General features: G+C 37.1%; 1 protein-coding gene and 1 pseudogene across 1 annotated transcript; one reads left to right on the plus strand and one right to left on the minus strand.

Moving 5' to 3' along the window:
- Positions 1 to 48,712: 48,712 nt before the first annotated feature.
- LOC132272553 (wall-associated receptor kinase 5-like) lies at positions 48,713 to 51,209 on the plus strand. Its single transcript, XM_059773680.1, has 3 exons — positions 48,713 to 49,011; positions 49,767 to 50,035; positions 50,662 to 51,209. Exons 1-3 carry the CDS (start codon positions 48,713 to 48,715, stop codon positions 51,207 to 51,209), a joined length of 1,116 nt encoding a protein of 371 aa, XP_059629663.1.
- A 692-nt stretch (positions 51,210 to 51,901) lies between these two features.
- LOC132273783 (uncharacterized) lies at positions 51,902 to 53,920 on the minus strand (annotated as a pseudogene).
- Positions 53,921 to 72,089: the final 18,169 nt, after the last annotated feature.

The raw sequence follows: 72,089 nt of genomic DNA on the forward strand, positions 1-72,089 counted from the left end.
TCAAAGTATATTATTAGTTGAGATTGCAAAGCATCTTAATAATTGTGTTTAATTGCACATTTTCAATCCAGGATCGGCATCTTAATGAATTTCTTGAACTATATTCCACCGTGAGGTACATGGATGTCCCGGAGGAAGTTCTTAAATTACTTCTCTTCCCTTTCAGGCTTAAAAATAAAGCAAAGCATTGGTTCAATACTTTAGGAGTAAATTCAATAACATCTTGGGCACAAATGCAAAATGAGTTTTTAAAAAAATTTTACCCCGTAAGTTTGACAAATTAAGGTTCAATTTAATAATGATTAGAGAGAGCTCATGGCTCTTCTCAAAAGGAGACTCCCATTGTAGCTTGCCAATCAAAGTAAGATGGGTTTGTGCGCACTTGATAATACTATTTAGATGTCATGCAAAACGAGGTAAATTTTTTTTTAAGATAGGACATTTCATGTAGCATTAGACAATGATCACTTAAAATTTAAATAGGTTTTTAATTTACACTTGACATTTTTCTGGGGGATTTTCACTTTGTAACAATTCTTATTCACTTCCAGATTCGTGTTCCTTTTTACGGAGTGCCTAATCTTCTACTGTAGTGGTGGTGCTTTAATTTGTCAAACACAATATTAATTATGTTTTTCAAGACTTCAAATTTTACTTTTCAAAACATTTTTTCTCTTCTTCAACACATTAAATCTGCCTAAAACAGGTGGACTAATGTGTTAAAAACATATTTAATTGTGTTGAAAAAACCTACACATCAGATGATCCAAGGTCGAGGATGAAAACAGAGCATCGAATGACCTCTTGTTGTGTGGCAAAACAATGTTATTTAGCCCTAGTAGTGTTTATAACAAATCAGTTGAATACCCAAGTGTGGCATACTATGGCACTATACCTTGCTCCTTGAAGAAAAAACCGGATTGTATAAAAATCACCACAGTATAAATAATGGGAATTTCCAAATGAATATAATGCAGCTACATGCATTTAATTACCCCCATTTAGAGAACATCACTATGAAATTAAATCACAAATTATTCAAATGCTTCTCAACTATCATGGACTTCCAATAAAATGTCCCACGCAACACCCAGACACACCCGGCATGCCCCACGGTGTTCGGCACGTAAAACGAAAAAAGTCAAAAATGCCCTTGCAAAAACAAAAAATCCTAAAAAATGAAAAATGGCGAAAAACAAAAACATTACAGTCTTGCCCTCTGTATTTATACTTATTGTAATGAGGATTCTTTGGGGCCGTTACATAAATAGTCTTAACTTTCCCATGATTTTTTGTAATTTATTGATGGGTGTTACTTCCAGTTGTATTTGGTTTTTAATAATGAGGAGAAAAGGCTTGTACAGCCAAAAAAAATTAAATAAAGAAGAAAAGTAAAAGAATGACTGTACAGGCACTGGTGGTTTCACTATATAATCGAAATGTGGCGGGAAGGGATAGAAGGGATAGAATGCTCACGTACATGGCGTACTCAACCCCTAACCTGTGTAAAGTTCAAATTATTTAATTCAAATGCACCTGTCCGTTGAATAGTTCGTCATACCCTTCCCATTGGGGCAAAGTGGGGGTGAAAACACCAGTCGGACTAAATTGCCGCCCCTACTCCCAGTAACCCAACTAAACTGGATTTTTAAAGAAACACTCTTTGACTCATAAATAGGCTTGTACACTCACTCAAAGACTGCTGATTTGTCTTCCAAGTGCTGCATCAAACAAAGAGGGACGACATTCCATGACTTCCTTTTCCTCCTCCCCACTCTTGTACATCCAAGAAGCAAATCACTGGCTTGAAAAATTCAATGAACTTTGAACAATGTCAATAATAAATACCAAGCAGCATTAACCACCCTATATCAAATGGTTTGAGTAACAGACTCAGCCTTCATTCATAAACAACACCAATTGTAATTGGTCAAGTGTCAACAGTCAAGTAGTCATTGTTTTGAACCTTCACCCTCTCTGTGCTTTCTGCTAATTTACCCAAGCTGGAATTTTCACTTAAAATTTTCATATCTGTTTGTTGGACTCCCTAATTTACGGTACCAAGACTCCACAAAATGAAATGGGATTGTTTGCTTTTTTTTTTAAAAAAAAAAAAAAAAAACTGAGCAAAAGCTTGTTAATTGACTAAAAATTTTAGGAAGTCCATACGGACCATGCAATATCATGAATTATGTATGCATGCAACAAAGTTTTAACAACCAAAAGGCAAAAACAAAAGAATATATATTTTTAAAATGATTAACTTGCATAAACCTAATACATTCCAAAAAGAATAATATATTATATTCAAGGACGATAGCTCATGAATTTAAATACAACAACAAGGTAGAACTTTAATTAAATCATGCTAATTTAAATCCCAAGGTTCTAAAACAACTTCAAATAGTCTCAAATTAATACATGCAAGTAAGAAATAAATAAAAAAAGGCTGAAAAGACCTGGTGCGTCAGTGATGACCACAAGATGACCCGATAATGGATCCGAAATGCGGAAGCGAAAGGTGAAACAACGGTCTCTAGAGATACAATGCGTCTCTAAGACACCAATGTGACCCTCAATGAGGTCACGGAACTCAAAGGAAACAAATGCAGAAGTCAAGTAAATTCTGCAATGACATGACAAGTAGACCCTAGGATGACATCATATCAATTCCTAAGCAAGAATGTCTGTAAGTTCAACAGTTAAGATCAAATGGAGTAAGTAGGAAAATATAGAGCATGTACTTATGGCAAATGTTAACCTAGGACTCAAGAAGCATGCATATCATGTAATAAAGACTAAAAAGAAACCCCCCCCTAAAATCATATTTTCTAATCAACCATGGGAAGAACGGAATTTATTTCCCAAAAGAAATTCCCAAAATACCCTTAGGTCAGAATATGCAACAAAAGTGTAAAATGAGTCCGTAGGAGGCTCATTTCACCAAAGAAGAAGCTTTGCCCGGAAACGACCATGCACGCAAACGTAACTTACCTAGTAAGATGTGAGTTTCTAGACCCGGTTGCCGCCGAACTTGTTCGGGGCATAACTTTCTGCTCGGGACTCAGTTTTTGACGCCGTTTCTTCCGTTGTTCATATTTTCTTATTGAGAATCCTTTTTGTTCACGGAGTTGTGACCATGTTTTCTTCTTATCATTTGAAGGTGGTTGTCTTTTCATTCTCTGAATTCTCCTACCCCACCACCACCACCACAATTAATTATCTTTCAACACCCAACTCATATCTCCTAAATATATGTATCTATAAATTCTCAGAAACTCGTGCAGGACAAATCAATGAAGGACATGACTGTTTCAAATACATTCACTATGTTAGAGTCTTTAGATGTTGAGAATGATCAAGTTATGGTTGCTGTAAAGCTTATACATGATACTATGCAAATAGAAACTCCTCAAGTTGTGGTTGTGGAAGAGCTTATTCATGATATAGGAAAACCTATTATGGAATTGGCTGTGGAAGACCAGAAACAGAAAGGTGTTTTACAAATGGTTGAAATGCATGAAGTGAATACTGTAATGACCCGGTCATTTTCCATATATGCCTTGTACTATCTCCTGTACTACTGAGAGAGTATTATTAATTTTTGGGTTGTATTATGTCATCAAATTCTTTATTGTGTTATTGAAAAATAGAATAAAATAAAAGGATTATTACATATAAATGGGGTTAAGGCACCATATTTACCTAGAGGCTGAGTCAAAGTTCTATAGTTTTCCTAAAATGAGTTTGATTGAATTGCTGAGGTGGCACATGGAGTTTTATTGTTTAAAAATTGTGTTACCTAAAATGCCCTTCCCCCTTTTTTCTGTGTTGCCTAAAATACCCTTAAGGTGATCGAGCGCCCTTTTTAGCTTTACCTTTCGCATATCTCTGCCCTAGTTTCAAGCCCCAAATAAATCACTCTTCTTCTCCCTCCGAATTTTTCATCTATCCTCACCGATTCTTCTCTTTCCCCACAACTCTCTAAACCTAACCTCCACTCCCAATTCCTTCATCCATCCCTCATGGTTTGTTCTCATCTTCCACGGTGTCGCGGCTGTGATTTCTTGCGCCATGGTTATGGGTTGCTTTTCTTTGCCGAGTTTGGGTCGTCGAGTTTGTGAATCGCCCTGCTCTCCAGCGATTCTAGCTGGTTCTTCTCCGGCGATTGCTGTTGGGTTGCGGGTTCCTTCCGGCGAGCTTTTGAATCGCCGGTATCTCCAGCGATTCCGGCTGGGTTCCTTCCGGCAAGTTTCTGAATCGCCGTTCTTTATGACGATTTGGGTTCTTTGCGTCGCTGTTCTCCAACGATTTTACTGCGTCGTTTTTCTTCAGCGAGCTTGTGAGTCGCGGCTGGGTTCTTCTCTGATCACAGCAGGGTCTTTCCGGCGAGCTTGTGGGTCGCCATTCTCCGGCGATTTTTGACTGTTTTCTTCTAGCGAGCTTGTCGGCTGGCTGTTCTTTGCTTCATTGTCTCGCCGGCGATTTCGGCTGGCTCTTCTCCGACGGGTTGTGGGTAAGTGCTGATTTTGATAATAAACAAATAATAATAATAATAATAATAAATAAATAAATAAAATTTAAAAAAAAAATAAATAATAATTGAAGCAATTAAAAAAAAAAAATTTGGTTAAGTACTGATTTTGCAGCAAATAAAAAATAAAATTTGAAGCATTTAAATATTTTTTGGGTAAGTGTTGAGTGTATGGTGGTTGTTGGCAGTGGTCTGAATGGTTGAATTGTTGATTGGGTACTCTTTTGCATGTGAATTGCGTAGTTGATTGGGTTTCCTTTGCAATATACATTGATGATAAAAAAAAAAAAAAAAAAGTTGAATTGATAAAAAAAAAAAAAAAAAAACATGAAAAAATTTCACAGTGGCCAAATTGGGTGTTGGCACATAGTGAAATTTCTGAAAGGATTTGTAGGTAGAGATGAGCGAATGTCTCCAAACCTTAATTAACTAACAAATCCATTTGCCCTAATTTCAATCTCAATTTTTGATTTTCAATTGTATCCAAACATCTTATTTTTTGATATTTCCATTAAAATGGTATCTCTCTTTGATTTTGGATCATGTGTGTGATAATGAAATTATGTGTTGATTTGTAAGGTTGCTTTCAGATTTGGACAAAAATAAAATGAAATGCTCTATAGTTTGCTGATGTAATGAGCTTAAAAATTTAAAATTATATGTTTTGAATATATATCTATATCAGTCCATGGCAATTGCTGCTTAATGGTAAATAAGTCGTGAAACTACTTTGATCATATGGAGCTTATTAGTTGCATCATGATTACTACTCACACTGCGTGGACTCATCACCTGAGAAGTCTTTACTCGTGCTTGCTGGTACATTTGCTTTCGTTTGTTATGTTATTTATAATTTTCCTAAAAGCAACTTAGTGATAGAATGGAATTAACATGGTGAAAAACTGAAAAAAAAATATTAAATAATATTAATTCTTGTTGTCTTCTTTGTTTTTTGTGTGTCATCACACTCTAAAGCCTGCATATCTGTAGCAGAATATGTGTTGTGACTTTGCTTTCCTTTGTTACTATCTCAATCCATGTTAAGTTTTATCTTGTCCTTCTCTTTGCATTGTCTTCAATGTGGACCATGTCATTTTTGTCGCGTATGTAGTTATTGTTTTTTTTCTAGTTGCATATATAGTTATTGGTAGCCAACTTAATCATTTTTTTTATTTTATTTTATCTTATTCCCAATGTGTGTTGCTTCATCTGTCTCAACTCTCATGAATGCATTGCCAGAAAAGAAAAACCATCTGAAAATTGTATTTATTCCTAATTTTATTCTTTCTTGTGTTAGCATGCATTTTCTCAATATTTGCATTTCCCCACACTCCATCTATGAACATGTTTGTTAATCACCCCTCATTCCATCCTATAAATTATGTATGGCTTATATAATAATTTTTTTAGTTTTAAAGATATACGTCAACTGCACATAAAAAAACACTCCCCTACTTAATATAACTTGTTTTAAATTCTGTGAGGAATGTCATCTTCAATTTGCCCTTTTGTATGAACAATAAAGCCTAGGTAATGAAATTATTCGCATTTTAGTATCTAATAATTTTCAAATTTTGCTTTATCTTCATTTGTATTCCTAGTTTAAGTAAATTTACATTACAAATATTTAGTTCTATTTTCTAGAATTTATTTCAATACCTATAATTAGATTGTCCCTACATTAGTTCTATTAATCAAAATAATAGCACCAGTACATGGTATGTACTAAGTAATTTCAGCTTAATGTATATTTTCAGTTCATACATAACTAAGACAAAAGATAACATCTCCATGCTGATCCATGATGTAAAGTTATAGTAATTAGAAAGTCACTTGTTTTCCCCCCAAATTTTCTCATTATAGTCACAGTTCCATTATATGTGTCTTTTATATGTTACTATGTACTATTTATTACTTCTCCCCTTTTCTAAGATACATCATGTTACATTTCTTAAGACTCTATCACAGACTTCCAAGAAATTTTTAAAAATCATAAAAAAATCTTTCTTATTCTAGCTAAAGCTTTCTATTAGTCTTTCCACTTGCTAAACCATTTCCATTGTTGACCTTCTTAGCATAAAGCCATATCTGATTAGCACATCACTCACTCCCTAATCACTTACAATATTTTTGACAATTACCTACACCACCAGAATATCACTTCTCCATTTCTGGTTGAAACCCCATCACCATGGCCACCATCCACCATCCTAATTGTATGCTAGCAACTCACCACTCTGACATCTATAGATAACCATCAGTTCATCACAATCAACCTTACTGAAACCTAATTGCATAACTGTCATTGTCTATCCCAAATTCACACCATGACAATCAAATTCACTTCCATAACCCCCCCACCTCCATTACCACCTCTCTCTAATTTTTTTTTTCCCCCTTTCTCCAAAATTTCCATTTTCGTTTTCTAAGTTCTCTAAAACTGTTACTCTCTTCCTATTGAGATGTTCTCTACACTCTTTTATTCTCTCTCTAAATTATCAGCAATTATGTCAAAGTACGTCTATCCTCGTATTCTCTCTTTAAAAGTCAGTACCTTCCACTGAAGTTTATTGTGATACTTCGTTCTCTTTAAAATATTTGTTTCTCTAAAATTCTAGCAACTCCCTCTAAATCTTTTGGCAACTTTTTCTCATTTTAACATTTTATTACGATCTCGGTAAAATTACAAAAATTCTCTTGATTCTTCCTAAATTTTTCAGGATAGCTCTTACTTTTTTCAGGATCAACTTGCAAACCATCGGCTGATTTGATAAAGCCAAGAAACACAACTTTGTCGCACAGAAAGAGCACTTTTTCAAGTTTACTTACAGCTTCTCCTTACGGAGAACCTCCATGACTTGGTGCAAATGGACTAAATGTTCTTTACTTATATGATTATATATTAATATGTCATCAAAATTTAACCACAAATGAGCCCAAGAAAGGTTTGAGTACCTCGGTCATAACTCGCATAAATGTGGTAGGAGCATTAGATAGTCCGAATACCCAGATTTTCTTCGAACAGGGGGCTGTTGTCCCATTTTACATTCTAGCACCACTTTGGTTATTTGGTATCATATTTTCAATGTCATGTATTTTTGTGATCCAAAATCAGTAAATTATTGGTCCCATTGACTCTTTTAAATGGAGTAGCATATTCTACTAGATCATTTAAATGGATGATTTTTTATCACTTATTGTTATAGGGCAAGCTTAGTAAGAATATGTTTTTGTAGTGGACATGCTTGATAGCTTAGTGAGAGCAAGAGATTTGGTGTCATTAAAATTTTAAAAGGATAGATTGGATAGGCCTTTTAATGTTGAAAATTCCTGAAAATTGAAATGAACAATTTTTGTTGCTAGCATTTGTTTTCTAAACTAATATGTGTATAATGTTTTAACCCTAGACTTAGGTATTTCTAACATTCTTTACCACCCATGGATAATATGGTCTCATTCATACTTGAGCTATATTCCTAGTCTTACCCTTAATGTTTCTTACAAACCTCATTTCAGCTATGGTGAAACTGTGAACAAGTTTATTATTTGCTTGGTAAAAAATGTTTCATTTTATATTTTGCTGGTTTTATTGTTGGCTTACAAATATTTCTTAATTATCATATACTACGTCTAAATAGTTGGTATGGTAGATTTTTTATTTCGCACCATTTTAATCGGCAAGGCTGTTTAGGACTTTTGAATAACTATTTTAATAATGCAATTGTTAACGTTTGTCCATGTTTTCAGTTTGGTACCTTCACCTTTTCCGTTTCGCCTACTTCTTTAAGGTTGCTTAATTTTTTCATTAATGTAATACAATTAAATGTAGTAATAACCTTTTTTTTTTTTGACAGTATGATTGGAGGATCGATTCTTGCCATCAAGACTTTGTATGGATGAGTGGGGGCTAATATTGCAATCAAGCCTTCGTATGGACGAGTGGGGGCTAAAAAATGTTCAAACTTAATAATTGTGTTCTTATTTTGCAAAAAGATGATTGTTTCCTTTAAATTTAGTGATTTAGTTTTTTATTTCTTGTTGACTTTATTAGATTGGATGGATGATAACTTTTTTTACATTCGCGGTGACTTAAAGTATTTTGTAAACATGGTACTTGACTTGATGATTTCGATTTGATGAAAGGTAATGGATTTTGGTTATTCTGTTTAATAAATACATGTTAGGCTCTTCTATTTAATAAGAAGGTTTATAATTTTTTCAACAGCAGTGCTAGGAAATTGATGATTTTCTTGACAAATGGATTTAGTTCCTATTTTGGAACATTGATGAATGGTCAATTGGAGTAGAAAATTGATAAGTCCCTTTTGCCAAGGTACCACGTTTTTTAACTGAAGGTGCCACTTTTTGGCCTCCAAGTACCATGTAATAGTCGAAGAAAATTCAGTGATGCCCTAGTATAATAAGCCATACAATACTAATTCATGAAAACCCAATGCAGAATTTTCCCTTGGAACAGAGAAAGATTAGGCAGCTGCAGAGGCCCTAGTGTAATACATTTTCAATTGCAAAAGCAAGTGTTTAAAAAACATGGTACCCGGACGCCTTTCCAAATGGACTTATTTTTGCAATTGAAAATGGTATTAAACCCCACACCGCTAATTAGGTTGCACATTAGATCAATAAATAGCTCCATTAGGGCCATGAATAACACAAAATAAATACTTGCTTAAAAAAGTGGTACCTTTAGTTAAAAAATGTGGTACCTTTGGAAAAAAAAGTGGTACCTTCACAAAAGGTACTTATTTTTTAAATTGAAAATGGTATTACACCTCACATCGATAATTAAGGAGCACATTAGATCAATAAACAGCTCCATTAGGGTCATGAATAACACAAAATATTCTCCAAGCTAACTAAGCGAGTGTTTAAAGAACATTGTACCTGGATGCCAAAAAAAGGCACTTATTTTTGCAATTGAAAATGGTATTACACCCTACATCGCTAATTAAGGAGCACATTAGATCAATAAACAGCTTCATTAGGGCCATGAATAACACAAAATATTCTCCAAGCTAGCTAAGTGAGTGTTTAGAAAACATGGTACCTGGACACCAAAAAGTGGTACCTTTAGTTAAAAAATGTGGTACATTTGGAAAAAAAGTGGTACCTTCGCAAAAAGGTACTTATTTTTGCAATTGAAAATGGTATTACACCCTACATTGCTAATTAAGGAGCACATTAGATCAATAAACAGCTCTATTAGGGCTATGAATAACATACAATATTTTCCAAGTTAGCTAAGCGAGTGTTTAGAAAACATGGTACCTGGACGCCAAAAAGTGGTACCTTTAGTTAAAAAATGTGGTACCTTTGGAAAAAAAAGTGGTACCTTTGTAAAAGGCACTTATTTTTGCAATTGAAAATGGTATTACATCCCACATCGCTAATTAAGGAGCACATTAGATTAATAAAAAGCTCCATAAGGGCCATGAATAACACAATATTTTCCAAGTTAGTTAAGCGAGTGTTTAGAAAACATGGTACCTGGATGCCAAAAAGTGGTACCTTTAGTTAAAAAATGTGGTACCTTTGGAAAAAACAGTAGTACCTTCGCAAAAGGCACTTATTTTTGAAATTGAAAATGGTATTACACCCCACATCGCTAATTAAGGAGCACATCACATATCTCTCTATATCACAATTCTATCTTTTAACATGTGTGTCATCACATGTCTTCTAATATAGAGCCCACCTACCACAATTCTATCTTTTTCCCATGTGATGATTTGATAAAAGGGTTTTACACATCTCTGTTTGGCATATTTCATAATAGTGGCATTAATGTTTTTATGCACCTTTAACTATGTGATGAATTGACATATTTTCACACATCTCTCTATAAATCCAAATTATATGTCAATTCTATCTTTAACATGTATCATTATATTAACATGTATCATCATATATATTCTAATACCATTCACTAATCTTCTTTCCATGTATCATCATTATAGTTTCTCCTATAAATTATTTCTATCATTTGGATAATTTTTAAATTATTTCAATCATGGCTCTTTTAAATTGTGTATGAATGGTATCTGCATATCAATACAAAAAAAATTCATTCTATAATTAAAAAAATCAACATTTGTCAATGTTACAAAACAATTCACCATTCATCAATGTTCCAAAACAGGAACTATATCCATTTGTCAAAAATATCATCAATTTCCTAGCACTGCTGTTGAAGAATTTATAAATCTTTTAGAACTTGAGCCTTAGTGTCTGCACTTGTCACAAAACCACCTCATTATCCATGGTACAAAATCCAAGTAGCTGTATCACACAAGTCTCAAATTCAGTATGCTAATCACAAAAAGGAAAGAGCAAGATTGTCAAGCACAACACAACCATTTATATTTCCATGAGGCAATTCTCATGTTCTCAACTTCATACAGCGTACATTTGTAGAAACACAATCAGTTATTTTATTGAAGGAAAAATAAATACACACTTTAACACATTGAAAAATAAATACACACCAAATCCCGAAGGAGGAGGAGATGATTACATGCCTGGCGTCATTCAATCCACGCATCTCTTAACGAGTACTTTCGCTCTATAGACTTTCGCTCCATACATCAACAACTGAGACAATCAATCAAAACCTTCACATACGATGATCCCATACTCCCATACTTTCAACATTTTAAAACAAGAAATAAAAATGCAAATTAGTGATTTTTGACTAAAAATTATATGTGACCCTAGTTGAAGGACTAAAAATTCCTAAAAGATTGTAAAAGTCAGCATCATTCCTTCAATAATATACAAGTGATGGGCCCTAACTTTCCAGTTTTTGAGGTAAAGAGTTAAATGGCCCAAAATTATTCCCCCCCTCTCTATTTTTAGTACATAGGCCTTGGGCGTCCCTTCCAGTCAAGAATTTGGGCCTCATAGTCACTAGCCAATATGTTTTTCTCTCATGCCTGCCTTTGTTTATAGCTTAATATTCCTATCAACAAAACTTTATGTGGTAGACAAAATTAATTTGAATTACTGAGAATATGTGATTTTTAATTTTGGATTAGTGATTATTTTTAGATTATAATGGAATCGGTGATATTTCAGAAAAAGTCTAACGAAAATGCCCAAATTACGTACACAAATAAATATAAATGACCAAAATATACACATTGCCTCACTCATCGCTTTGTGCCTATAGCATCAATTTCATCTATAAAAATAATGCAAGGAGATTTCTCCTTCGCAAGCTGAAAAGCATCACGAACAAGTTTTGCTCCATCTCCAATGAACATGTATGAGCAGTACAAGTATGATTTACTACTTCAATTGTAAAAAATAAATCCTAATAAACACTTAAATAAATCAACCAAGAGATATTCTTTGTTATGGATGTCAAAAAAGTATAGGAAATTTATTTTTATAATTCTGAATAATGTTCTTGTCAATTTTACCAACTAAAAAAGTGAGTTCCATATAACTACTCAAGTCATTTACACAAATGCCATCTCCTGAGTTTAAGACCAGATACACTTTAGCAAAAAAAATTTGTTTACTAGTCCAAACGTCTCTTAAGATCCAAATCAAAAGAGTAAATTTCCATTATACAAGCAACAAACAGAAACAAGAAACAATATATCCAGTTCTTGATATACCAAAAAAGATAAAAAGGGAAAGATCAAGTACAGGAATACTTGATGCAAATTCATCAAAAGCAATCAAAATCCTAAACTAAAAAAAACATATCTTTCGAAAACTGAATTGACAGGCTTTTCAGGAAAGGAAAACAAAAGTCTTTGGAATCTCCAAAGTTAAATATGATAGGGATTATTACATATAAATGGGGTTAGGGCACCATATTTACTAAGAGACTGAGTCAAAGTCCCATAGTTTGCCTAAAATAAGTTTGACCCAAAAGCTGAGGTGGCACATGGATTTCAGCAAACTCAACAAGAAGATTATGTTCCAACCACATAACTTACAACTTCAAAGACAACAAGAGGTGGACAAAAAAAAAAAAGGATGCCAAAAACTTCAAAGACAACATAAAGATCAAAAACTTTAATTTGTCCACTAATGGAAAAATAATATGTGTGTGTGTGTGTGTGTGTGTGTGTGTCAACAAGAGGTGGACAAAAAAAAGGATGCCAAAAACTTCAAAGACAACATAAAGATCAAAAATTTTAATTTGTCCACTAATGGAAAAATAATGTGTGTGTGTGTGTGGATCAAAAATTTTAATTTGTCCACTAATGGAAAAATAATGTGTGCGCGCGCGTGCGTGCGGGTGTGTGTGCGCGTGCGTGCATGCGTGTGTGTGGGTGCGTGTGAAGATATGACTTACCAGTATGAAGTGATGAAAGCACTCTAAAATTATAGAAGGTCCGTAGGATGCTATAATTGTAAAATTTGAAGATAAAGCAAAATTTGAAAATTATTAGATACTAAAATGAGAATAATTTCATTACTTAGGCTTTATTGTTCATACAGAAGGGCAAATTGAAGATGACATTCCTCACAGAATTTAAAACAAGTTACATTAAGTAGGGGAGTGTTTTTTTTATGTGCAGTTGATGTATATCTTTAAAACTAAAAAAATTATTATATAAGCCATACATAATTTATAGGATGAAATGAGGGGTGATTAACAAACATGTTCATAGATGGAGTGTGGGGAAATGCAAATATTGAGAAAATGCATGCTAACACAAGAAAGAATAATATTAGGAATAAATACAATTTTCAGATGGTTTTTCTTTTCTGGCAATGCATTCATGAGAGTTGAGACAAATGAAGCAACACACATTGGGAATAAGATAAAATGAAATAAAAAAAATGATTAAGTTGGCTACCAATAACTACATATGCAACTAGAAAAAAAACAATAACTACATACGCGACAAAAATGACATGGTCCACATTGAAGACAATTTAAAGGGAAGGATAAGATAAAACTTAACATGGATTGAGATAGTAGCAAAGGAAAGCAAAGTCACAACACATATTCTGCTACAGATATGCAGGCTTTAGAGTGTGATGACACACAGAAAACAAAGAAGACAACAAGAACTAATATTATTTAATATTATTTTTTTCAGTTTTTCACCATGTTAATTCCATTCTATCACTAAGTTGCTTTTAGGAAAATTATAAATAACATAACAAACGAAAGCAAATGTACCAGCAAGCATAAGTAAAGACTTCTCAGGTGATGAGTCCACGCAGTGTGAGTAGTAATCATGATGCAACTAATAAGCTCCATATGATCAAAGTAGTTTCCATTAAGCAGTAATTGCCATGGACTGATATAGATATATATTCAAAGCATATAATTTTAAATTTTTAAGCTCATTACATTAGCAAACTATAGAGCATTTCATTTTATTTTTGTCCAAATCTGAAAGCAACCTTACAAATCAACACATAATTTCATTATCACACACATGATCCAAAATCAAAGAGAGATACCATTTTAATGGAAATATCAAAAAATAAGATATTTGGATACAATTGAAAATCAAAAATTGAAATTGAAATTAGGGCAAATGGATTTGTTAATTAATTAAGGTTTGGAGACATTCGCTCATCTCTACCTACAAATCCTTTCAGAAATTTCACTATGTGCCAACACCCAATTTGGCCACTGTGAAATTTTTTCATGTTTTTTTTATTTATTTATTTATTTATCAATTCAACTTTTTTTTTATTTTATTTATCATCAATGTATATTGCAAAGGGAACCCAATCAACTACGCAATTCACATGCAAAAGAGTACCCAATCAACAATTCAACCATTCAGACCACTGCTAACAACCACCATACACTCAACACTTACCCGAAAAAAATTTAATTGCTTCAAATTTTTTTTTTTTTTTGCTGCAAAATCAGTACTTAACCAAAATTTTTTTTGTTTTAATTGCTTCAATTATTATTTATTTATTTTTTAAAATTTTATTTATTTATTTATTATTATTATTATTTGTTTATTATCAAAATCAGCACTTACCCACAACTCGTCGGAGAAGAGCCAGCCGAAATCACAGGCGAGACAATGAAGCAAAGAACAGCCAGCTGACAAGCTTGCTGGAAGAAAACGGTCAAAAATCGCCGGAGAATGGCGACCCATAAGCTCGCCGGAAAGACCCTGCCGCGATCAGAGAAGAACCCAGCCGTGACTCACAAGCTCGCCGAAGAAAAACGACGCAGCGAAATCATTAGAGAACAACGACGCAAAGAACCCAAATCATCATAAAAAACGGCGATTCAGAAACTTGCCGGAAGGAACCCAGCCGGAATTGCTGGAGAAACTGGCGATTCAAAAGCTCGCCGGAAGGAACCCGCAACCCAACAGCAATCGCCGAAGAAGAACCAGCCGGAATCGTTAGAGAGCAGGGCGATTCACAAACTCGGCGACCCAAACTCGGCAAAGAAAAGCAACCCAAAACCATGGCGCAAGAAATCACAGCTGCGACACCGTGGAAGATGAGAACAAACCATGAGGGATAGACGAAGCAATTGGGAGTGGAGGTTGGGTTTAGAGAGTTGTGGGGAAAGAGAAGAATCGGTGGGGACAGATGAAAAATTCGGAAGGAGAAGGAGAGTGATTTATTTGGGGTTTGAAACTAGGGCAGAGATATGCTAAAGGTAAAGCTAAAAAGGGCGCTCGATCACCTTAACGGTATTTTAGGCAACATAGAAAAAAGGGGGAAGGGCATTTTAGGTAACACAATTTTTAAACAGTAAAACTCCATGTGCCACCTCAGCAATTCAGTCAAACTCATTTTAGGGAAACTATGGAACTTTGACTCAGCCTCTAGGTAAATATGGTGCCTTAACCCCATTTATATGTAATAATCCCTAAAATAAAATAAAATAAAAATATTTTTGAATTTTTTTTTTTTTTTTGAAAATTAACAAGTCAAATAAATTCAAACAAAGGTCAAAATAGAGAATTGAAGAACAGAGATCGATTTGAACAAAATATTCGATCGATCAGACATAGAGCAAAAATATGCAGGTTTTTGGTTCAAAAATTTGGTTAAGTGTTGGAACTCAAGATCGATCCAACTTCAACCTCGCTACTCTAGTTTTTGGTATATGCATTCCAGGAGTGTCCAATTCCCTTGAATCCTTAGAAACATGGAGGAATAAGGACTCGTAGCATAAAAAAAATGAATATATGCATCCATGCCCCTTAAGAATTATGATCTTAAAAATATCCTTCGAATCTTCTAGATAATTATAACTCCGTTTGAGCTTGTACGGTCGATGTTTACTTAGCATGCACTGGGCCTTCCCCTTTATTTTCTCTACTAATGCACATTTTTAGACGTTGGTCCGACGACACACCACTTATCGGATTGGTTTTGATTAGTATGGGTGTTGCGGAGTAGCGTATGCGAGGTTCCGGTGTTGATAGTGTATGACGGTCTGTTAGTGGTGAGGTCCCCTAGATTTGTGTTCGTAGTTCCGTACGGGTATCTGGTTAGTTCACCTCCTTGTGGCCCGACAGCAACAAGGGCATTATGAGTTTCGGTGGAAAAGTCCTGTCTTTTTTCTTTTTATTTATTTATTTAATTTTTTTTGGGTAATTAAGTGATTAAGGTTACTGCTGTATCAGATGGAATCGAAATATAGAGAAAATATATATATACAAGTATATACACATGCTTCGAAGATCAAAAAGGCAAGAAATCATCAAGGAAACTTAGATCTATACATGGAAAGCACTAAAACATGTGATTGAAGCTATTCGAAATAATTTGATGATACCATTTTGGGTGTCTAACTTTTTCCAAAGCGGTACTATCAAAATCCCCAAGATGAGAGAGAGATCAAAGCTTGAAGCTTTGAAAAAGGAGGAGGAGGAAAAAAAAAAAATGAGGCAAAAAGTTTAACTTATCCCTGACATTCCCTAATCAAGATATCTCTTAAAAACATTATTAGCCTAATTACGCTTTTGAGACAACTAGCTAAAGGCAGAATATAAGAAAATTGGGTTTCAGCGAAGACTCCACCAGTAGCCTGCAAAATTAATCCATCAATATTCATCCAACTGCAAAAGGAGAAAGAGGAAGAAAAAGAAGAATCTCATATGTTGTTTCTTGTTACTGACTACAATTGCAAGTGTTTCTTTCTTTTTTGCAGACCATGGCTCGAGTCAAGACCACTGCTTGGCAGACACATGAGCGCAGGGTATGGCAGTGGGTAGAGGAGCCTGAGGAGCCAGCTCCCGCTCAATCTGAGCGCTCCTCCTCTTCTGCATCTGCATCCTCATCTTCTTCATCTCATGTGAAATTGTATCATGTTATTTTGGAATGTGGCACTATAGAGGCTTGGAAATCACCAGAGTCGAAGAAGATAAGGTGAAAACGGACGACGGCTACCATGGGAGGGAGAGCAGGCTCCCAAAACCATTGGAGCTGGCTCCTATTGAGGCGGAGCCGACTCTAGGTGCAATGGAGCCGGCTCGATGACCACGGGAATGAGCCTGCAAGCATCTTTCCAAGTAAAAATCATCTTCAAAAACATAAAATGCATCGAAGTAGATCTTCCGAGCAATACCCAAAAAAAAATAACCTGAACAATAACCGCTGCCTTTGTTTGCCTTTTAAATCTAAACTCATTACGAGTTGCCATTGCTCGAATTCCTGTCTGCAAGATTAGGACTAATAATTTTTTTTTTTTTTTTTTTTTTTTTTCCGTTGATCTATCTTTTTCTGAGTACAGTTTCTTATTACTTAGTGTCTTGTCAAGTGCTCTGGAATGATTTTCGAGACTCTTTTCTTTGGATTGACAACTTCCTTTGAGGATCACGTCATTTCCACATTTTTATTTTTTCAACACTATTCACTTTTCCTCCTTTTCCCTATTTTGTCTTTTCCCTATTTGTCAATTTGTTGGCATAGCCTTACTTTTTGTGTTTAAAGTTGGTTTTTGACTTCACATATCTTCATTCTCAGTGGTTTCCACGAAATACATTCCTCACTGTTCCCTTGAATCAATTTTGGATGAGCGGGCCGAGGGCTGCACCTACCGAGCCTAGTCTTTCCTGAAACTGATTTGAGTTTCTTGAATACTTTATTCCCTTTTTTTTTTTTTTTTTTTTGTTTTGTTTTTTCACACTTTGTAATTGACATTATGTATATCATTTTAGAATTGAAACTCTAAGGCATGGATTGTGTGGTTTCAACCTACTTGTGTATGGAAGGTGTTTTCATGCATTATATAAGTTATGTATAAGTTGTGAACTTATTTGGTTTAATGTTCATTAGTCCAGACTTGATTAGTAGAACATGCTTTTTCAAATAATCCCAAATTGAGATAGTCTAATTCCACAACCCTCACACATGTGGATACTTACATGTGTGAAGTTTGTGAAGCCTCTTATGTAAGTATTGTAAAATATATTATTATTATTATTATTTATTTAAATATATAAAAAATGAAGATGAGTTTCAAATTACCACGGGCTGTTAGTTTAAGTGGCAAATCCTCCCACTCCTGAAAAAAGGGTTCAAGTCCTGGTTGTGAGATGAGTGAGAGTATGTGTTATGACTTATGAGTACAATTACATTTATTTATCTTTTGTTATGTCTTCTAGGTGTTCCTATGAAGTTGGAAAATTTCTCAGACCGTCAAAGTGGAGGAGACACGGAGAACCCAGCTGATTATTCTCAAGTGTGTGTACAAATGAGCCGCTGCTCTCAATTTTTTGGAGGAAACCACTCCCTTTCTGGTATGTAAAAGAGTCCCTGTTTTCCAGTTCCTTGAAATGGGGCATGCTAGTGGCGAAGAACCAAGTGCTTCAAGTGGTTTCTTCTGGCCAAAATAAGGCTTTCTTGTGGGTGCTTTCCCATTACTTCCAGGCCCAATGGGAGAGGTTGAAGATACTATCCTAGAGCTTAACTGATATAACATAAAAATAACCAGTTAACTAATTTATGACAGCAAGAGACAATAACAGAGTAATAATTAAGCAAGTACTTCGCAAAGCAAGAATATATATATGCTCTTGCATTATGGGTGAGCCACGAAATAGATTGCTATTAGAGTTTCTATTATTGCAATTATTTTTATTTTTATTTTTACTTTAATTACTAGTTAATTGCAGTTTAATTACTTGATTTACGCTTATATTTTATTTATTTTTCCTTTCCTTTTTTATTTTTATTTTTATTTGTACTGTTTTTCCTTAAAAAAGTCTTGTTTAAATATACTTATTTTAAAAGTAAATTTATGCATTCTAAATAAAATTTTCATGAATGAGAACATGTTGCATTGTGCCTTAAAATGAGAATGCATGATTATGAAACCTTGATTGGTGGTTAGTTATTCCAGAGGTGATGTATCTTCAAGATTTGATTATGCCCTTTTTCAATCAATGCAGGTATGCTAAACCCTGCACAGAACGGCGTGTATGCTTCTTCTCTAAATAAAACCATTTGGTGGTGCCTGTTGCAGAAAGCTATGCTTTCAGGAGCACAAGGCATAACTACGAAAATCTATTCAGATGTTTTCCCAATTATCATAAAAATACCCACTTTTCCGACTTTTACTATGTCTTGTTACTTTGTATAACATGCTTCCATGTTGCTTGAATTGCATGAATGATGTGTTTCATGGTAGAAATGATCTTAGGTAACTTAGGATGCTCCCCGAGTCACACATTGATGTAGACGTTAGGTGGCATGAGCTCTTTAACATGTTTCACCATAAGGTAATAACTTGTAAAACGCTAGGTCGAAGCATGCTCACTTCCTACGAGTAGCTTTATGTTACTCACCCACATAGTGGAGACATTTTTCAAGTATGAAGACTTGGTTCGTGGTGCTCATTGCTCCTTGGATGGCTTATAGTTTTTAAGTTTTCATTTTATGCAAGTGTTAGCATAAAATGCTTCTTTGTAACCTTATGTATCAAAATATGTATTATTTGATTCCATATATGTAGTGTATACATGAGTACACTCTTTACAATGTACTTAACATGTATATGATGAGGCCGGAGGCCAATGACATGTATCTTGTTTTCTATGCACTTTAGTTTTCGAGGTTTGTTATGGAAATGTTGAAAAATGCTAAGATATCTCTTCATTGCTTTTGCATCGGGTGTGGGAATTCCATTTTTATTCTTTCATAGGGTCTTTATGATTTTCTTGTTGCATTTGTGCGGTGCTTAGAGCACGACTTCAGAATGGGTTCGTATTTCATGGCACGGTGGCTGTGTTGTGTGTGAGTTTCATGCATCGGTATGTGGGTTCTTGTGACTGTAGAGGTCAGGCGTGCGAGTGAGGGTTTTGTGGGAAAGGTATGACCTTAGTGGGTTAGTGCTTGTGACTTGGGTCATGGTTTGGTGCGGAAGTTCTTTTCGAACAGGTCGTGGTAGGTGTGACAGAGGTTGTTTGAATCACGAGTGTAGTCTTTGGGTTGTAGATGTGTATTGTGGGTATTCTGGTACAGTCCAAGGAAGTGTGTTTCGTTATACATATAATAAAATGCTACTCGAGTATTTATAATTCAATATTCATACAAGGTTTTTTCTTCGACTGATTCAGGCAATTCAGATTATCACTGACGAAAACCTAAGGCAGATTTTTACAGGTAAATCTTGTACAAGTTATCACATCTAACAATTTATTTTATTTTATTTTATTTTATTAGGGTTTCATCGATTAAGCATATTTGAGTCTTTTATTAGATATTCGATTCCTACCCGTCTTGGTAATTGGATTCAATAAATCCGTTTATACTTTGATTTTGATAGATTTGAATTTGCATGTTTGTTGTTCAAAAAATGAGTTTATTGATGTTTTTCTATATTTTAATGTACTTAATGGACATAAACAGTCAATTTGATCGGCGAGGAAAAACCAAGAAAAGAAATGAAAGATCAAGGGAACTTTGGATCCTAAGGCTGTCTCGTTAGTGGGTTTCACATAAATACTTTCATTCACAACGATTTTCATCATAATGCAAATAAAAGACTGGATAAATTACACAAACCTCTCCCGAGGTTTGAAAAAATTACATGCACCTTGGAGTATTTTTCACAGTCAACCTCACTTGTGATTTTGTTGGAATTTTCTAGATTTCGCATAAAGTTGGTTCTCACGGTTGTGTTCATTTGGGCCTTGAACACTTTTGTTATTCATGAGTTCTTTTAGAGAACTTAGCGTTTAAAATTCTTATAGAATCGGCTCATTTCACACTCATATAGGTGACTTCTTATTAAGTGTGACATCACAAATCCCGTAATTCGGTTCATCATCTGAAATGATCTGAAACCCCGACCCGATATTGAGTCCAAATGCGGAAACTAAGGTTAAAATGGTAGAAATGAATATCTAGGGTTAAAATGGTATTGGTTGAAGAAACCTTTTGTAACCCCCCACAGAGGAAGAAGCGTACACATGCATGCATCATTACAAACACGTCTTCATTTTCCCCCTTACTAAAATGGACTTCTAACTCACAAGATATACCTCAACGAATCACTGAAAATTAAGCTGAATATCATGAACAAGCTCCACTTTCATTATCCTAGTAAGTACAAGAGGTTAATTATATAATCTTTATTTACATTAGAAAAATAAAAAAAAGTTTTTCAAGCTGTATTTGATTAGACTGAAAATTTTGTAAGCAAAACATAGACAAACTCTGTTTAATGGTTTTGGATAGCCAAAAAAAGTCAGCCATTAGAAGTACTTTTATCTGCATACAGAAATTATATAATATTAATACGACAATTATATTAAAACAATATAGAATGTTATTGGCCAAGTCAAAAGATAAGAAAGATCCAGAAGAAGAGAAGAAAATAATGGGAAGAAGAATGATCTATACATCCGTGTTTTTGAACAACCTAGGAATCAGGTCAAGGTATCCAGTCGGACACGGACAAGCGTCGAAATGGCCTGACACGTCAGACACGCCAAAAAACCTTTTGCTCTGCCCATTTGGAATTTTGGAGTTTAAATTCATTCTGGTTGATGTTGACTGCATTTATGAATAAGTGTCTACATCCATCTCTCTCTTTCTCTCTCTCTCTCTCACACACACACACACACACACACACCCCTCTTTCGTTTGCTATGTTCTCCTAAAAAGCAAATATGTGCCCTAACAAACAAATATGCCATCTTTCTTTACGAGTTATAGATCTTCACCACCTATTAGTACTTTTCCCAATAATCCAAAAGTATTGAATTTTATTAATGCAATTTTAAATTTTAGGACTAATATTAAAGCTCTGTTTGAACTGTTGGACTTTTTAATTGAATTTTCTTTTATGTTATGGTCAAATGTTGATGTTAGCCTTAGTTTGAATTATTGAACTTGTGAGATTTAAGCTCTAGATTTTGATTTTCTTTCGTTATATCTCTCTCTTTATAAAAAATTGTTCTAATAAATTAAGATCGATCAATCATGGGATCGTAAGTTAATTATTAGTAGGCATTGTTTTTTTACTAAGTGGGAGTGTTTGGGTTCTAAGCAGCAAAATTATCAATTAATGTTCAGTGATGCTGTTTGTAATGTCTGTGACCTTGTATGCGCTGTCAGATGATATCCTTTATAGGTGCATGGAATATGTCGGTGCGTGGAATATATCAATAGATTTGAAGTGAAAGGATTTGGGTTTGAATGATAGATTGACCATTGAAGTTATACTGAGAGTTAAAATTGATGTTATGATGAAGGTGTGAAACATGTGTTCTGTTAAGATCATTGTGCTCATTCTTTTTTATTTCTCGCAATGTGCTATGAAAACATTTTTATGTGCAGATAATCAGTAATGGGAAGCTAAAGAGCGCTGAACATCGTGTAGTTACAAACTCAAGTGAAGCTAGGACAAGCATTGCCACTTTCATCAATCCTACTTCCAACTGCATTGTAGAACCTGCGAAAAGTTTGGTTAACGCAATGAATCCCCCACTCTACGAGGCCTTTATGTACAAGAAATTTGTCAATTCTTCCAAAGCCTTTGGTGATGATACTGATGTCCGTAATATTCGTTCTGATAATGGACGAGAATATGTTTCGAATGAGTTCCGGTCTGAACTTAATAAAAAGGGGATTTTACATCAACTCACTTGCCCCTATACTCCTGAGCAAAATGGCGTGGCTGAACGCAAAAACCGTCATCTTATGTCTGTGGTCTGATGTCTTCTGAGTGGTATGCATGTGCCTAAATTCTATTGGCACATGGCTGTTCTTACAGCTACTTTTTAAAACTTAGAGAATTTTAAGGCTTGAAGCTATGGTTCTTGAACCGGTAGAAGAACCTGGTACTGATTCCCAAAGGATAGTTTCAAATGGGAATGTTTAAAACCATAATATTAAAAGGTAACTTAAAACATGATACGTATAAAATCTATGTATATATTTTATATTTAAAAACTTTAAGAATCAGGGTGAAATTACTCTTATACCCCGATTAGTTTAATAATAAAATAAAATAAAAATTAGGAGTTTGAATTTACATTTTTGTCGAAATAATTATTAATTCCCCCAAATCTTCTTTCTCTTCTTCCCTTTTTAAGTTCTCTCTCTAACATTCCCCTGCATTTGACAAGTGAAGCTTATGGAGCGACAATGGTGGATCTGGCGAAGGTTGTTCCTACTAACTACGTCATGCAAGATGGTGGCGTGATCCACGGGATAGAACTGCTATTGATTCCCTGATCGGTGCAGGAAGATTCAACCAGAATTTGGTTAACTTTTAGGAAAAGTTTTGGAGGATTACTGTTGGATATGGCTTGTTGTGGAGTTTTCTCTTCCTAGTTATGGCTAGGCGTAGTTTTGAGGAATCGTAGTTCCAGTGGTTGTTTATGGATCGATAGAAATTGAAGAATTTTGATTTAGCTTGGTGTTGCCAAGCAGGGTTTTGAGAGATTCATCGTAGATGTGATCATAAAACCCTCAAGGGCAAGCTCCAAACATGGCTCTATCTTCTTCTTTCTCTTCTTCTTCTTTGAAGCTCTAGAGAGAGAGAGAGAGAGGATCTAGAGATGGGTTCTTGAGATGAGCCTCCACTTCCCCCTTTTCTTCTAACCCTAATCTCTAACTTTTCTAGAGAGATAAAGTAAAATTACAATGTAGAAATAAAATGATAAAAAGCTTCTTTACAAAATGGGTCACTTCCTTTTATATAGAAGGTTATTTTCTTAGTCACTAATAAAACTTAAGGGTAACGAATATTTTATAAAGTTGTGAACTTATTTAATTATTTTGGAGTCTTGGGACATTGTTACTCTGATATGGCTAAAGTTCGGCTTTAGTGCGGGAGGTATGAGTTCTCCCCAATTGAGATAGTGCGCACTAGGGTGGTCTTCCCAGCGGGTTAATGCCCGGAATAACCAATTTGTTCTTAGTTTAGTCCGAGATGTGATGTCCAAGTCTTCCACTATTTGTTTTCGCATTCAATTCCAAGTTATCAATCATGTTTATATTGTGACTGTGGTTTTGGCTATTAGCGATTTGATTTTGTTAAGTACATCCATACTAAATTGCTATATTTAGTTGATTTAGCATTTAGATTTCAAGTTGATAACTTTGAGAATCTATATCTAGTTGCTTTGTATCATATATAAAATTATGTATCATGGCTAGTAGTGTCCTATATGTTTTCATGTTGGATTATGTGTTGTGGAATCTGAAACTTGTGGATTAATGTGTTAAACATGAGTATTTTGTGCTGGCATGGTCAAGTTCAAGTGGTATCTATGCCCATTTGGCCAAAACTTTTTTAAGACAATTTTGACATCAAATTTCTAGTGACCATTATGTCTAAAAAAAAAAAAAATGGTGGGTATGTTATAGATCATCACCCTTTAAAAAAAAAAATTGTTTTATAATTTTCGCAACTAAGCAGATTTTTAAATTGAAAAATTAAAAACTATTTTTTATTCTAATTCTCTAAAAAACTATTCTTAAAAATTGTTTTGAAAGTTGCAAACCAAGCACGGCCACAGTAACTCTCGTATTAAAATCTCTTGTGAACATACCTGTTGGACTGTGTTTCAATGCCCATACAAACAGAGTTTGTTGTTTTCTACTGATGTAATGGAAGAGTAGCAAATAGAACACAAAATAAGAAATTCAAAAAAATTTAAAATAGATCTCAATTTGGAATCGTGAAGCACCTTAAGTATGCAAAGAACACGAAGCCTAAGGTAGAGAGTAAGGATAAAACTTGCCTCACACCGACGTTCGTTTATATTTTTCGGCGAAACTCTCCTCTGTTTGCTCTCTGTTTTCCTGCCGTCTCTAAAACGGCTTTCAGACTTACGATGTCGTAAGAATTATTCAAATAAAAGCCGTAAGACATGAAATATTACAACAAGAAAGTTTATGTGTTCCAAACAAGGTGTTAGGGTGAAGGACAAAAGGGAAATCTATACAAGAAAGGCCAGGGCTGAAACTCGAACTTGTTATGGTACATTGATGCAAATTAGATACGATCGGAAGAAGGGAAAGTATGTCGTATATAATTTTGTAGAATCTCACAATCATCCTTACTAGACTACCCCTCAAAACCCTAATCCGATGCACATATGTGTGCAAGCCATGGCACTCTCTCCTCACAAACCCTAGTTTCATCACCCAACACCTCAATCAATCTCGATTCAACAACAAGGAACTTCTACTAGTTCGAATCTACAGTGATTCTGAGGTACATTGCTGCGATATCCATTATGATCATCATCTGGTCCTCTTTTCTTTTTCCAAGGTCTCTCTCCTTTGAGAACTGAGCTAGAAGCATAGCTCTTCTCCCACCAGGCAGCAGTCTTTGCTTCCTCACGCTCTCTTTTCACTTTCTCATTTGCCTGCTGAATAACATTTACAGCTTTTGCAGCATTTTTGAAATTCAACAAAGAATTGCATTTAAATTCAAGTAAATGAAAATTCGGAAACCTTTCCTCCACCTTTAATCCTATAAATCTACAAGTGTTACATTATCTTAGTAGTGTTATTCTAAGTTCCTAGTGTTGTGTACCAACATAAATCTAGCAGATTTCCAATCAAATCGAGCTCCTTTAGATTTGCAAAAAAGCATTAGTATTATACTGTGCTTTAATTCTTTTGCCTTATAATAAAGAAAACGAATAGTGTAAGAGCAGAAAGTTAGAAACATTATTTAATGTAAGAATTATTTGAATTACTATTGGAAAACAAAAGTCAAACCGGTATTTGAAAGAGGAAAAAGAAACCAACTTACTTGGCACAATGGTACTGATTTGACATTGGGATCCTAGAGTGCTAACACCTAAATAAGAAAGTGATGCACCTGTCAACTCTTCGAAGCGACTCAGTTTATCTTGAATTTTATCTTTACCAAGAAGTTGAACTAATACTTGTTTGTTTGTTGCAGAGAGAACATACATTTCATCTGTAACATTACATAAAAGATATAAATAAGTTCTCCGATGTGTTGATACAGTGGGTGGCCTTTCGGGAATCCATCAGAAACTGTTTGGAATCAGAAAATTGGGAAACAAGTCACATGGGTGTGGCAAAGGAGATAGTAGGGAACTTCGTCGATGTTGAGGAAGACGATAATAATGCCGGTGAGCTTGAGCACGCATTTGACTGGTCGTTGCTGATGACAATGGCGACTTGTGAAGAAAATTAGGGTTCAAAACGGCGTTTTAATTTGGAATTTTTATTTATTTATTCTCTTAATAGTAATAAGGGTAACTCAGTCATTTTGAAATTATATTTTGGGTCAGGTGATGATTAGGCGCCGAAACAGTGTCACCTGGTGTTTTTTTGTAGAAAAGGAAATAGTAATGAGGAGACAAAAAGATCTTATCATATTTGAAAGGATAGTTATGGTATTAAAAAAAAAAAAAAAACTTATTTATTTATAAAGTTGGGGTTAAACGTTTCATTTCTTTTATGCTTCGTTTATCGTGTTCAGTCACACACTTTATGCCCAACTTTTTCTCTCTGTAATTGATAAATGTGGTGTTTACTGCTATTTTATTATTAATTGTTTACCAACTCCAAACCTTAATGGCATCTTATCATCTAAAGCTCTCTTTCATCACAACCTGATTACTCACTAACCCCATCAAAATCACAACTTGACTTCAAACCTGAACTAAAAAAAATGGCTAAAACGGGATTCCAATCGGTTGGAATCGAAGGCCTCGTCAAGGCGAATGATAAAGCCTAAGGCACTAGGGTATTTATCACGAGGGAAGGACTTCAAAAGAGGAGAAGAAGCATGGCAGCCCTTTGGGCCGCTAGGGCCGGCCATTGGAGAGAGACAAAAGCTTTTAAAAAATTTGTCTATCACCTCCTATTTATAGAATTTCAAAAAGTGTCCCGAACGGGCCTCGCTGGGTCCGAAAAAGTGAAATTTGAGCAGACGAGCTCAAATGGAAAAACTCCATGAAAGAAAAGAACCAAAATTAGAAAAGGTGAACAACAGAAGAAACGACGTTGAAAACTGAGTCCTAAGCAGAGAGATATGTCCCGAACAAGCTCCCATTTCCTATAATTTTAGGGTTTCTGACCCCGGTTGCCGTCGAACTTGTTCGGGGTATATCTTTCTGCTCAAAACTCAATTTTTAACGCCGTTTCTTCTGTTGCTCATTTTATCTCATTTTGGTTCTTTTTTGTTAGTAGCATTTTACCGTTTTAGCGCGTCTGCGCAAATTCCACTTTTCTGGACCCGGCGGGACTTGTAAATTTTGTAATTTGCAATTGCAGAGAGAGAAAGAGGGCAAGAAATGGAAACTGATTGGGAAGGAACAGCGGGTGATGGAAACTGAAAGATATGGGTTTTGATTTTTTGAACAATCTAAAATGATATGCGGGTTTTCAACTTCTGATTCTTGTAGACAGATAGATAAACTGAAATATATTCAACAAGTTAAACTATTTTAAAATGATTTGGTTTTAAAATTTTAAAGTCCATTGAGGACGATGACAAAGAAAAAGCTTGAAAGAAGGAGGACAATTTATTATACGATACAAAATTAGAGATAGGGTGATTGGTGCAAGACTATTTACCTTTCTGAACAGCAATAGGTTGATCAATATCAAAGTCCGGAGAGATGGAAGAATCTCCAGGCAGAGAATTTGCCAAACCACGCCCTTGGTGACTATTTCAAACCATACAAATCCTTTTTTAAACGACAAACATTGCGACAATACTCCCCTGAGCAACAAACCCAGGTGGTTGCTCCATATAGACCACTTCGGTTAAGTCACCATGTAGAAAAGCATTTTTAACATCTAACTAAATAGAGGCCAATTAAGATTAGCATCAAGAGAAATCAAAACACGAACAAATGAAATCTTAAATAACCAATAAAAAATAATTCCATTAAAACCATAATAATAAAAGAAAATAAAACACCATTTAAATAAACCAATCCACAAGTAATTTAAACAACACAAGACAAACAAGCATGTAATCGATTAACAATCAAATAATCAATTAAGTCCAACACACAAGCAACTAGACAATTTAAATAATTAAAAATTCAATTAAAACAATAAATTAAATAACCCTTAAAGGCTCGGATTTTCCTATTTTAGCCCAAAAATGCAATATATGAAACTAAATTGCAAAACCTAAAACAAAAAGGTGTTTGGCCCTTGGCCACACCTCATATATGATAAATGAATTCCTTATGGTCAGTGAGTGTAGCTACCCCACAAATTTTTTCTTTTTTTTAATCCAAATGGGAGTTTCAATTCACTAACTGAAAATAAGTGCAATTGTCTTGTGACACACATACACAGTGAGAGTGACAGAGAGAGAGAGAGAGAGAGAGAGTTTAACTTATAATTTAATCCTACCATCACCCTGTTTCTTCCTCTTGTTCCTATTTGATCTCCATCTTCACTCTCATGATTATAATTTATGCTCTTCAAACATAAAATGTCATGGGAGCTCGGGTTACAGCCTCGACAAGTAGCTGTTTGGTTCCAAAATAGGAGGGCTAGGTGGAAGACCAAGCAACTTGAGCGTTTATATGACACCCTCAAACAGGAATTTGAGCGTTTACCTCTCTCCTATGCTTAAGGCCACAAACCTGGTTTCTAATGGAGATTTCTGCTAGAGTACGTTCATCTCTTATGATACAATTTGATGAATTGTTGTGCAATCCAAAGCGGTACTATCAAAATAATTTGGTTAAGTGTCTGGCGTCTCACGCGGTCTGGCGTCTCACATCGTATGATAGAAAAAGTAACATACGTTTATAAGGAGATGTCTCTTATTTATATGCATTCTAAACACAATGAGTACGATAAAACGGACAATATCTTCACAAGTCTGAAATGTTAAATCTTGATTTCTCGTTTAAACCAATGTTGATTGATAATGTGGAGTATGATAAATACTGTATATTTTGCGGAGCACAATATCATAACGATCTTTGAGGGGTATTCTTTGATAATTTTTACACTTGTTATGTTATCTTTAAAAGTTTTAAAAGAATGAGAAAATTATGGCATAACCTTTCCATTGAGTAAAATCATATGACTTTGTTTGGTTAGGTGGAAACAGCTAGAAAAGAAAGGAAAGAGAAAATTTTTAAATTTTTTTAGAGTTTGAATAGATAGAAAGAGAAAACTAATGAAAAAATTTGTTTTCATATTTGTCTATTTTCTTTCAAAACTTTTCATGTACAAAATACAACGAAATAATTTTTTCGCGTGAAATGTTTGTCTTTTTATTTGACATTTTTATTTTACCCATTAACTTAATCGTGAAAAACAATTTCTTTTTTTATTTTTGTACTGGATTTCTAAGAAGCAAGACAAGTTTTCTACAAAACAACTTTTTCTTTGTTTTGTTTTTTTTTTTTTTGTTTTTTTTTTTTCACCTTTCTTTATTTTTTCACAAGTTCATATATAATTGACAACAACAAAATACAATCAAACCTCTCTAAAAAAAAATTAGGTTTGCCATCAATACATCTCGGTGATTTTTTTTTTTTTTTTTTTTAAGTTTCATTCCTCATACACTAATAATTAGTTCTACTCCTGCTTCAAAAAATATTATCAAGTCTTATTTTAAATATAAATATAATAATTATATTATTAAATTTAATAATATATTATTTTGCTATTTCTTTGCTAAAAATAGACTTCGACAAATACAAATTCATTTATTTATTAGTATTTAAAATTATAAGGGTAAATTTGGTATCTTTAATCGATTTCTTTTCACTTTCATGCTGTCCAAAATAACAAATTAATATTTTTCTAAAATTTTCTTGAATAAATTTTCATTCTAGCTGAATGCATGCTAGAAAATAATTTTTTTTTTTCCATTTCTTTTATTTTCTTGCTTATTTCCATTTAACCAAATGGAGCCAAACAGAGCCATATATATATAGCGTATAACTGAAATTTTATTATAAATAAGTCAAATTTTACAATAAGGAAACTAAATAATAATCATATTCTAAATAAGTCAGATTTTATAATAAGGAAACTAAATAACATCACGAAACTACCTAGATAAGTATAAGAAATTCAAACTAAGAAATCATAAGAATATGAGATTGTTGTTGGTTTCCTTGATGGAGTCGCCACAACCAACAAAGCTTAAGAGTTGTGTGTGTTTAGGAGGTGGCCAAGTTTTACATTTATAAAAAGCCACTACTACCTTTCTCTATATAAAATATAGATAGGGCGAGTAGGTATTGTCCCAAGGGATTTGATGGTGTATCGAATTGTGAACTATGGTAATTAGGGTTAGTAGGTTGAGTGATCACACAATTGGTTGGTTGGTTGATTAAGCTAAATTGAATTCCACTAAATAAAATAATATGAGGTAAACAAGAGAGAGAGAGGTCTTGGGGTGTAGAGATCACCACCAAGCAATACTTTTCTATACTACTAACAAGTGATCAATTGAGGGTAATGGATGTGTTGCAATATGATAAGGGTGTGCGTGTGCATTAGGTTGATTCAATTGGCAAGGATGACAAATCAAACAAGTATTGTCTAAACATCATGTGAAGAGCACAATATATCTAAATAATAGAGCATATATTGTCAAGACAACATGGGGATAGCACAATAGATCAAAACAAGTCATTAATCATTCATTAAGCTCATAATCCACATACAACACAATATTAGAGGAATATGCCATTTGGACTCACAAGCATGGAACATCAAACATCAAGAGTAGATTGTCCTCCCATCTAACATTATACTACCACTACACTAAATCTACACTACTAGCATGAAAATAAAGCTATCTAGACTAGGGGAGAGGCACAAACCATCAAGAATAGGCATAAACCATCAAATGAACCAAAATAGCATTCATTAAGCATATCATCTTGATAATCTCTAGATCTATAGCATCAATACACATAGACATGCATCAAAAACACTAAATCTAGAGATAAGCACATGAATATCCTACTTTAGCATACATAGACTTTTGGGTAGCATAGAATAGTCAATTGGAAGCATTAAATCATACAAACCATGAAATAATTAAGATTTATATATACATGAATATCAAGATGTATCATACAACACTAATCCCTCAATAATACACAAGATTAGAGTATAGAAAGCATGCTTGGGGCTAACTCTAGCCCCAAGAAGATGTCTAGCCACTCATGGTAGTGATGATCCAACCCTCAAGGGCTAACTCCATGGCTGCTCCTTGTAGATGAAGATCTCCTCCAATGGTTGCTCTAGCTTCCTCCCTTCTTCCTCTCCAAGAATAGCCTCCAAGATGATTTTTAATGTGTGACAAGAGACTCTAGACTCCTCTCCAAAAAGTGTATCATATTCCTTATATAGGTAGGTCAAATACACCCTATGATGAGCTGTGGTCGTGCAAGGCATATTCTCCAATGATTGGGTGAAGGACGGAATAAATGAGCTGGACTTTAACTTTTTCTCGCTGGAGGAAGTTCGATCGATCGAACCTTAACTTGGATCGATCGAAGATGGGTTCGATCGATCGAACTACATCTTGGATCGATCGAAGTGGTCTGACTCCTCCGGATAAGGACAAGGCTGAGATATTTCGAAGATATTTATGGGGAAAAGGACAAAAGTGGTAGCTGTGGATAAGATCAATCATTTGAATAGGACAAAATAGGGTTCGATCGATCGAAGGTGATGTTGGATCGATCGAACTTTGAATTTCAGCAAAGGCCAAGGTTGGATCTATTGAGAAGTACTGTGATTGATCATAGATGTTCGATCGATCGAACTCTAAGTTGGATCGATCGAACTTTTCAGCTGCACAACTTTGATTCCTTTTTGCTCCCTCCTTTGGTTTATCTCAGGATTGCTTCAATTAAGCTCTTATTTGGCTGAGTTAGCTCAATTTTGGGATTAGTGCCTAAAAATATAAATAACACGTAATAAGTCTAAAGCGGCAAAGTAAGATAGATAAAGGTACTAGAATGCTTAAGCTTAACGGGTTTAAATGCGCACTTTTCAGTGCTCATCACACCCCTAAACTTAAATATTGCTAGTCCCTAGCAATGAACTAAGAAGTAAAGGAATGAAATGAACAACTAAACAAGTATAAACTGGAAAGCAACTAAAATGATAACACCATTTTCGCAGGGAACACGATTGCATTTAGCATATGCAACAAGCCTTTTAAACCCCTAGGTTACCCCTAGTGGACGAGTAAAGTCTCGTGAGGGTTTCCAGAAATGGTACCCACAAACATTAAGGTCATTCTTTCAAAAGAGGCACCAATATTGCAAACAAGCATTGGGAGAAAACTACCTCAAGTATGCAATTTTTCAACCGTTTCTAAGCAATCTCCCAAAATCTCAACATCAAACAAGCAAGCATGGTCCTCCACACATCAAGAAAATGATCATGAAAATCGAAACAAGTCTAGAATCCATGTGAGAGGTCCGGCATCAAGTGTGTTGCTATCTTAGCTAACTAGAGAAGTAATCACATCCTTACCCTCAAACTAGCACACAAATCTAGTACCGATCATCAAGATAAGAGAGTGGACCTTTTATTAAAGCTTTATTGTTCTAGGTGCGCTTATTCTTTTCACTCTATTTTTTTTTTCTTTTTATTTTTTTATTTTTTTATTTTTTATTGAGGATCAAAGATGGAAGTATTGTGCAATGTGTTGATCTCTTAAGCTTTCTAGAAGATTCATGTAGCGAGCTTTAGGTCAATGACTCCCAAACCAGATAGCTTTAGGGCATTAGGTGTTAAGACACCCCAACGGACTTACAAACTCAAATCAACCAGGCTATAAATCAAGACAACAACCATCTAATCATTTCCTACTTCTCACCTTTTTGGAGAAGTCTTCACTTTTATTGCTTTTGCAACTTCTTTTTTTTTTTTTTTTTTTTTTTTTTTTTTTTTTTTTTTTTTCAATTCAATTATTAACCTAGAGTTTGGGCCCTCCACCTTTTGGTGTGAGAAGTTCACTGCTTAATGAGGCAAGAATCCCGGCTAGTCAATGAAAAGGGGTTGTTATCCACCTTTATCAAGAATGAAAGCTTTCAATGCACTACTAGCCCAATTGGGATATAACCAATTCAATAATCAACAAAGCATGTAACCCACAATTGAATGCTAGCGTGCGCCGGTGCTAGTGTAGAATCCTAGAATGAATCTCAAAACAATCACAAAATCAGGATGATATGGACCACAAATGCAAGCAAGATATCAATCTTTTGAAAAATTTACTCCTAAATGGCATCCTCAAGGCATACAAGGAGTATTGGACTCTCAAGTCAAGTAATTCTTAAATTTTAAGCAATATAGTCCTCAAAAGATCAAAATCATAGCTAGAAATGGACCAAGTATAGAAATATCCCTCAAATACACAAGACATGCTCAAAATTTGAATTTTAAAGTAACACTGAAACATACACCAATACCCCCAAACTTAAACTGCACATTGTCCTCAATATGTGAACAGAACAAAGGAAAGAGTATACCAGTGCTTTAGACATGAATGATCAGGATAGAAGTATCCAAAGTGGGTGGCATGGCCCCCCCAAACTTGGGATAAACTGTGGTCCTGAAAAGTTTGCACTCGGATAAACTCATTAGATAACAAGATAGGATAATCAGTGCACAGTGGACATGCAAGTGTAAAATGGGATAAATAGAGAATAGAGAGAGAGGTGTAAGAGTGGTCCTGAAAAATTGGGCAGCACTCTCTTACTGAAGTCATTGTGGTGTACCTGATGGAGTCAAACATACAAATATGAGATACTAAGAGACATCCATAATCAAAAAGCAATATATAGAGAACATAAAGTACAGGTACATCAATAAAATAATAAAGCCGACAGACCGGCCGCAAAGTATAATACAGTAACAGTGACAGTATAATACAGATCCAGAATAAAAGAAATAAAAGCATAGAACAATTGGAAGTGGAGTCTCAGGAGGCCTGATCGTGAAGATCTGCAGTGGCTGGAGGTGCAGGTGCGTGTGCAGGTGCAGGGAGTCGGCTGGAGAGATCGGCAAAGCAAGCCATGAAATCCGCCCTGAAAGAGGTGAACTCAGCTCGGTGGGCAGTGATGTCGGCTCGCATGGCTGCTACGTCCTCCTCCTGTGTCTGCAAGCGTGCTCCGAATCCGGGAGTGGGAACTGGAGACTCAGGCAGAGATGCCTCTGAAGAAGACTCCCGAACTCGCTCCTGAGCAGCGGATCGATCACTGGTATCATCGGCATCAGCATCATCTGCAGCATCGGCATACTCCTCCGCAGGTCGCTCCAGGTCAATGTCCATGCGATCGGTAGCCGGACTGACTGGTGTGTCGTCCGCTGCGATATCTGCTGCTGCTGGAGGTGCCGGTTGTGCCTGGGCTGCCTCCTCCTCCTCTAGTTCAGCTGCTACTTCTACAGCTGGCTCCTGAAGACTTCGAATAAGAACATTGTAGCTCTTATTCCAGTCGCTCCTCCTATAGAAGTTGGACCGTGCAAGGGGCTCCTCATCTGGGGGCACTCTGTAGCGCTGGTCAAGAAGGATCTGCGTGATGAGGTGTCCGAAGGGCAGGACCTTGGACCGCTTAGGGTCCTTCCTGGAAATGAAAGAATCATACAGCAACCTCATCACGCTCCAGATGAGGACTGGGATAGATACCTAGCAGCCCGTGTAAAAAGCGTAAAGAGCTGTCAAGTAGTCACGACGCCTCTGGATCTTGTGGCCCGCCATGTAAATGTTCTGAAATAGAACTGTGTCGATGAACCAGAGGTCGTTAGGCAAGAAGGTCCTGGTGGCGAATGTCTGACCACCGGCATGATGGCCTGTCAAGGAGACAGCCATGTCAGAAAATGAAGGCCTATGCAGCCTCGGGTATGTCTCTGCAAGCTCAGGTGGACACCGGTGTAGGCACCGGCAAGCACGGGCCAGAGTGTCAACTGTGATGACAATCTCGTGGCCGTCCAGTGTAGTGATCATCTCTGCGGTAGATCGTGGCGAGGGCCGGAGATGCTGAAAGAATAGCCGTACCAGTCGCGGGTATACAAGGCCGGTGACTGGGGCAAAGATGGCTGAGAGGCCCCGCTGCATGATATCCTGATAGCCAGACTGGGTCAGGATAGACTCGGAGAAGTACGCAGTATCGAAGTATGATTCCTGAGCCACGGTCATGGCTGCATATCTCGGCAGCAACTGGTCACGGCGCTGAGCTGGTAGAGGTGGCTGCGGTGATGGCATGGCGGCTGCATCTGCCTGATGGCGCACAGGAGAAGGTGATGGTGTGAAGGCTGGAGGAGCCTGGGATGTAGATGGCATGTGGTCAGCTCCCTCCTCAGCCTCGTGAGATGGGGACTGAGGGGGAGTAGCCTGTGCGGGCTCCTTTTGAGCATGAGATGGCTCTGCAACCATCTCTATCCTGGGCCGTATATGTTTGCGGGGTCGCTGTGGCCCCGAAGATCTCCTGGCTGTACTCTTGTACCGCGGAGGCATGATCTGTAAAAAGACAAGAAAATTTCAATATAAGTCAGTGCCAGATATATAAGAATTTAAGTGCATAATAGAAACATGTATGCCAAATAAGATAGACAAAATACGGATGACATGAATCTATGATGATGATGATATGTGAATCATGCTAAGCAATGTAGGTATGAAATGCATCCAATGTGGAATATCACAGGCATTGTGCATATAAAGATAGCATGAAGACGACACAAGATGAATGGAGTGTGTATGTATGATATGTGAAAGTTCGATCGATCGAACTTTAAGTTCGATCGATCACAGAAATTTTCGATCGATCGAAGTGAAAAATGTTCAAAAGTTGGATCGATCGAAGTGAATTGGATCAATCCAACACTTGGATCGATCGAAGCATGAAAGTGCACAAGATTGGATCGATCGAAGGTAGTGAAATGAAGTTCACTACTTCGATTGATCGAAGAACAAGTTCGATCGATCGAACTGTGCGAATGCCGAATCTGAAAAGTCACAGATCTGTGAGATCTAGAGCACGGGGCCCACACAAACGTGTTTGTGGGCCCATCTACACACCAAACATCCCATCCTCAACACCCAAACACTCCCCAAATGCCAAATCAAATCAAAAATCCCCAATTTTGGTTTGGCCGAATGCATGTGTGAATATGTATATCATAATCATGAAATTGATGCTTCAAAATGGATGATTAATACACATACAACATAAATCAATATAGAAAATCATGAATCATGCATCGATTAAACTTTTAAATCAAGAAATGGCTCGCGGTTTACCTCAAAACCGAGAGGGATGAGATGAGAGAGATGGTGCGAAGCCGTGGTGAAAATAAGGCTCTACCTTGCCAGAATTGGCTCGCCGGAGATGGGGAAGATGATTGGAATGGAGGTTGGCCGGATTGAGATGAGATTGAGAGAAGAGGGAGACTAGGGTTTGGTTTCCTTTTGAAGTTGGATCGATCCAAAGTGATCGATCCAACTCGGTTATATTTTTAAAAACACGATATGCAGAGTTCGATCGATCGAAGATGAAGTTCGATCGATTGAACTTAGGTCTCCACTCTTAATGGCATTTTTTGAATTTTTTTTTTTTTTTTGAATGAATTTTGAAAAATCAAAGGAAATTAAATTAATGAGATGCAAATTTCGATCGATCGAAGAAAGATTGCGATCGATCGAAGAGGATAAAGAATGTACAAGTTTAAGGATTCAAGAGTTGATACGTGCTGGAACCTTGGATCGATCGAACTTGGAATTCGATCGATCGAACATGAAAAATTTTGAAAAGTCCCGAGAGCATGCATTTTGGAATTTGGATGCAGGTCCAAAATTTTTCTAAGTGTTGGGACTCATGATCGATCGAACCACATGTTGGATCGATCGAAAGGTAGTTCGATCGATCGAAATGGTTTATGATCGATCGAACTTTTGAAAATTTGGAGATCCCGAGAGCATGCATTTTGGAATTTGGATGCAGGTCCAAAATTTTTCTAAGTGTTGGGTGCAAAATGAGATCTGGATCTATCGAGTCCATAGTTGGATCGATCGAACAAAAGTTCGATCGATCAAAGCAAAACTTGGATCGATCGAAATTATGCCTAAATGCTCAAAATGACTTGAATGCTCATGCAATCCCTTACTCAGTTCCTTCCAATGTATATGAACCACAAAAACGGTATCTAGACTTCGCAAGAATCAAAATGCAAGATAGAAATGAGGGAGGAATAGGGTTTTGACATCCTACGAATTTGGGTGCTAGTCTTTAACGTCTCTAGCAAGACCTTGGGCTCTTTCAGCCGGGATCAAAGATCTTGCCATGCATCCCCTCCTTTTTGGGATGAGAGATGTTTCGAGTTACTCCCAACAAATGGTTCTTAGAAGAACTTGTTGGGGTAAACTCAAAAGACGTCTTGAGTTCCTTGTCAAAACTTTCCTTGGGCTTCCACGCCCTTTCACAACAAGAGCTCGAAATCACTTTTCTTGCATGCAATGCTGAAGATGAAGATGAAGGCTTTGAAACATTGTTCATGCACAAAAGCTCATTCCTTTCACAAGCAAGATCATGATATTCCTCTACCACATTAACCTCTTCTTCATATTTGTCAAATGGATTGGGTGTGGGGTTAAAGATGTTCAACTTCACTCTCATGTGCCCAAAAGAAATCTTCATTATCCCCGTCCTACAATTTATGTTGGCATTTGAGGTTGCCAATAAAGGACGGCCAAGGATAACCAGAATTTGGTTCTTTGGATTGGGCACCGGTTCCGTGTCAATGACGACAAAGTTAACCGGGAAGAAGAACTTATCAATCTTAATCAACACATCCTTAATTATCCCCCTAGGCTTCTTAATGGATCGGTCAGCAAGTTGTAAAACCATCGACGTCGGTTTCAATTCACTTAGGCCCAATTTGACATAAACCGAATAGGGAAGAAGGTTAACACTAGCCCCTAAGTCAAGAAGTGCCCAGTTGATGACATGTTCACCAATGACACAAGATGTTGTAGGTGCACCGGGGTCCTTAAACTTTGGCAAAGTGTTGTGTTGTAGAATGCAACTCACTTATTCGGTTAAGACCACTTTTTTTGATGTTTGGCTCTTGTTCTTCCGCTTTTGGGTACATAAGTCCTTCAAGAATTTGGCATAAGCCGGAATTTGCTTAATTGTATCCAAAAGTGGAAGATTGACTGTGACTTGCCTAAACATATCCATTATCTCATTGTTCTTGGTCTTTTGCCTTTCTTTTGAAATGGACCCTTTCAAGGCGTCTGAAAATGGAGCTTTTTCAAAAACTCTTTCAACATTTTCTTTCAAAGAATTTTCAGCATTGGACTTGTTCGATTCATTGGATTTCAAATCACTTTTCAAAGAAGAATCATGAATAACATTTTTCAAAGAACTTTTCTCAAACACATTTTTCAACACTGTTTTCAATGAATCTCTTTGGAAATCATCTTTCAACTCACAATTTGAGGGCTTCTCATTCTCAAGATCATGCACATGCAATGAAGGAGGAATAGTGTGTGGAACGGGACGGGTGACAACTTGAGGTTGTACCGGTTCACTCTCTTCATTAGGCATTCTAACTTGATTGTCTACTACCCTACCACTTCTCAAGGTTTTTACCGCATTGACATGCTCAACATTATGCCCTTCCAATGAGGATTTGGTTTTTACAACACATTGTTGTTTGATTGGGGCATTCACGTGCATCTTTCCCTTCTCTCTAGCATTAAGTGTTTCAGCTATTTGCCCTACTTGGGTTTCTAGCTTGGCAATTGATTGAGAATGAGAATGCAAAAATTGAGTATTTGCTTCTAGGGTGCCCAAAGCATTTAAAACCTTTTCCTCAAAAGCGGAACCTCTAGAATTTCCTTGAGAATATGATTGGTTAGGAAAATGAGAATTAGCAAATTGATTTCCTTGTGAGTTATATGGTCTTGAACCTTGGGATCCTTGGTTTTGAAGTGGAGGTGGAATGTATTTCCCTTGAAAACCGCCTTGGGAAGAGTTCGAGCTCTCCCCTTGGTTTTTCCAAGAAAAATTAGGATGATTCCTCCAACCGGGATTGTAATGGTTACCATAAGGATTGTTCCCTTGGTTCACAAATGTTGCATTAACTTGCTCAATGGGTTCATTTTGAATTTGTCCATGAGGACAATTAGAAGTAGAATGAAGAACACTAGAACAAGTCATACATGATTCATTTTGAGCTCTAGGAGAATGATTAGGAAAGGAAGACACTTGATTAGCCAAGTTTTGATTGATCAATTGATCAAACTTTTGAGATAAAGACTTCATCTCGGCGGTTATATCATTTGAGTGGTCAACTTGATGTAAGCCAACACTCTTCCTACCTTGAGAATTTCTACCATTCCTAGATGACAATGTTCTATGCAAAGAGTTTTCACTCATGCTCTCATAAAGACGCCACACGTTTTCCTCTTGCCGGTCTATATAAGAACCTCCCATTGAAGCATCAACCATGCCTTTATAATTATCCGATAAGCTTTCAAAGAAGAATTGGACCAATTGCCATTTAGGCATGTCATGGTGAGGACACTTCCTAAGCAATTCATTGAAGCGTTCCCATGCCTCGTGGAAAGTTTCTCCCTCCCCATGTGTGAATTCCCTAATGGCGGTTCTCATAGCATTGGTCTTCAAAACCGGATAGTACTTTTTCAAAAATTCTTGTTGTATTTCTGCCCAAGAAGTTATAGAAAAAGGCCTAAGGTTGTTGAACCAATACTTCGCCTTATCTTTAAGGGTGAATGGAAAAAGTTTCAGCCTTAAAGCTTCTTCCGGCATGTTCGTGTATCGAACGGTTGAACAAACTTCAAGAAACTCATCCAAATGCTTGTAAGGTTCTTCACTAGGAAGTCCATGAAAGTTAGGTAGCATTTGGATAGTTTGTGCTTTAATCTCATAATGGTGTGCTCTAAATGGTGGCAATTGAATGCATGTGGGTGCATTATACTCATTAGGCACATAGTGATCTCTCAATGCGAGTGGTGGATTAACAACTTGAGGTGCAACATGGACACCTTGGTTATATTGAGCTTGATTAATGATGGGGGGTTGTGGTGCATACATTGGCCTTGGAATTCCCATTGGAATTTGGCCTTGTTGTTGAGGAGGTTGATGAATGTATGGCCTAGGCATGCCTAATGGAACTTGCATATTATCATTTTGCACATTAGGGTGAAGGATGCCTTGTTGGTCTATGTGACCAAGGTCTTCAACATGATCATCATTGAGAGCATCCATTGGTAGATTGGTTCTATGTGAACTTCCTCTTCCCCTTGGATTCCTAATAGTGGATTCTAAATGCAAATCAAGAGGGACAAGAGTAGGTCTCAATGAACGACGACCATGCATGCACAATGCAACACGAATAAGCAACTTTCTCAACAATGCAATTAAACTTCACAACCACAATTTTCAAATGCAATGTATGTCAAATAAATGCCTCCACGTGGGCCCCCGATTTAACTAAGGAGATTGAGTAAGAAGGTCTCACAATAGTCCTTTAGCACTTCAACTCCAAATTTAAAAGCTTAGCTTAGCAAAATTTTTTTTTTTAGCAACTCTTCATTTTAAGCATTTTTCCTTTGCTTTGCTTTGCTCCTTAGCTTGGAATTACTTTGCTAGCTCCTTGCTCAATGCACCTTGTTAATGAAGAACAAACTTAATAAGTAATCAAAAACAGAAAATAAAAAGAAAGTAAAGACACGATCAAAAGAGTACTAATCCTAATTGAATTTCACAATTCGACGTTGCCAATTTAAAATCCCCGGCAACGGCGCCAAAAACTTGTTGTTGGTTTCCTTGATGGAGTCGCCACAACCAACAAAGCTTGAGAGTTGTGTGTGTTTAGGAGGTGGCCAAGTTTTACATTTATAAAAAGCCACTACTACCTTTCTCTATATAAAATATAGATAGGGCGAGTAGGGATCGTCCCAAGGGATTTGATGGTGTATCGAATTGTGAACTATGGTAATTAGGGTTAGTAGGTCGAGTGATCACACAATTGGTTGGTTGGTTGATTAAGCTAAATTGAATTCAACTAAATAAAATAATATGAGGTAAACAAGAGAGAGAGAGGTCTTGGGGTGTAGAGATCACCACCAAGCAATACTTTTCTATACTACTAACAAGTGATCAATTGAGGGTAATGGATGTGTTGCAATATGATAAGGGTGTGTGTGTGCATTAGGTTGATTCAATTGGCAAGGATGACAAATCAAGCAAGTATTGTCTAAACATCATGTGAAGAGTACAATATATCTAAATAATAGAGCATATATTGTCTAGACAACATGGGGATAGCACAATAGATCAAAATAAGTCATTAATCCTTCATTAAGCTCACAATCCACATACAACACAATATTAGAGGAATATGCCATTTGGACTCACAAGCATGGAACATCAAACATCAAGAGTAGATTGTCCTCCCATCTAACATTATACTACCACTACACTAAATCTACACTACTAGCATGAAAATAAAGCTATCTAGACTAGGGGAGAGGCACAAATCATCAAGAATAGGCATAAACCATCAAATGAACCAAAATAGCATTCATTAAGCATATCATCTTGATAATCTCTAGATCTATAGCATCAATACACATAGACATGCATCGAAAACACTAAATCTAGAGATAAGCACATGAATATCCTACTTTAGCATACATAGACATATGGGTAGCATAGAATAGTCAATTGGAAGCATTAAACCATACAAACCATGAAATAATCAAGATTTATATATACATGAATATCAAGATGTATCATACAACACTAATCCCTCAATAATACACAAGATTAGAGTATAGAAAGCAAGCTTGGGGCTAACTCTAGCCCCAAGAAGATGTCTAGCCACTCATGGTAGTGATGATCCAACCCTCAAGGGCTAACTCCATGGATGCTCCTTGTAGATGAAGATCTCCTCCAATGGTTGCTCTAGCTTCTTCCTTTCTTCCTCTCCAAGAATAGCCTCCAAGATGATTTTTAATGTGTGACAAGAGACTCTAGACTCCTCTCCAAAAAGTGTATCATATTCCTTATATAGGTAGGTCAAATACACCCTATGATGAGCTGTGGTCATGCAAGGCATATTCTCCAGTGATTAGGTGAAGGACGGAATAAATGAGCTGGACTTTAACTTTTTCTCGCTGGAGGAAGTTCGATCGATCGAACCTTAACTTGGATCGATCGAAGATGGGTTCGATCGATCGAACTACATCTTGGATCGATCGAAGTGGTCTGACTCCTCCGGATAAGGACAAGGCTGAGATATTTCAAAGATATTTATGGGGAAAAGGACAAAAGTGGTTGGTAGGCGTACAACTGTGGATAAGATCAATCATTTGAATAGGACAAAATAGGGTTCGATCGATCGAAGGTGATGTTGGATCGATCGAACTTGGAATTTCAGCAAAGGCCAAGGTTGGATCTATCGAGAAGTACTGTGATCGATCATAGATGTTCAATCGATCGAACTCTAAGTTGGATCGATCGAACTTTTCAGCTGCACAACTTTGATTCCTTTTTGCTCCCTCCTTTGGTTTATCTCAGGATTGCTTCAATTAAGCTCTTATTTGGCTGAGTTAGCTCAATTTTGGGATTAGTGCCTGAAAATATAAATAACACGTAATAAGTCTAAAGCGGCAAAGTAAGATAGATAAAGGTACTAGAATGCTTAAGCTTAACGGGTTTAAATGCGCACTTTTCAGTGCTCATCAGAGATTATCCTATTCTAAATAAATCAAATTTTACAATAAGGAAACTAAATAACAAGTAGGAAACTATCTAGATAAGTATAAGAAATTCAAATTAAGAAATCCTAAGAATCAGAGATTATTAATTTTCACTATCAATCTTAGTGCGAGAGTATTTATTTCGAGCTCTCTGTATCTGGTATTGTTTTTGATTATCATATTGAAATTCCTGTAACTCATGTAGTCCGAATTTTAACTGAACAAAGCAAAAATTTGTGCGTGTTTATTGTGTATTTGATATTCTTTATGTGTTTTCTGTTTAGTGTTTATTGTGTATTTGATATTCTTTATGTGTTTTCTGTTTAATTTTGCAGAGACGTCAATAGAGAACTCAACTCAAGATGCCAACAAGCTCGACGAGAACTAGACAGGATCCTAACGGAATCCTGAAATGACAAGGGAGAGTAATTAATTGCATCACACGAAACCGCCCACATCCCAACTGTTAAATTAATTAATCTTGAATAAATGTGTTGTGGTTATGTTTGGCTTCATGAAATTGAAGTCTTAAAATTGAAATTAATAGAATTGGAAAAAAAATTAGTTTAATTTTTTAAATTACTTTTCTCAAATTTTACCAATTTTAATTTCAAAACTCTAATTTTATAAAACCAAACGTAAATTTAGTATAATAAAAGGTGGATACATTATATAAATGAAACTATTTATAACAAGATTGTAGGCAAGACAAGCAGTGAATAATGACTTTTTTGTTTTATGAAAAAAGTCTGAGATACATTTCTTAAAATATATAAATAAATACTTGCCACTAATAATGACTTTGAAATTGGATGGTTGTGATTTGGCTTGAAATTTGAATGCTGAGACGTTTTTGTAGGTCTCTCCCATACCCAAAACAACCATTAATTTGCAGTCCTATGCAATCTTCACGTGCTTGCCCGGAAACACTTTGCTGGCTTGATAGACATTGCCTTTTCATACAAAAGGTCATTTTAGTAAAATAGACATTGATATCAAAGTCACGGGTGTCATCCACACCAATTATGTTTTGTAACGTGTACAGGGAATTAGGGATGACAATTTGTCTGTCAAACTGGGTATTCGTTCTGCTATATTTATAATAATTTCAAAGTATGTTTAATTTAATTTGGTGGAATGATTTTTATTAGTAAAAACTCGAGCGAGAACGGACCAAGGTCGCTCCGTTCCACCCAATTCAGTTCTATTTATATTTCTTATTTATTAATTTATCTTTATATATATATATATATATATATATATATATATATATATATATATAAATTTAAGTTAAAAGTATTGGAAAATATATGTTTCAAATGACATTTAAGATATAATTAACCTTATACTAATATGCCATGGAATAATTAATAATATGCTAAAAATAATTAATTAAATATTTAACTCAATATTTAATTAAATATACAAATTAAAGCAATAGAATAATAATAATAAATAAAAAACCTGAATTGAGGTTAGTGTTGAATACTATATCCTTAAGACAATTTACGCCCCACATGATGTTGACGGACTCTGTGGTGCTTGTTTCCCAGGATACAACGGTTTACATCTACCAATAGCAGTATTACAAACTCGTGGATACGACGAACTTCCTCTGTGTAATACTCTCTCTGACAAAAAAATATATTTCTCCTACATAAAGAATGAATTAGGTTCGATCTGAACCATTTGGCTTGGACTAATTGCAATATGGTTCATTGCTATAAATGTTTGGTCTAATTGTTCGAACCATTTGACTATATGGCTTGAACCCACACCCACTTGGGTTGGGTTCATGTTGAGAGAGGGAGAGAGAATGGAAAAATGAACGAATTGCAAATGACAGCCTAAGGGGTATTTATAGAAATAGAAGTACCTTTTCGGATTGGGTGTGTCTCTTCATTATTGGACACAACCATTTATATGTGTCTCTTCATCACTGGACACAACCATTTATATGTGTCTCTTTATCACTGGACACAATCATTTAAATGTGTCTATTTATCACCAGATACGCCCACTACAATATAAATTAAACACTTTCTTCACCAAAGCGGTTCCACAAATATTCAATTAAATCTTTCCTCGACTGCGTATTTGTCTCTTTATTGCGAATTTGGATTTGGCGAGAGTAGATATGTGCCGCTAAGACTGATCGATTTTGAATTAAAGTGGGAATCGAGATTGTCTCTTCTGGTGGTAGAGTCCATCTTCCAACATTGGCATAACGCTCATCTTCAATGATCATGTTGTGAAGGATGATGCACGTTTTCATTATAAGGTACAAGTTCTCTTTATCCCAAAACCACACTGATACTTGCGTTATTACCCACTTGATCTGCAAGACCCCAAAAGCTCATTCCATATCTTTCTTACAGGTCTTGTCTCTGAGCAAAAAGTTTTTCTTTTGTTGTAGTTGGGTGCGGGATGGTCTGCATTAAAATTGTCCACTTTAGGTATATACCATCAGATAGGTAATACCTAGGGGTGACAATTCGTGTTTGTGGGTCGTGTTCGTGTCCTGTCGATGTAAGGGTATTATACTAAATAGATAAAATCAAACCCAATCCATTTAATAATCGTGTCAAGAATCCTCAAGACTAACCCAACCTGTTTATTAAACGGGTAAACGTGTTAACCCGTTTAATGACCTGTTTATCAAAACGAGATATTTAATATTTAATCAAATACTAAATAATAGTAAAAATTATTATAATTAACCTAAATATTCAAAATAAAAAGAAAAATCATAAGGCATAGACAAGGTTTATGTTAAAATGACTTAACATCCATAGTAATTGGGTTTAAACAGGTAACATATTACATAGGTCATATTCACGATTATAACATGTTGAGTTAAATGGGTCATAAACGGGTTACACGGGTTGAACTCCTTAACCCTAACCTGACACGTTTAAGTAAATGGGTTAATCGTGTCGACCCTTTTATGACCCAAACCTGTTTATGCCAAATCCAAACACTTTTAACTCGTAGTCGTAATTTGTCACCCTTAGTAATACCCCATTCTATAGTAATTGCCATTCACAATGAAATTAACTGGAGGAATTTGGCAAGTAACGATACTGTCGAATATCGGAGAATGATCCAGCACATTAATATCATTGTGTGAGACCGGCATTCCAAAAAATGCATGCAAGATCCACAAATCTTTTGAGGCAACCGCCTCCAATATGAGTGTAAGCGTATGAGAGCGTCCTTTGTGCGTGCTATGCCATGACACCGGACAATTCTTCCACTCTCAGTGCATACAGTTGATAGAATCAAGCATACCCGAGAATCTTCTCTCCTCCCCTTCTTGAAATAGTCGTGCTATGTTGGCTTCGTTGGGTGGGCACATATACTCTTCCCCATACACACCAATAATAGCCTTACAAAATGTCATCAGAGTTACTTATCAAAAAAAAAAAATTGTCATCAGAGTTTCAATGGCAGTGCTCTCACCAATTTTAATATACTCATCACAATGACCGGCTATACAACCATATGCGAGTATACGTATTGCAGATGTCATCTTTTGTATAGAAGACAACCCCAAATGACCTATTGCACCCCTTTTTTGGATGAAGTAGTCGTCATAAGCTTTAACATCATTCAGGATATGAAAAAATAGTTCTCGTCGCATCCTGAATCGTCTGTGAAAGTACTTTGGTGGATATGTGCAATTCTTGCCAAAGTAGTCTTTCATTAGTCGATGGTAGCTTCCCTCTCGATCATAATGAATGTATCGCCTCTTACGCGGTTTAAAGACTTGCTTTACTATCTTTAGGTTCACTGAATTCAAAATCGAACAAAAGGCGTCTTGATTATGTTGAATTAACGCGTCAATAGGGTTATCTGATAAAGAGGATGATGAATTAGAGTCTTACAAAGAAAAAAATTGTGATGAGGAAGCCATTGGAATTTTGAGATTGAAGAAGATGTGAATTGATATTTTGCTAGAATGATAAAGATGAATATAATGATGATGAGATGAACAAATAATTATTTATATAAGATGAAAAATATAGTCGTTATAAATATATCCATTAGAAATATAGCACTTAAGAAAAAGTTAAAAAATAAAATTTATTAAAAATTTAAAAAAATATTAAGATATTAATATTTTTAGAGAACGAAAATGCACCATTGGATTACATACAATAGTTAAAATTTGGAGGCTCTAAAACGCTGACGTGACTATAGGAAATACTGACGTGGCTATTGAAAAATGCTGATGTGGCAAATTCGAAGAGCCTAATTCCCTAATTCTAGATAGCCCATTGGAGATGCTCTAAAACTATCAAATTGGTATTTTGATTTTTGATCACTATTCACGAAATGTTTCGGCTCTGTAGAAAACAAAATATTTTTACCAAACACTCCATTGTTTACTGTTACAGTACTTAAAAAAAAAAACATACACCAAAATCAAAATTGATTCTCAATTTGGTTGTGGAACTCAAGGTTAAACAGTCAAAAGCAGACTTGCTCGTTTGCGGTCCTACCCACAATGGAATTGCAGAGGAACATAACAAAATCTGGACATGTGGAAAAAGTAACATATAGCCTCATCTCCCCCAACCCAAAATCAAAATGTCTTATAGTTTCAATCATCCAATCCTGAAGTAGCAAAGTTGTGCCTGAGAAAAATTTGAGTCTTGAATTAAAAGTGTACAGGTTGATTTCTTACTGGACAAATTTGTACCAGTTATAAAGAAAATATACCAATTGATTTTACCTTGTACATAAATGAATTTACAACTGCCCAAGTTCAAAATTTTTCATACCCTTTTTTGGTTCTGAACACACCATCTACACTCAAGGTAGGTTCAAATCTAACAATAGAAAATTAGCCACTAAAACCGAAGCAAATTTTGTGGTTCCTAGTGATGTTTTGGAAACTATTCACATAAAAAAGTTGAGATCTGCTTCTGTGTTAAGAGCATTGCAATTGTTACAATGTTTTCGTACATGAAATAAAACACAATAATCGATAATTTTGAACAGAACCATACATTTTTAATGACAAGACAAACAAAATGAGGTAGTTTATTCCTAAATGGAAGAAATTCTATAATCGGCAAAATGATTCTATGTAATATAATATATATACACAAATAAACCATAAAGGTTTCATTGTTTCTGCAATCATCCTAGACATGTAACAGAGAAGCTATGGACTTGCATGCAATGCTTCTGAGGCTTACGGTGAGAGGGGTGATACTAGCAGTGATAATAGCTAGAGTTGCTATCACTCAAGGCATGCCTGGCTACAAAGATAGATATGGGAATCTTAAAATTCCATATTTGTTCGGGACGAGCCAAGTGTCACGGGTCTAGAGATTTGGCGCAGCGGCACGGCCCGGGCGGCACCAAGACGTTGCTTCAGCTTGCGCAAGCGCCCTGTTCAGCCACCACGACCTGCCCTCCTAAGGATACATGCTGACTGGTTTTGACCTGCCTTGGTCTCGTCAGGGGAACGGCTCCAGCTCCTGACCAGTTTGTGCAGGGATGGCCAACTCCCTTCTTCATAGTCAAGTCCACGACTAGCGACAAGCACCTTGAACTGAACCGAATCGATCTGCCTGAACTCTGAAGAGGTACCATCTTATGGTCTTGCACGCCCCTTCCCTGGAACCTTTCTCAGTCAATGAATGTTCTTAGCCAACCAGCATGCGTATCTTCTATGCTCATGACGTCATTAGGAATCAGAACGTGACATTCTTCCCCACCCAAATTCTGCGACACCTTCCTCGCAGTGCGACGCTGACTCCGCTGCGTCCAACATTCCAAAGTCTTTCTCCTCCAAGTGGTATGCTCGCCTGCCCACCATCGCTTCCTTGTACAACCCCTGGCTGCACTCGCCTAATGATACGGTTTCGAACTAAAGGGACGCCCACTTCTTCGGGACGCAACTCAACGTTATGCCGCCTCCGCAGCACCCCGAGCAAACAAGGGCCCTCCGGCTAACTTGATACCCGCCCTTCACAACGTTTTGCATGCCTCTTGAACTTGCAAGAACTTTGGTGCGCGCGGCCTTCCGGCAATCCGATGCGCTCGGCCCTCTAGCTTCAAAGGACGCGTCTTCCTGGGGAGATGGAGGCTCTCCTCCAACAGCATTGATTGCCCACCGATGCTTTAGTGCACCCACTTCATTCTCAAGACCCTCGGATCGACAAGGGGGCACACCTTTGTGCTTTTCCCCAAGTCCTACTCTGATACCATTTGTCACGGGCCTAGAGATTTGGTGCAGCGGCACGGCTCGTGTGGCACCAAGGCGTTGTTTCAGCTCGCGCAAGTGCCCTAGTCAGCTACCATGACCTGCCTTCCTAAGGATACAAGCTGACTGGTTTCAACCTGCCTTGGTCTCGTCAGGGGAACGGCTCCAGCTCCCTACCAGTTTGTGTAGGGATGGCCAACTCCCTTCTTCATAGTCAAGTCCACGACTAGCGACAAGCACCTCAAACTGAACCGAGTTGACCTGCCTGAACTCTGAAGAGGTACTATCTTGTGGTCCTGCACGCCTCTTCCCTGGAACCATTCCCAGTCAATGAATGTTCTTAGCCAACCAGCATGCGTGTCTTCTACGCTCATGGCGTCGTTAGGAATCAGAATGTGACACAAGGCTGCTACCTAAACGAGTCATTTCTGATCACATGTACCTACTCCAAAACGTATCTGAATGGTAATTTATTCGTCCTGAACATAGCACTCGAGGGTCAACTGCGAATTTTGTCCCCGATTGCCACTGTTTGCCGCGGCTTGCAGGCTAATTACACCACCAAGGATCAACAACTTTCAACTAGTTTTCCCCTCTGAAGTACAAGAAACAAGTTCATTGCCGTAGGCTATAATACTACAGGAGCCATCTGTGTCTTTCTGGGAAAACTTACACAGCCGCCAGTTGCAAGTCTTTTTATAACATGACGTATAAATTAATCAATGGATTGTGCTCAGCATGGGCTGTTGCTAGACCTTCATTCCCAAAGGATTACGGGACTTCAAGATAGTGGTAGAGAACTATTTTGGCTATGTGAATGTATTCAACTACAGCTTGTGCAGCCACGCCTTTGTGGTCGAACAAGAGTGTTATGGGTTCTCGTCGCTAGATCTTTGTAGCAACTTAACCGACCTCAATCCATACCCTATGGTGCTAGATTGGGCAGTCGGTGAGACAAGATGTGAAGAAGCTAAAAAGAACAAGACAGGTTATCTATGTCAGGAGAATAGCGAGTGCTATGACTGGGATGGTGGGGAAGGATATCACTGCAGATGCTCTAAGGGTTACAAGGGGAACGCATACCTCCCAAACGGTTGCAAAGGTACTTATTTTGTATATCGTTCTTCTGGGATATGGAGTTTTTGCACAATATATATATATATATATATATATATATATATATATAATATTTTTAGTTAATTGGTTTCAGATGTCAATGAGTGTGACGACAATCAAGGCCGCAATGATTGCACACACATCTGTAGGAACACTGCTGGGAGATACGTTTGTCTTTCTCCTAAGGGTTACCATGGAGATTGCAGAAAGGGTGGACAAGGTTGCTTGAAAACCAAGGCCACTGTGGGTAAGTAAAGATAAAATTGTTTTGTGAACCTCATAGAAAGTAGTCTCTAAAATAATAAAGAAACATCTTGGTAACACTACGCGAACCATTTAGTTATAAACTTGAATGCACTTGATACAGTGCCTTAATTTGTTAAAAGTAAAACATGCAATTTTAAGAACCAAACACATGCTTCATTTTTTCTATCTTCTCCAATCAATAATATTTGTCAATTATAAGCAAAACTACTTGAGATAAATATTTCGCCTCACTTAAATATAGGTATGAGAATGAGCCTTGTGTTTATGTTTGTTATCATCTGTGTCTTATATTGGCGAGTCCGCAAAAAGAAGATCATGAAGTGCAGAGAAACTTTTTTTAAGCAGAACGGTGGTATAATGTTACAACAACTGCTTTCCAACTGCAAAAGGAAAGGTTCTGCTCAAGGAGCCAAGATTTTTACGGAAGAGGAGTTCAAGAGAGCAGCAACAACTTCGGTGATGGCAATGTTATTGGCCAAGGAGGTTATGGCACAGTTTATGCAGGAACTCTAAAAGATGATATGGTCGTCGCCATCAAAAAGTCCAAGGTGGTAGATCGAGGCCAAATTGAGCAATTCGTTAATGAGGTAGTTATTCTCTCCCAAATCAAGCATCCAAATGTGGTGAACCACTTGGGTTGTTGCCTAGAAACACCAGTTCCCCTACTAGTATATGAATTTATCACCAACAATACCCTCTTCCACCATATACATGATGAAGGTCATGTATCCTCAATGCCATGGGAACTGCGCTTGAGAATAGCAGCAGAAACTGCTGGAGCACTTGCGCATATGCATTCTTATCCAATAAGTATAATTCATAGAGATGTCAAGTCTGCCAACATTCTATTGGATGATCATTGCACTGCAAAAGTATCCGACTTTGGAGTTTAAAGATTGGTTCCTTTAGATCAAACTCAGCTGCCCACATTGGTGCAAGGGACATTTGGTTACTTAGATCCCGAGTACTTCTATTCAGGCTTATTAACCAAGAAAAGCGATGTCTATAGCTTTGGAGTTGTCCTTGTAGAGCTACTAACTGGAAAGAATGTGTTCTCTCTGGATAGACCTGAAGGGGACAGGGGTCTAGCTATGTATTTCGTTTCTTTGCTCAAAGAAGGTCGCTTCAAATCCTGGAGGATCAAGTGAAGAAAGAGGGACATGCTGAGCAGCTAAAAGGAGTAGCTGAGGTAGCAAAAAAATGCTTATGATTGAAGGGACGCAAAAGGCCTACCATGAAAGAGGTAAAAGAGGAGCTTGAGGCACTGAGAAACTCCAAAATCAACCATGGATCAGAATTAGACCATATATATAAGAAATGAAGCCCTAGTTAGTGAACCATTCAACTACACACAAGCAATACGTTTAGTCGATCTAAAGAACCCAACATATAGAAGGTTGATTGTGGGCTAATAATTGGTCTTGTGGATTGCAGTAAGACACCAATATGCATACTTATCCTGAAAGAGAGAAATTTATGTACTGTTTTTTTTGTTGTAATCTTGTATTGATTGCTTCACAAATCCATACAATGAACTGTGTGACCATAAATGACTAAGATCATACATACATGAAAGAATCCCTGAAGTGATAGTTTCAGCTCCAAATTGTAAGACATTTTGATTTGCCCCGGCTTACTCAGAATGAGAAGTCCAATAAATCAGTCCACTGTAAAGAACAATATTTTTGTTATTGGAGAGAATGACACAGGAGGACATTTTTTTGTCCACCCCTTTCTGGTTGTACTCAAGAATATACATCATACAGTCATGAATGACGTGAGAACATTTACGAATATGCAGTGTGGTTACACATACGTGTGTGTGTGAGAGAGAGAGATAGAGAGAGGACCATTTAGACCAAGTGCATAAACATTCAATAATGTTAAGTGAAAAACGGAACACAGGAAACAATATTAAAGCTTAAAAAAGGCAATTACCTGATAAACACGAACACACACTGCAAAACACCTACAGTTCTTGTTGACGCTGAAGGGCCAGTTTTCACAATTGAACTTTGAATTAATAAACCTACTGAAGCCGCTAGAGAGACAAAAGATACAACACAAGCGAGGAAAAGCCAGAGCTTCAACCTGCAATTTCAGAAATTTGAAAAAATAATGAGGATTACTTCTGTTGATCCCGACAAGCACATAGATGATGCTAAGGCTATAATCATTCACAATTCAGTTTAATCAAGAAGACATGTAATAAGACACTTCTAATTAGTATTTTACTTCTGTTTGACTTTAAACTAGACTTGGATTAATCACGTAAAGGACAGCCTGCAAGCCACGGTACACTTGCAAAGAGCCTCCTCGCATTTACAACTTTTGCATGCCCCCCATTCCAACCGCCCAAACACATGCATGGTTGTTTTTAGTATTTAGTTGCTTCAGTTAAATCGTTAAATCAGAGACCTGTAACCTGATATTGATGTCAATACAAAATTACTAAAATGGAATTTAAGGGATCCTTGTTGATTTGGTACTTGAAATTAATTTTTATCTTCTAACAACGAAACCAAAAATTTCTCACATTTGCCAGCAACGCTAAAGATTATGACAGTGTGTGAAAAGAAGAAGAAGAAGCAGAAAACTACTGAGGAGAAGATATAACTTAACTAATTAACATTATCTTTTAACGCATTTATTTTCAGTCATATTAAGGCCTTTATCTAGTGTGATTTCTTTAATGGGAATGTGCCGCATGGAACGGAAGATGTAACTTTACTTTTTGCAACATATGAATGAAGCATAAAACCCCTACAAGAACCCAAGGGGATAGCCTAAAGACCAGGTTCGCACCGGAGGTGGAGAGTTTGAATCCTCTCACTTCAGAGAATTTCTCGGTAATTGTCCAGTGTATGTGGGACAAAGGATTGCATGGAATTCATTTATTTCTTTCAGGGGTGGCTTGCTTTGGTTTTGGTGCATTTCATGTGACAGGCTTGTTGATGAATTATGGAATGCTCTAAGAGTCTGACACCACCAAAAATATAAATAAAATAAAAGTCCATCTAACAACAAGATATATGACATTATGTCATCTTCTCACTAAATTTATGGTCCACCCACAATCAAACCCTATAATATTAAAAGAGTTCATCAAAAGCCATTTAATTTCAATTACCTTCAAAAAAAAAAAAAAAAAAAAAGTAATGAGCATCATCATCATCCCCAAAACCACATATTATATGCACACTACATATGTGTATATATATGTATAATTATACAAACAATAGGAGCAATTGAGAATTCTAACCTCCACTCCCCTTCTTCACAAGGGGGATAGTCAATGTCCTCTGTTCTGACACAGTTGAACATCAACGGAGCCAGAGATACAAATATACCTAGGAAGAACAGAAGGACCCTAATTCAATTAAAACCCTAATAATTGTATGTCAACCATAATATATATATATATATAGAGAGAGAGAGAGAGAGAGACAGAGAGAGGTTAGTACCAATTACCAGGGAGGTAGCGGAGGAAGGAGACCTTAACGGAACTGCAAACGACGACATCGACCTAGAACCACCACCCGGCACCGAATATAGACCCTGCGACACCAGGTCACAATATGGCCCACAGACCCGCCAATTCCATGGCAAATGATCAAATTGATTGAATCTTTCTAATCTTAAAAGTATGTGTTTACTTTAAAAATAGTAGTGATTATAACTAATACAGTAGCTTATATAATCCACATTCATGTGAGCCACCATAGTTTCAGGTTTCAAGTTTCAACCCTCTTTCTACTATAGCCTAGTGGTGTAATTTACCTAAAAAAGGAAGAATAAAATTGTCATTTTATAGAATTTGAAAAGAATAAAATAAGCGCACACATTAAACTTCATACTAGGAGGTTAGTGTAATTTACTCATTGTTAAAAAAAATAAATAAAAAAATCATAAGCAGAGAAATGGTGAATTTTTTTATTTTTTGGATTTGAAAAATAGTAAGTGAAAAGATTATACAGTACTTTTTAACTAACTAATCTTACCTCTCTCTGCAAACCTCTTTTTACACATCTATAAGCACAAAATTTATTTCCTTTTCAATTTCTTTTTACATCGGCCCATAAGAAGTAATTCATCTCATTTAAATTCAAGTTTATTTCAAACACACAAATATAATTATATTTAATTCCAACTCAATTTCTTTTCTAATTCCAATTTTAAATCTAAGAATTTGATCCGATTGGTAATTAAAAAGAAAGACAGGTTAATCTTAATTACTCATGTTGCATGGCTAGAGTTTTTTAAAAAGTAAGATTGGTTAAAATGTAAATATGAGGAATTAATTGAATTTTTTTAAAAATGGTGTTCATTAACATAAAATATTTTTTGATTAAAAAATTATTATAGTTGTTGTTGTGGAGTAGATTTAATTACCTAATTCTTTAAATGATAAGCTAATGTGGATGTGGTTCAACCACGTTACCAAGGGCTAGGTCAAGTTGACCCCATTATAATACACAAACGGTCAACACTTGGACAAAAGCCACGTCCGCGAAGCAAGTAATAAACGACCAATGTTCCTCGAACCTTGGTCCAACTCAACAATCGGGCGATGGGCCTTGAACCTCGAGCCAACCTAGCCACAAACTGTCAATCAATGGGCCTTGAACCTCGATCCGACCTAGCCATAAAACTGTTGATTGACGGGCCTTAAACCTTGATCCGACCTAGCCACAAAACTGTTGATCGACGGACCTTGAACCTCGATCCGACCTAGCCACAAAATTGTTGATCGATAGGCCTTGAACCTCGATCCGACCTAGCCACAAAACTATCGATCAACGGGCCTTGAACCTTGATCCGACCTAGCCACAAAACTGTCGATCAACGGGCCTTGAACCTCGATCCGACCTAGCCACAAAACTGTCGATCGACGGGCCTTGAACCTCGAGCCGACCTAGCCACAAATCGTCGATCGATGGGCCTTGACCCTCGATCCGACCTAGCCATAAACTGTCGATCGATGGGCCTTGAAACTCGATCTGACCTAGCCACAAAACTGTCGATTGACGGGCCTTGAACCTTGAGCCGACCTAGCCACAAACTGTCGATCGATGGGCCTTGAACCTTGATCCGACCTAGCCACAAATTGTCGATCGATGGGCCTTGAACCTTGATCCGACCTAGCCACAAATTGTCGATCGATGGGCCTTGAACCTTGATCTGACCTAGCCACAAAACTGTCGATCGACGGGCCTTGAACCTTTAGCCGACCTAGCCACAAGCTGTCGATCGATGGGCCTTAAACCTCGAGCCAACGTAGCCATAAGCTATCGATCGATGGGCCTTGAACCTCGATCCGACTTCTGTCGATCGACGGGCCTTAAACCTCAATCTGATCTAGTAACAAACTGTCGATCGATGAGCCTTGAACCTCGATCCGACCTAGCCACGAATCTCGATCTAGGGCCTTGAATCTTGATCTAAGGTAATCCAAATTACCAATTGAAAGACTCGAGGGGTCGCGAGTGATAGCCTTTGGCCGGAGTAATGAAGAGTTATGGTAAGACTTTCTATGTGACATTGGGATGTCGAAGGGATTTTGGAATCGAGGATGGAAAATTAGTAATGTCTTACTCACAAAGGTAAGGCCCAGTTTGAGGATAAGAGTAAAAGACAGCTGGAATAGTACAATTGCCTTTATAGTTTACCACTTTTGGATCATTCAACAGGAAAGGTACACTTGGCAGCATCTCCAGAGATGTAGGGATTAGGTCAACATGATCCAGGGAAATAGGACCCTGACTCGTTCTTAGACTGGAGGCCTAATAATATACCACCTGAATGACCTAAGGCTATAAAAGGAGACACGGAAAAAAGAGGAAAGATATAGAGAACTGACGGTAGCTTCTTCCCTACCATTGCTCAAATTCTCTCACTGGATTGGTTTTCTCTCCCTTCTTCCACCCTTCTGCATTCCTTACATTGTTTAGTGGTAATTCCCAGATCTCTTTGACTTTTCCAGGACCCACAAGAAAAAGGTATCTACATTGTTTAGTGGGATTATCCTTGCAAGACGATGAATCCAGATGAGGTTCCTCCTCCGGCACAGGCAGAGGTGTCTGCCGTTGGAGCCACCAGCTCCAAGGCCGTCAGTGCCAAAGCCGCCAGCCACAGAGCCATGAGTGCCAAGGCCACCAGTGCTAGAGAGACTAGCACAAAGGGTACTAGCACTAGGTCTCATTATTAAGATTAATTTGGGGAAAACAACATATATGATGGTCATGATACATAGCAACACTTGCTTGCTATAATATCCTCAAGAAGTTCATTAAATCAATAAGCACGAATAATCCATCAAAGGTTCACATGCTTGAACTACCTAAACTAGGGTGTAGTCTTCAACATGCTTATTAAGCCAAAGATTATCAAGCTCTTCATTAAATGATGAAAGCGCATAAAGCTAGGAATCAAGCATAGACCATCAAAGGGAAAACCTAAGCCATGGACTATTAAGGTTCTCCAACCTCATGCCATTAAAAACCATTTCATGATCTCATTTCCATTATCACCATGAAAATGAAAGCAATATGATCAAAAGAGAGAACAAGCTAAGACAAGATGGTAAACTCAAAATGATCATTTATAAACATTATAATCCATTACAACAAGTATGGTGCTCTAAATCATGAAATGACCAAAGATTATACATTGTTATCCCAAAATAAAATCTACACTAGAACATGCTTACAAGGGAGGGCTTCATCACCTCCCTAGATGGAGAATTAGTTACCCATGGATGGACTAGAGGAAGGAAGAAGCTTGGATGCCACTCCTATTTTCGAGCTCCCATTCTAGCCACAAAAACTCTATCTTCTCCTCCTTTCTCCCTCTAGAAAATCTTGCAAAATATATGTGATAATTGATATATGGTTCCCCCTCCCTTTTGTAGACAATATGTCTACCAAACCTCCTCAAAACAAGGCTCCACTCCCACCAAAAGATATCTCTAACCAACTCATAAAAAAGGGAAATATGAAGTTGAGGGAATCAAGGCACGAGTGGGTCTGCATGCTCCTTCGAGGCTCGAAGAATGGGTTTCGAGCGCTCGAAGATTGCCGTGGACCATTCTGCCATGATTTCGAGTGCTCAAAGGTTCTCCGACCGCTCGAAAATGCATCAGAATGCATTTTCTTCTTCTTCTTCTGCTCTGAATTCTTCTATATGGATTTAGCCTTGGCCTATTGAGAATCATTCACCCCTTTTTCATTGTAGAAGGACTTCGTAGACTTGTTTTAGCAGATTCCTCTTGGAGATTTTCGGATGCAAAAACCCGGAATGATTTGCCCTTTAACAAGCCTTCTGAGCTTCCATTTTATTCCCTTTTTGCAGACAAACCTAAAAAAATGCACAAAAACAAAGAATTGGGAGAAAATCTATACATATAAACCATAAATGGATTTAACTAATGCAAATAAGGGTGCTTGAATATGCAATATTCGGCGCTTATCAATCCTTACCCTCAAACTAGCACACAAGTCTAGTACCGATCATTAAGATAAAAAGTGGACTTTTTATTAAAGCTTTATTGTTCTAGGTGCGCTTATTCCTTTCACTCGATTTTTTATTTTTATTTTTATTTTTTTAGGATCAAAGATGGAAGCATGGTGCAATGTGTTGATCTATTAAGCTTTCTAGCGATTCATGAGGTCGAGCGTTAGGTCAATGGCTCCCACACCAGACGGCTTTAGGGCATTAAGCGTTTAAACACCCCTACGGACTTACAAGCTCAAATTAACTAGGCTACAAATCAAGACAACCTCCATCCAATCATTTTTCACTTGTCACCTTTTGGGAGAAGTCCTCACTTTTTATTGCTTTTGCATCATTTTTTTTTTATTTTTTTTAAACAGCAAGTTCAATTATTAACCTAGAGTTTGGGCCCTCCACCTTTCGGCAGGAGAAGTTCAGTGCTTGATGAGGCTAGAATCTTGGCTACTTAGTGAAAAGGGGTTGTTATCCACCTTTATCAAGAATGAAAGCTTTCAATGCACTACTAGCCCAATTGGGATATAACCAATTCAATAATCAACAAAGCATGTACCCCACAAATGAATGCTAGTGTGCACCGGTGCTAGTGTAGAATTCTAAAGTGAATCTCAAAACAATCACAAAATCAAGATGATGTGGACCACAAGTGCAAGCGAGATATCAATCTTTCGAAAAATTTACTCCTAAATGGCTTCCACAAGTCATACAAAGAGCATTGGACTCTCAAGTCACGCAAATTTTAAATTTTAAGCAATATAGTCCTCAAAAGATCAAAATCATCGCTAACATGGATCTCCAATCTTAAGCATGCATTTAAGTCTCAAACTTAAGTAGAATACAACAAAGATACCTTACCCCCAAACTTAAACCGCACATTGTCCTCAATGTGCAATAAGAACAATGGAAAAGATGGAAAGAGTATACCTTGGTAGCGAAAACATGAAGCCCGACAATGATCCAATATGAAAGGTCTCCCCCAAACTTGTAATCAATCACCTATTTGAATAACCACACTAGCAAACTCACATTAAATATCAAATGGGATAAGAATAATCAAGCATTCTAAGGCAATATAGCACAAGATGAAAGAGAGATATGAGATCAAGCCTAATATAAATCATAAGATATGCATGACTACACATAAGGGCATGGTGGTGAAAAAAATTATTATTATTATTTTATTATTATTTTTATTATTATTATTATTTTTTTTTTATTTTTTTTTTTTGAATAAACAAAATAAAATAAAATAAATATTTTTGGATTTTTGAAAATTAAAAAGTCAAACCAAAGTCAAAATAAAGAAGTGAAGAACTGAGATCGATCTAAACAAAATGTTCGATCGATCAGACAGAAAGCAAAAATATGCAAGTTTTTGGTCAAAAAATTTGGCTAAGTGTTGGAACTTGCAGATCGATCGAACTTTGAAGTTGGATTGATCGAAAAACTTCAGATCGATCTTGAAATGTTTTCGATCGATGAAACAGAGGGCTGAATATGCAGGTTGATGCAGCTCAAAATTTTTCTAAGTGTTGGATGACGAGATCGATCGAACTTTGAAGTTGGATCGATCTAAGGTCTCCTGATCGATCTAAGAATAAGTTCGAACGATATGATAGAGAGGTGATTTGGATGCAGGTGGATGCAAGTAGAAAATTTTTCTAAGTGTTGGATGCAGGTGGAAGTTCGATCGAACGAACTCTCATTTGAGATAGATCGAACTTTTGCAAAATGCTCAATTACAACATAAAATTTCATGCAATCCTAATCACAGTTCCTAGCAATGCATATAAACCAAAAACAAATATCTAGACTTCACAAGAAATGAAATTTAAGATAGAAATAAGGGAGATGATGCAGCCCGAACGTGTGCACAAAATAATGCACAACACTTTGAGTTTGGAAATTAGTGTCAAGTGGGCATCATACTAAATTTATAAACCACTTAACACCTATACTATGTAGTATGAGTGAGAAGGGGTCGTCCTAAGGGATTATGAGGGTCGAGCAATGTCGTGGAATCACAATTAGGGCTAGTAGGTCGAGTGATCAAACAATTGGTTGGTTGGTTGATTAAAAAGCAACTAAATTAAACTAAATGATAGCAAAGAATGCAATTAAGAGTAAGTAAGAGAGAGAGATCTTGGGGTTTAGAGATCACCACCAAGCAATGCATTTCTATATCATTGACAAGTGATTAATGAGGGCAAATGGTGTGTTGCAATATTAGTGTGTGTGTGTTTGGTTGATTCAACAAGCAAGGATGACTAGTTAAGCATGTATTGTCTGAACATCATGTAAAATGCACAATATATCTAAGCAATGAAGCATATATTGTCTAAGCAACATGTGAAAGGCACAATAGATCAAAACAAGTCATTAATCCTTTCATTAAGCTTACAATCCAAATTCAACACAAGAATAGAGACATATGCTACTTGCATTCAAAAGCTTAGATCATCAAACAACAAGCATAGATTGTCCTCCCATTTAACACTACACTACAACTACACTACATCTACACTACTAGCATGGAAATAAACTAGGAGAGAGGCACAATCCATCAAGGTATAAGCATGAACCATCAAGAGAATCACAAGAGCATTCCTTTAAGCACTATGTTTTGATAATCTCCAAATCTATAGCATCAATACACATAGACATGCATTCATAACACAAAATCTAGAGACAAGCACATGAACATCTATTCTAGCATACATAGACATATGGATAGAATAAAATAATCAATTGGAAGCATTAAATCACACAAATCATTAAATAAACAAGATCTATATATATCAAAGTGCCAAAACATCAATTACAACACTATTCCCTCAATAATACATAAGATTAAGATATAGAAAACATGCTTGGGGCTAACTCTAGCCCTAAGAGGATGTCTAGCCACTCATGGTGATGATGCTCCAACCCTCAAGGGCTAACTCCATGGTTGAAATCTGCTCCTTGTTGATGAAGAACTCCAATGGTGTCTCTAGCCTCCTCCTCCTCTAAACTTCCTCTCCAAGAGATGATATGAAAATAATGTTGGCTCCCTTTGTAAAAAGCAATCTTATCCTTATATAGGTACGTCAAAATGACACCCAAAATGAGCTGGGGTCGTGCACACAATATTCCCTAATGATTGGATAAAGGATAACTTTCAATGAGATGGAATTTTAACTTTTTCGCACTGGAGAAAGTTCGATCGATCGAATCTTGGACTTGGATCGATCGAACTGGCTCAGATCTATCGAACTTAGGCTGGATCGATCCAACTGGTTGAGCTTTTTAGAAAAAGACAAATCCGAGATATTTATGGGAAAATGACAAAAGTGGTTAGTGGGTGGTACAGCTATGGATAGGATCAATAATTTGAATAAGGACAAAAGTGTTCGATCGATCGAAGGATGGTGTTGGATCGATTGAACTTTTGGACTTTATGCTTTTGGGTCTAGGCTTGGATCTATCTTGAAGTGCTGAGATCGATCATTGTTCGATAGATCGAACCTTGAACTTGGATCGATCGAACTTTGCTGCTTCCCACCTTTGACTTCATTTGCTTCGTTCTTTCTCCACTTTGCTCCTTTCTTTGTTTAATCCCAGAATTGCTTCAATTAAGCTCTTATTTGGCTGAGTTAGCTTATTTTCTGGATAAGTGCCTGAAAAAGAAAATAATACGAAATCAATCTAAATAGGTAAAGTAAGATAGATAAAGGTACTAGAATGCCTAAGCTTAAGGGGTTTAAATATGCACTTTTTAGCACTCATCACACCCCCAAACTTAAATATTGCTAGTCTCTAGCAATGAACTAGAAAGTAAAGGAATGAAATAAACAACTATACAAGTATGAACTAGAAAACAATAAATGGATAACGCCACTTTCGTAGGGAGCACGATTGCATTTAGCATATGCAACAAGCCTTTTAAACCCCAAGGTTACCCCTAGTGGATGAGTGAAGTCTCGTGAGGGTTTCCAAAAATGGTACCCACAAACATTAAGCTCATTCTTTCAAAAGAGGTACCAATATTGCAAACAAGCATTGGGAGAAAACTACCTCAAGTATGCAATTTTTCAACCCTTTCCAAGCAATCTCCCAAAATCTCAACATCAATCAAACAAATATGGTCCTCCACACATCAAGAAAATAATCATGCAAATCAAAACAACTCTAGAATCCTTTTTGAGTGGATCGGCATCAAATATGTTGCTATCTTAGCCAACTAAAGAATTAATCACATCCTTACCCTCAAACTAGCACACAAATCTGGTACTGATCATCAAGACAAAAAGTGGACCTTTTATTAAAGCTTTATTGTTCTAGGTGCGCTTATTCTTTTCACTCATTTTTTTTTTTTTTTTTAGGATCAAAGATGGAAGTATGGTGTAATGTGTTAATCTATTAAGCTTTCTAGCGATTTATGAGGTCGAGCGTTAGGTCAATGACTCCCAAACCGGATGACTTTAGGGCATTAGGCATTCAAATACCCCTACGGACTTACAAGCTCAAATCAACTAGGCTACAAATCAAGACAACAACCATCTAATCATTTCCCACTTCTCACCTTTTGGGAGAAGTCCTCACTTTTTTTATTACTTTTGCAACTTTCTTTTTCTTTTTTTTTTTTCAAATTCAATTATTAACCTAGAGTTTGGGCCCTCCACTTTTCGGCGTGAGAAGTTCAGTGCTTGATGAGGCTAGAATCCCGGCTACTTAGTGAAAAGGGGTTGTTATCCACCTTTATCAAGAATGAAAGCTTTCAATGCACTACTAGCTCAATTGGGATATAAGCAATTCAATAATTAACAAAGCATGTACCCCACAAATGAATGCTAGTGTGCACCTATGCTAATATAGAATCCTAGAATGAATCTCAAAACAATCATAAAATCAAGATGATGTGGACCACAAGTGCAAGCATGATATCAATTTTTTGAAAAATTTACTCCTAAATGGTATTCATAAGGCATACAAGGAGTATTAGACCTTCAAGTCAAGCAATTTTTAAATTTTAAGTAATATAGTCCTCAAAAGATCAAAATCATAGCTAGATATGAACCAATAATAGAAATATCCCTCAAATACACAAGTCATGCTCAAAATTTGAATTTGAAACTAACACTGTAAAGCACCAGTCTCCCCAAACTTAAATTGTACAATGTCCTCAATGTGCAAAGAGAACAAAGGAAAGAGTATACCAGTGCAACTAAGTAAGAATGATCGGGACTGAAGTATCCGAAGTGGGTGGCAATGGCCCCCCAAACTTAGGATGAACTGTGGTCCTGAAAATTAGCACTTGGATAAACTTATTAGATAACAAAATGGGATAATCAGTGCACAGTGGACATGTAACTGTAAATAGGATAAACAGATAAAGAAATGAGAGAGGTATAAGGGTGGTCCTAGAAATTGGGTAGCACTCTCTCACTGAAGTCACTATGATGCACCTGATGGAGTCAAATATACAGATATGAGAATACAATCATATGACATCCATAGCAAAAATAAATATATAAAATACAGAAAGTGCGGGTACAATAAAAATATCAAAGTCGACAGACCGGCTGTAAAAATAATAATGTACAGTGACAATAGTAAAGTATCAAAAGGAGAGAGGGATCGTAAGATAGAAAGGACTAGGAGCTCAAGAAGATGAGGTAGGACGGGCAGGTCTGGCTCTGCGGATGTCTCTGGATAAATCTCTGAACATGGTCAAGACATCCGTGTGGAAGGCAGCAAAATCAGCTCTGTGGGCTGTGAGGTCAGCTCGGATGGCAAAAACAGTATCCTCAAGCGTCTACAGACGTACTCCAAAGCCGGGGGTCATATATGGAGTCTCAGGCATAGATGAACCAGAAGAAAGCTCCTGAGTCTGCTCCTGCTCATGAATGGGTGACCTGGCTGGAGAGTCCTACTCTGCATCGTCTGCAGGGCGCTCTAAGTCTATATCTAAATGCTCGATTGCTGGATCGACCGGTGCGTCGTTCGCTGCGGGATGTGCTGCTACTGCCTCTGTCGGTGCCGGTGCCTCCTCCAGCTCCAACTCCGCCGCAGCCAGTACCGCGTGGTCCTGCAGCCTAGTAATAATGGAGCGGTAGGTCTTCTCCAGTCCTTCTTGAGGTAGTGACAGGAACCTCTCTCGGGGTGCTCCCGAGGATGGATGGGGTAGCGCTGACTGATGAGGATCTGGGTGATGAGGTGGCTGAAGGGAAGAGACTTAGCCCGTCCGGGTGTCTCCTTGCTGATATACTCGTCATAGAGCTTCCTCATCACGCTCCAGATGAGCGAGGGAATGGACATCCAGTGCTCAGTGTAGAAAGAATAAAGGACTGTCAGATAATCGCCCCTCCTCTGGATCTTGTGCCCAGCCATGTATATGTTCCGGTAAAGAACGGAATCAGTAAACCAAAGGTCATCGGGAAGGAATGTCCGGGTGGCAAAGGTCTTGCCACTGGCATGGTGACCTGTGAGGAAAACTGCTGTGTCGGCATATGAAGGCCTGAATAACCTCAGATATGTGTCCTGAAGCTCAGGGGGACATCTGTGTGGACAGCGGCAAGAGCGGGCTAAAGTGTCCACTGTAATGGTGATCGGATGGCCATCGATAGAAGTGACCATCTCGGCTGTGGTACACGACGATGGTCGGAGGTTCTGGTAGAACAACCGAACCAGCCGTAGGTAGACCGGCTCTGTGATAGGGGCAAGAATAGCAGCTAGGTCCCTCTGAATAATATTATGGTAGGCAGATCGGGTCAACACCGATAGAGAGAAGAAGGCCGTGTCAAACTCGGACTCATGGTTGAGCGTCATACATGCATATCGAGGCGTGGGCCTATCACGCCCCAGATGAGCTGGCTGAGGTGGTATATGTGCATGCTCAGCTCCAGTCTGCGGTGGAGATGGTGATGGAGTGAAAGCAGGATGAGCCGCAGAAGTGGATGGTATGTGGTTATCCTCAGGCTCATGAGATGGTGACTGAGGCAGGGTAGCCTGTGCTCCCGCTGTGCATAAGAGGGCTCTGCTAGCTCCTCTGTTCATGGCCTAGTATGTCGGGTGCGCCCGTGTTGCCTGTTGGCGACTGTCTTCTTCTTAACCATGGCCTGCAAAAAGAAAAAGAAAAACTTGCAATGGGAGTTAGTGCCAGAATAAGAAATTTTAAAGCATGAAATAGAATCATGTATGTCAAGTAAAATAGACAAAACAAATATGACATGAATCTATGCAAGTGGTAGAATATGTAACATGCTAAATAATGTAAGTATGAAATGCATCCAATGTGGAATATCACAGGCATTGGGCATAAATATGATAGCATGACCATAAGATATGATGAATGAAGTGTGTGTGTGAGATCTGTGAAGTTCGATCGATTATAAAAAGAAGTGAGATCAATCACAAAAGTCGGATCGATCGAAAGTAAGTGAGATCGATCTCACTACTTCGATCGATCGGAGACATGAGTTCGATCGATCTTTAAAGATCGATCGGAGATACTAGTTCGATCGATCGAACTGTGCAACGTTGAAAACTCAAAGGTCACAGATCTGTGACTTTAAAAGTATGGGGCCCACACGAACATGTTCGTGGGCCCAACAACACATCAAATCTACAAGTATCTATCACAAATCGAGGCCCAAACTTCAACAAATCTAAACAAATCTCAAAATATCTATAAAACATATATACGTATATACACATATATATACAATGTTTTGAAGGCCCATTAATGGCGGATTCATCATAAAAATGGCTTGGATTCAACATATAGAGCATGTATGGATGAGATTAAAGTTTAAATGAACATGAGATGCTCAGGTCTTACCTCAACCGAAGGAGAGAAGTGGATGCGAAGAGGGAAAAATGGAATCCGAGATGAGAGAGAAAGATGCGAAGCTTGGAAACTCGCCGGAAAGCTTCGCCGGAGATGGTGAAATGGTTGGACAGTGATGGCGACGAAGAGAGGTTAGGGCTTGAGAATAAGGGTGAGTTAGATCGATCTTTGTAATCAATCTTGCAAACCCTCGGTTCTATTTTAAAAAACATTCCTGACAGAGTTCGATCAATCGAACTCAACTATGATTGATCGAACTTTGATGAACTCTCTTCAAAGTATTTTTTGTTTTTTGAAATTTTTGAAATTTGCAAAATTAAAATTAAAAATTGGGATTAAAATTAAAAATTGGAAAATAAAATAAATTTTTTTGGGTTTTTTTTAATTGAATAAACACTAATAATTAAAAATTAACTAAAACAGAATATTTTTGAATTTTTGAAAATATTTTGAAAAATAAAATAAAATAAAATGAAAATAAAATAGAATAAAATAAAAGTGAAAATATTTTTGGATTTTTGAAAATTTGAAAAGTCAAAGAAATGAAATGAAGACTGAGATCGATCGAAACAAGAGTTCGATCGATTAGACAGAGAGCAAAAATATGCAGGTTTTTGGCTCAGAAAATTGGCTAAGAGTTGGAACATGAGATCGATTGAACTTGGAAGTTGGATTGATCGAAGAACTTCTTGATCAATCTTGAAAGGTTTCGAACGATCCGAGATATTTATGGGAAAAGGACAAAAGTCGTTAGTGGGTGGTACAGCTGTGGATATGATCAATTATTTGAATAAGGACAAAAGTGTTCGATCGATCGAAGGATGGTGTTGGATCAATCGAACTTTTGGACTTTATGCTTTTGGGTCTAGGCTTGGATCTATCTTGAAATGCTGAGATCGATTATTGTTCGATCGATCGAACCTTGAACTTGGATCGATCGAACTTTGCTGCTTCCCACCTTTGGCTTCATTTGCTTCGTTCTTTCTCTACTTTGCTCCTTTCTTTATTTAATCCCAGAATTGCTTCAATTAAGCTCTTATTTGGCTGAGTTAGCTTATTTTCGTGATAAGTGCCTGAAAAAGGAAATAATACGAAATCAATCTAAAACGGTAAAGTAGGATAGATAAAGGTACTAGAATGCCTAAGCTTAAGAGGTTTAAATACGCACTTTTCAGCGCTCATCAGGAGAAATAGGGTTTTGACACCCTACGAAATGTTTTTGCTAGTCTTTAACGTCTCTAGCAAGACATTGGGCTCTTTTAGCTCGGATCAAAGATCTTGTAATGCATCCCCTCCTTGTTGGGGTGATAGATGCTTTAAACTCCACCCAACAAATAGTTCTTTGAAGAACTTGTTGGATTAAGCTCAAACAAAACTTTTGATCCCTTGTCAATGCAATCTTCTATGTGTTCATACATGCAGCTTCCAAATGTCTTTGAAAGACTTGACCCTCGATGTAAGGTTTCAACCTCTGTCCATTAACCTTAAAAATGTTTCCCTTCTTCAAATTTTTTATTTCAACCGCCCCATGAGATGCAACAGAGATGATTTCATAAGGACCTTCCCATTTGGTTCTCAATTTCCCACGAAAGAGTTTCAGTCTAGAGTTGAAAAGCCAAGCTTTTTGACCGGGTTCCCAAGACTTTTTCACACTATGCTTATCATGAAAGGTTTTGGTTATTTCTTTGTAGAGTTTGGCATTATCATAAGCATTGTGTCTCAATTCTTCTAACTCACTCAATTGAAGTAGCCTATTATCTCCGGCTTTATCAAGGTCAAAATTGAGCTTTTTAACTACCCACAAGGCTTTATGTTCTAACTCAACTGGAAGATGGCAAGGCTTTCCATATACAAGCCTATAAGGAGACATACCTATGGGAGTCTTATATGCCGTCCGATAAGCCCACAAAGCATCATTTAGCTTCCTTGACCAATCCTTCCGGGTGGTGTTAACTGTTTTCTCAAGAATATGCTTAATTTCCCGGTTAGACACTTCAACTTGCGCACTTGTTTGAGGATGGTAGGGAGTGACTACCTTATGAGTGATGGAGTACTTAAGAAATAAGTGCCTCAAGAATTGATTGCAAAAATGTTTTCCTCCATCACTTATTATAGCCCTTGGCATACCAAAACGAGTAAAGATATTAGATTTAATGAATTAAATGACCACAGAGTGGTCATTTGTTTTGGTAGCATATGTTTTCACCCACTTGGAAACATAATCAACAGCAAGAAAAATGTATTGAAAACCATAGGACATAAGAAATGGACCCATAAAATCAATGCCCCATATATCAAATCTCAACAACAAGTATATTGGTCAAGGGCATCATATCTCTTTTAGACATTGTCCCCATCTTTTGACATCTCTCACATGATTTGCAAAAATTGTAGGCATCTCTATGAATAGTAGGCCAAAAGAGCCCACTTTGAAGAACCTTCAAAGCGGTCTTCTTTGCACTAAAATGCCCACCACATGCAAGAGTGTGACAAAACACTAGGACGCTTGGAATTTCACTCTCCGGAATGCATCTCCTCATAATTTGATCCGAACAATATCGGAATAAGATAGGGTCTTCCCAATAGTAATTTCGTATGTTGGTAAAGAAACGATTCTTTTCGTTCTTTGACCAAGAAGTTGGTAGCTTGCCTACTGCCAAATAATTCACAATGTCAGCAAACCAAGGCATTTTTCCATTAGAAATTTGAAAGAGTTGTTCATCCGGAAAGAGTCACAGATTGGTAGACTAGGGAAAGGCTCTATCGATAACCTAGAAAGATGATCGGCAACCACATTTTCAGTGCCTTTCTTGTCCTTGATTTTAAAATCGAATTCCTGAAGAAGCAAAATCCATCTAATTAACCTAGGTTTTGTTTCCCTTTTTGTTAATAGATGTCTCAAGGCGGCATGATCAGAATAAATAGCAACCTTGGACCCTAAGAGATAGGAACGAAATTTATCAAGAGCATACACTACGGCAAGTAATTCTTTCTCGGTAATGGAGTAATTCAATTGAGCTCCCGAGAAAGTTTTACTTGCATAGTATATGGCACAATGAAGCTTACCCACTCTTTGTCCCAAAACTGCCCCCATGGTATAATTAGAAGCATCACACATAATTTCAAATGGCAATGACCAATTGGGAGGTTGCATGATAGGAGCAGATGATAATAATTCACACAATTTATGAAAAGCATCTAAGCATGCTTGGTCAAAGACAAAAGGAGTTTCCTTGGCAAGGAGATTGCACAAGGGTTGAGCAATTTTGCTAAAGTCTTTGATAAAATGGCAGTAAAAGCCAGCATGACCTAGAAAGGAGCGAACTTCTCTCACCGTTGAAGGTGGAGGCAATTCAGAAATAAGCTCGACCTTCGCTTTATCTACCTTTATTCCTCTCCTTGAGATAACGTGACCCAAAACAATACCCTCTTTAACCATGAAATGACTTTTTTCCCAGCTAAGTATAAGGTTGGTTTCACGACATCTCTTAAGCACTAGATCTAAATTTTTGAGGCATGCATTAAATGAAGACCCAAAAACAAAAAAATCATCCATGAAAACCTCGAGATACTCTTCCACCATATCCGAGAAAATTGACATCATACACCTTTGGAATGTGGCGGGGCATTGCACAAACCAAAAGGCATTCGTCTATAAACAAATGTGCCGAATGGACATGTAAATGTGGTTTTCTCTTGGTCTAATAGGTCGAGGGCTACTTGATTGTACCCCGAATAGCCATCAAGGAAGCAATAATATTGTTGCCCGACTAATCTCTCTAGAATTTGATCAATGAATGGCAAGGGAAAGTGATCCTTTCTAGTGGCGACATTCAATTTGCGGTAATCAACGCATACATGCCATGAATTGGTGGTACGCTTAGAGATTTCCTCACCTTTTGCTTTCTCAACCACCGAAATCCCCAATTTTTTGGGAACTACTTGAGTTGGACTCACCCAGTTGCTATCAGAGATTAGGTAAATGATTCCAGCATCTAAGAGTTTGACAACTTCCTTCTAACTACCTCATTCATGTTTGGATTAAGTCTCATTTGGGCATCTCTAAAAGGTTTTGCATCATCTTCCATAAGTATGCAATGCATACAAATAGAAGGGTCAATTCCCTTAAGATCCGCCACACTCCATCCTGTGGCTTCTTTATTTTCTTTAAGCACACTTAAGAGAGAATCTTCTTGGTCTTTTTTAAGACTTAACGAAATGACAACTGGAAGATTCTCTTTTGGTCCTAAGAATGCATACTTAAGATTGGAAGGTAGAGTTTTAAGCTCAAGAATTGGTGGAGAGACTAAAGATGAGACCGGTGGAGTGCTAGAGAGTGGAGGAAGAGGTTCTATTGGAGTTTTCCAAGATGGAAAATCTAAGCTTGCAACAGATTCCATGAGATTGCTTACTTCATTCATTGATTTTTCATCATCAAATCCACAATGTCCATACATTTCAAGAAGACAAGAAGTAAAAGGATCATCAGATAAAAGAGATGAAAGACTATCCTCAATTGGTTGTTTCATTACCATCATTGGAATCGATTCCTCAACACCCTCATCTAACATATCAATAAGGCAACACTCATCTTCATCTATGGGATGTCGACTTGTATGGAAAACATTAAGTTTTATCATCATGTTGCCAAAAGAAAGGTCCATAATCCCGAATCTACAATTAATTGTTGCATTTGCGGTGGCAAGGAATGGTCTTCCCAAGATGATTGGGATGTGGTTAGAGGGATTAGCAACCGGTTTGGTATCAATAACTACAAAATCAACAGGAAATTAGAATTTATCCACTTTGACAAGGATGTCCTCAACTATGCCCCTAGGTTTTTTGACAGATCTATCGGCCATTTGAAGCACCACCGAGGTTGGCTTCAATTTGTTCAACCCTAATTGGACATATATGGAGTAAGGAATCAAATTAACACTTGCACCTAAGTCAAGAAGAGCTCTACGAATTTCATAGGTTCCAATTACACAAGAAATAGTCGGAGCACCGGGATCTTTGAACTTAAATGGAGTGTTTTGTTGAAGAATGGAGCTCACTTACTCCGTGAAGAACACTTTTTTAGGGCTTGGTCCCTTGCTCTTCCTCTTTTGTGTGTAAAGATCTTTCAAGAATTTTGCATAAGGTGGAATTTGCTTAATGGCATCCAAAGAGGAAGATTGATGTTGACTTGCATAAAAACTTCCATCATGTCATGTATTTTCCCTTCTTGCTTCCCATAAGGCGAAGTTTCTTTTAAAGCATAAGGGAATGGAGCTTTTGGCTCACAAGACTTTGTAATTTGAGAGGATGATGGAGAAGATTGAGAATTCCGGTTAGGATCATTTTCATTCAAGGAAGTAGGAGTGGAATTGGGAATTGGATGGGTGACAACTTTAGGTTGCACCGATTTACTATCTTCCTTCGGTAGTTCAACCCTATTGTCCACTTGCTTACCACTTCTCAAGGTGGTGATGTATTGCGCTTGAGCTTGGGAAGAACACCACGATGTAGGGTTCGATTCCACACAAAATTGGGCTTTTGGATTCCTCTCGGGTTGACTAGGTAATTTCCCAATTTCTCTTGTATTCAACGCATTAGCTATGGTCCCAATTTGGGATTCAAGCTTTGATATGGATCGAGAGTGGGAATGCTACAAGTTGGTATCCTTCTCTAAGCTTCCCAAGGCCATCAAAACCTTATCTTTAAATGTAGAATTACTGGAAAGTGCTTGAGGAAAATGAAAGCCAACTTGGAATCATATATTTGAGGATGTGAGAGGTCATTCATTCTTTGATGATGGAAAAAAGAAGAAACAAACCTTTGAGAACCTCCATTTCTTTTATGAGGTGGAATGTATTTTCTTTGAAAAATTTTAGCTTGATAAGGGCTTGAGCTTTCATTCCACAATGGAACATATGCATTTGAATAAGGGTGAGCAAATGTAGCATTAACTTGTTTAAAGTGTTCATTAACAACATGTACATGGGGACAATCGAAAGTAGTATGCAAAACACTTGAACATGTTATGCAAGGCTCACAAAGATGAGTTGTATGATGAAAAGGAGATGAATTGATAGCCGGTTTTTTATTCAACAAGAATTGATCAAGTTTTTGAAAAAGAGTTTTAACCTTGGCTATAATTTCCCTTGAACTTTCAATTTGACACACTGTTACATTTTTCTCCTTTTTATTAAAACCATGATCAAGCCGAGGAGTGTAATATTTGTGCAACGAGTTTTCACTCATTTTTTCAAAAAGGTGCCAAATGTCATCTTTATGTTTTCCAAAATAGGAACCTCCATATGAGGTATCAACTATGTCCTTTTGCATATCGGATAGGCTTTCATAGAAGTATTGGACAACTTGCCATTTTGGAATACCATGATGTGGGCACTTTCTTAGCAAATCATTCAATCTCTCCCAAGCTTCATGC

The sequence above is a fragment of the Cornus florida genome, unplaced genomic scaffold (genome assembly GCF_030987335.1).
Source record: "Cornus florida cultivar Cherokee Brave unplaced genomic scaffold, ASM3098733v1 CherokeeBrave_3.0.0_Hap2_Chr09, whole genome shotgun sequence".
In the NCBI taxonomy this organism is placed as follows: Eukaryota; Viridiplantae; Streptophyta; class Magnoliopsida; order Cornales; family Cornaceae; genus Cornus; species Cornus florida.

Coding starts and splice junctions, on each gene's coding strand:
- LOC132272553 (XM_059773680.1), top strand. CDS start 48,713: ATGCCTCTTGAACTTGCAAGAACTTTGGTGCGCGCGGCCTTCCGGCAA. Junction 49,012..49,766: donor CGTTGTTTCAGCTCGCGCAA/GTGCCCTAGTCA, acceptor ATTCAACTACAG/CTTGTGCAGCCACGCCTTTG. Junction 50,036..50,661: donor CCTCCCAAACGGTTGCAAAG/GTACTTATTTTG, acceptor TTTTTTAAGCAG/AACGGTGGTATAATGTTACA.